Source organism: Camellia sinensis, chromosome 2 (genome assembly GCF_055761805.1).
Source record: "Camellia sinensis isolate YWXY chromosome 2, ASM5576180v1, whole genome shotgun sequence".
Lineage (NCBI taxonomy): Eukaryota > Viridiplantae > Streptophyta > Magnoliopsida > Ericales > Theaceae > Camellia > Camellia sinensis.
In genome coordinates, this window is record NC_138962.1 from 176,692,548 (window position 1) to 176,764,636 (window position 72,089).

General features: G+C 35.6%; 4 protein-coding genes and 1 long non-coding RNA gene across 13 annotated transcripts; all 5 read right to left on the minus strand.

Annotated features, from left to right (window-relative positions):
• Positions 1-5,113: 5,113 nt before the first annotated feature.
• LOC145819253 (uncharacterized) lies at positions 5,114-5,617 on the minus strand. Its single transcript, XM_082913219.1, has one exon. The coding sequence runs from the start codon at positions 5,615-5,617 to the stop codon at positions 5,114-5,116; it is 504 nt and encodes a 167-aa protein (XP_082769345.1).
• Positions 5,618-10,165: 4,548 nt separating this feature from the next.
• LOC114285571 (F-box/kelch-repeat protein SKIP25) lies at positions 10,166-11,632 on the minus strand. The gene has a single exon (XM_028228617.2). It carries the CDS (start codon positions 11,562-11,564, stop codon positions 10,425-10,427), a length of 1,140 nt encoding a protein of 379 aa, XP_028084418.2. The 5' UTR covers positions 11,565-11,632; the 3' UTR covers positions 10,166-10,424.
• Positions 11,633-25,933: 14,301 nt separating this feature from the next.
• LOC145820477 (granule-bound starch synthase 1, chloroplastic/amyloplastic-like) lies at positions 25,934-28,195 on the minus strand. 3 transcript variants are annotated; one of them, XM_082916251.1, is made up of 6 exons: positions 28,177-28,195; positions 27,460-27,532; positions 26,931-27,253; positions 26,707-26,770; positions 26,464-26,554; positions 25,934-26,364 (listed from the first exon to the last, which is right to left on the minus strand). In XM_082916251.1, the coding sequence occupies exons 3-5, from the start codon at positions 27,201-27,203 to the stop codon at positions 26,547-26,549; spliced, it is 345 nt and encodes a 114-aa protein (XP_082772377.1). In that variant the 5' UTR covers positions 27,204-27,253; positions 27,460-27,532; positions 28,177-28,195; the 3' UTR covers positions 25,934-26,364; positions 26,464-26,546. The 3 variants fall into 3 exon arrangements, with proteins under 3 accessions (XP_082772377.1, XP_082772376.1, XP_082772375.1); XM_082916250.1 differs by lacking the exon at positions 28,177-28,195 and adding an exon at positions 27,838-28,137; XM_082916249.1 differs by lacking the exon at positions 28,177-28,195 and having other exon boundaries at positions 27,357-28,058.
• On the minus strand, positions 27,964-34,180 carry LOC114256271 (protein XRI1). 7 transcript variants are annotated; one of them, XR_014362102.1, is made up of 11 exons: positions 33,538-34,180; positions 33,321-33,364; positions 32,936-32,976; positions 32,739-32,822; positions 32,534-32,625; positions 32,274-32,332; positions 32,066-32,185; positions 29,321-29,402; positions 29,078-29,215; positions 28,369-28,449; positions 27,964-28,259 (listed from the first exon to the last, which is right to left on the minus strand). XR_014362102.1 is itself a non-coding variant. In XM_082916246.1 (9 exons), the coding sequence occupies exons 4-9, from the start codon at positions 32,760-32,762 to the stop codon at positions 28,240-28,242; spliced, it is 396 nt and encodes a 131-aa protein (XP_082772372.1). In that variant the 5' UTR covers positions 32,763-32,822; positions 32,936-32,976; positions 33,321-33,364; positions 33,538-34,180; the 3' UTR covers positions 28,013-28,239. The 7 variants fall into 7 exon arrangements, 4 of the variants coding, with proteins under 4 accessions (XP_082772372.1, XP_082772374.1, XP_082772373.1 ...); XM_082916246.1 differs by lacking the exons at positions 29,078-29,215; positions 29,321-29,402 and having other exon boundaries at positions 28,013-28,259; XM_082916247.1 differs by lacking the exons at positions 27,964-28,259; positions 28,369-28,449 and having other exon boundaries at positions 29,077-29,215; positions 29,318-29,402.
• Positions 34,181-42,290: 8,110 nt separating this feature from the next.
• Positions 42,291-48,365, minus strand: LOC145819750 (uncharacterized). Its single transcript, XR_014360523.1, has 3 exons — positions 48,317-48,365; positions 43,610-43,711; positions 42,291-42,806 (listed from the first exon to the last, which is right to left on the minus strand). It is a non-coding gene; the product is annotated as an uncharacterized LOC145819750 (long non-coding RNA).
• Positions 48,366-72,089: the final 23,724 nt, after the last annotated feature.

Genomic DNA, 72,089 nt, shown 5'->3' on the forward strand with positions numbered 1-72,089 from the left:
AAAAGTACATTAACATTCTTGAAGTGTATTATAGGATAAAATATAGGGGAAATTATCATTCAGAGTGATTTTTTTTAAAATTATTATACCTTAGTAAAAAAGGTTATGATATTAATTATTAATATTTAGGCCAAGTTTGACATCTTTAATAAAAGTCAAAAAATTACTATCCTATTTAAGTCAAATCATCTTATTTAAGTCACATCACCTCTCTATCATATCACTTTAAACCCAACCCATATTTCATAAAAAGTCAAAAAGTACACTTTTTAGAACATCCCAAACAACCCCTTACTATATTTTTGTAAATACTTTTCACTAACCACTGAATTGTAATTCACACTAAAATATAAGATATTAACAACATAAGCTATTTTACACTAGATAAAAGGGTCAAGTACTTGTCAACTTATTTACCATTAATTTTTTATTTAATGATGTATTATAATTTGGAGTTTTTTTTTAAAGTTCCTGATATTAAAATTTTATAATATAAAGAACATCTAATATTTTCATAATGTCTAAGGTCCCTCAACATCAATCCAGAGAAAATTCGATCCAAATTTCTCTGGACTTCCCACTCTCCTGAGAAATTTTGAATTTTCCAAAGAAATTTCTAACTTAAGCTTTCAACATCTTCTTTGTCCAGAGAAATTCTGAGAAGTCCAAAGAAATTCTGGACTTCCTAGAGAAATTTCTAAAGCCTTCATCATATTCTTTGTCCATTGAAATTCTGAGAAGTCCAGAGAAATTTTAGATTTTCCAGAGAAATTCCTAAAGCCTTCATCATCTTCTTTGTTCAGAGAAATTCTGAGAAGTCTAGAGAAATTTCTCTCCAGAGAAATTCTGGACTTCCTAGAGAAATTCCTAAAGCCTTCATCATATTCTTTGTCCAGAGAAATTCTAGGAAGTCTAGAGAAATTCCTAAAGCTTTCATCATATTCTTTGTCCAGAGAAATTTTAAGAAGTCTAGAGAAATTCCTAAAGCCTTCATCATCATCTTCTTTGTTCATCATCTTCTTCCTCCAGAGAAATTCTGAGAATCTAGAGAAATTTCAAAACAAAATCACTTCCCAAAATATGCCTTGGAATAAACAATTCTCAAAAGAGTAAAGAAGAACAATCTGACAAGATAACAAATTTAGCAAAAGTTCAAATATAAACGAACATAATTCAAATTCAATATGACCAAATCTGGGAGGAAAATTTCACATAAACAAAACAGAGCAAGAAGCAATTCCCATTCAGTCGCATAAATTACAGTGAATATGAGCTAAACACAGATTGCAGAAAAACACACAATTCACAAACAAAGAAATTGAAAACCAAGTTAAATTATGAGAGAGACACCCTTGTACTTGGCTCAACCTGCATCTTTGTTTCTTCTTTCACATTATTAACCTTTGGTGAAAATTATAATAGCTCTTTGACTCTTATTCTTGCTTTCTCATTATCGTTTTCACTATCAACACCTACATAATTAGCTCCACCAAACCATATCTTTGTCGACAATTCCAACGCTTTTTGCTTATGAGCCTTTGAAAAGGTCCGATCCTCGCTTATTTTACTCTTGCTAGCATTGTTTTCATATTTCTTCTTCAACCTCCTCTCTTTTTTCAGACAATTGAGTCTTGCTAACATCAATGTGCAGCGATTTCTTGATGAAATCATAAAAATCAAACCTTTTTTTCACAGTAAATTAAATCATACCTTTCAAAATCACAATCTCAGTGCGTGGTCGACCGTTGTTTGCCATTTTTGTAGAGAGAGAATGAGAAGATTGGTGAGAGCTAGAGTTTAAAGAGTATCGAAGTAGAGAGAGAGAGAGAGAGAGAGAGAGAAATGAAATTTGATTTGAGAGAGTCAAATTTCTCTGTGATATATGGGTGTGGGGTTGAGGGACCTTAGACATCATAAAATAATATTGTTTATCCCTTTCATAACTAAAAATGGGAGAGGGATCTTAGACTAATTTTCCCTTACAATTTTATAAGTTGAATTAAAATGTAAATTTTTATTTCAACTATATAATGAAATAAAAATATTATCTAATAATGAAATTTTACTTTGAAATCACCACAATGTGAAGTATATCACAAAGATTTAAAATAAGGCTCAGATTTGGCTTAGATCTCGTTTCCCCTCTTCTTTTATGAGTCTCTGATCCAATAGATTTGTAATAGCATCAAATTCATGTTGAGTTCTCATTTTTTAATTTTTTATTTATTGGTGTTGTTGTTATTCATGAATGATGATAATGATAATGATGATGAATGTTGTTGATGAAGAAGAAACAGATTGCAGTAGATTTTTAAAAAAAAATTGAACAAATTTATTCAAAAATTTGAACAGATAATAAAATTTGAATAGATTAAATTCAAGAGAGAGAGAAAAGAGGTGTAAAATTAAACAGATAGAGAGAGAAACAAATAAAGAGAGTTTAAAAATGGTATGAATTTGAATAGATAGAAAAATTAAGTTATAAAAATTCAATAGATACATTTTTTTTAACATATAGGTCAAAAAAATGGAACAAATAAAAAAACATTTGAACAGATAGACAAACTATTTGAGCAGATAGATATAAATTTGAATAGATAGTCAATGAAAAGTCAAACAAATAAAAAAAGTCAACAGATAAATAAAGAGGTAGAATTAGTAATAAAATGTCTTTCTAGAACAACAAACCAAATTATGTCACAAATGGTGGACCTCTCACTAATAAAAAAATATCTATTAGAACTAATACCTTATAACTTCCTAGAAAATGATTGAGACCACTAATTAATGGTAGCACTAATGATATGGCAGTGGATGCCACAGTGTTGCTATGGTTTTTTTTTTTTTTAGTGTGTGCCAACTCAGTAGAGCATCATTTTTAGTGTTATGTATCATTGCCGTAACTTCCTTATCTTGTTTTTTTTAACAATTTACTCTATATTATTTTAATACTTTTCTAATTTGGGGTTGTTTAGGATGATCTAAATAAGTACACTTTTTGACTTTTTATGAAAAAAGTAAAATATGGGTTGAGTTTGAAGTGATGTGATAGAGAGATGATGTGATTTAAATGAGATGATGTGACTTAAATAAGGTAGTGACTTTTTGATTTTTTAAATTTTTTAAATTATGCCAAACTAGGCCTAAATATATGTTATTGTCGATAATTAAAATATATATATATATATATATATATATAAATTTATATTGGGAGCTTTTTTAATAAATTCACTTTCTAAGAGCTTTATTCCATCCAACCCATATTCTTTTTTACTATTCCATTAGGTCCTATTTGAGATAAGAAAACCAAAATACCATTTTCATCTACTTATGTTCCATTTAGTTCACATTATTTTCTTATGTTTCAATAAGTCCTATGGGTGACATAATTACCAAAATACCCCTAATGTGAATGTTCACACCGTCAATATGAATGTTCATATCGTCAATGTGTAGGGGCCCAGCCCATGTCGATCCTCGTTGGTGCCCGAAAAAATTCGAGTTGGGCCGAGGCGGGCTCGGTCCGTTGACAATGTGAATTTTCACATTGACATGTTAACATTCACATTAATAGGAGTGTAAAATTGGCCCGCGTCCCGTGGCAGAGCGAAACCCGCCCGCGGCCCATGGACGGCCAGGGACGGGCCCGGTCCGGCCCGTTGACAATGTGAATATTTACATTGACATGTTAACATTCACATTAATAAGAGTATAAAATTGGCCCACGGCCCATGGGCGGCTAAAAGCCCGCCCGGGGTGGGCCCAGCCCGGCCCTTTGACAATGTGAATATTCATATTGACATGTTAACGTTCACATTGATAGGAGTGTAAAATTAGCCCGCGCCTCGTGTCTGCCCGAAACCCACCCACGGCCCGTGGGCGGCCCAGGGCGGGCCCGGCCCGGCCTGTTGACAATGTGAATATTAACATTGACATGTTAACATTCACATTGATAAGAGTATAAAATTGACTAGCGGCCTAGGGCGGGCCCGACCTGGCCCGTTGACAATGTGAATATTCACATTGACATGTTAACATTCACATTGATAATAGTGTAAAATTGGCCCGCAGCCCGTGGGCGGCCTGAAGCCCGACCGCAGCCTAAGGCGAGCTTGGCCCGACCCGTAACAAAGTGAATATTCACATTGACATGTTAACATTAACATTGATAGGAGTGTAAAATTTGCCCATTGCCTGAAGCTTGCCTGCGACCCGGGGTAGGCCCGGCCCAGCCCGTTGACAATGTGAATATTCATATTGACATGTTAACATGTACATTGATAGGAATGTGGGCTCGTTTGGGTCCGGGCCCGAGTATGTCCGAGACCCTAGGCTAGGGCCTAGGTCATCACTTTGAAGCTTGGCCCCGCCCATCAGCTCGCTTAAGGCCCATTCAAGGCTCGGTCCAAGGCCTAGCCCACCCGAGGCGCAATGTCTTTTTTTGTGGAAAATAATAAAATTTCGGTAGAAAAAATTAAAAAGAATTAAAAAAAAATGGCCAGGCCCGCCCAAGCCTGACTTAAGCTCGAGGTTAGGCCCAGGCCCAGGCCCACCGGCCCGAGGTACAAATCATAGGGCCTCCCAAAGGTGAAGATACACACAACATATAAGACAGTTTTTCTTCAGTTTTATCTAAATTAGGAGCAAATAGTTTCGACACAAAAGAGTGGGTGGAGCCAGAATCAAATAATACATGAGCGAAATGACCGTGAACAATAAATGTACCTGATACCACTGTTGCCGCATTGTGCATATCTCCCGGAACCAATGCGAATACCCTGCCTTGTCTCGTAGTGTCTTTATTATTAGTGGGTTTAACAGTTGTTTTGGTGTTGGCAATTGGTGCAGACCCTGCTGAACTTGTAGTGGTTCTATTATTGCTTTGTTGATTTCTTTGAGGGCAATCCTTGATCAAGTGACCCGTCTTACCACACTGAAAACAGGCTCCAGACTTCCGATAGCACGTTCCACGATGCTTCTTCCCACATTCCGGACAAGTCGGTATTGAATCTTGACTAAGGGTAGAAGTATTTGAACTCCCTAAAGTCTGCTTCTTGTTTGGTGGAGTAGGTGATCCCTTCGACCATTGAGCATTTTGCCTCTTCCCTTTCCATTATGAGATTCGACTCTGAGTAGCGAGATTCCCTTCCGCTATAACGGCTCTCTCCAATACATCAACGTAAGTAGGTAACTTCAACATATTGACCTTATCCAGGATAGCACTTCGTAATCCCCCTTCAAATTTGCGCGCCTTCTTATAATCTGTATCCACCATATGGGGTGCAAACCGAGCTAATTCTGCAAATTGGGCTTCGTATTCCGCAACGGTTTTGTTCCCTTGCCTGAGAGTTTCGAATTCGGTTACCTTCTTATCCCGCATACTTTGAGAAAAGTACTTATCATAAAACAATTCTAAGAATCTGTCCCATGTCAACCCTTGGTGTACAGTTCTCGTAAGCATCCACCATCTGCGTGCCTCATCCTCGAGAGTAAAGGCAGCCAATTGCACCTTCTGAGCTTCTGTGCAGGGAAAAACCTCAAATAACTTCTCTATTCCCAACACCCACGCCTCAACTTTCATTGGTTCTATTCCTCCTTTGAACGATGGCGGTTGCATCTTTTTAAACTCCTTAGTAAGAGTAATAGTCCGGTCTTCAACATGGAAATCTTGTACTGCCGGTGGAGGTACCGGTGGTGGGGGTGGTTGTTGTGGCTGTTGCTGTTGTTGCCGTAGGGTCTCTGCCATTTCCATAATCATTCTCTCCATTCTATCCAGCCGTGCAGACGTAGCATCTTCTATCTCTTCTGTCCTTGTCCTCACCATTACCTACACAATAAGCATTTATACATAATAGACATATTTCAAAAGTGTTAGCATTATCAGAGTAGACTTAACGTTGCCATCGCTCTTTCATATATCTTCAGGATGTCATGCAAGATGCCTAAAGCTTTTCTAGACACCCTAAAGCTCAATGGTCCCGTGTGTGAGATAGCAACTCGTGCTCTGATACCACTTGTCACAGCCCCAAACTTGCCCCTAAAAGTTCGGGCATGACTTGTCACAGCCCCAAACTTGCCCCTAAAAGTTCGGGCATGACCCATTCAGAAACAGACAGATAACCTGGTATATATATATATATCATATGGGGCCTTGACGGAAGCACAAAACATACAAGAATACAAAATTAAGCAAATCCCATTGAGCTATTTCTAACATGCCAGGATCTCATACATTACATGCACCATAAGAGGTTGATAGAATCCATAAAAATATTTCTTGACAGTACATATATACAAATACATAAACAGACCCAGCCCTGTAGTCGGGCATGTAACAAAACTATTGAAGTTATATACAATCAACCTTAGAAGGGTAGCCAAGAAAAAGCTAATTATCTTAGTAGACTTCACAAAATGGGTGGCCTTGAGAGTGCTTGGATACACGAAGGTTGTCAAAAGGAACCGGGCATCATAGGTTAGGATTGACCACCTGGTTGGTTGCCTACAGAAACAGACATAACAGAGAGTGAGCCGGGCTCAGTGAATAGTAATACATAATGAAGCAATGCTCAACTTGAAACATGACATATATCAATATATGTGTAAATGCAGAGGTTACAAAGTTAGCCTGATTCTGTATTCATCTTATAACGGCCTTAGGCCCAATCTTGAACATAAAAGCTTGATATATCACATTCTTAATTCATAACGGCTTATAGCCCTTAAACATGGTGGCATAATGCCCTTGAACATAGTGGCACAAGGCCCTTAATCATGGTGGCACAAAGCCCTTATAACATATGGCACTAAGGCCCTTGAAAGTGGCATAAAGCCCTTGAAAGTGGCATAAAGCCCTTGAAACATATTTATACGAACTCAAGAGGTGTCTCACACGGACTCTAGAGGTGGCTCACATCGTAGCACTTAGTTCCGTGTAGCACTTTGTTTCATATCATAATAGCTTATATTGAGTGGCCGTAGGCCCAAAGTCTTATAGAGTAAAGGTCTTTTATCTTTCCCGTTTCTTTCCTTACATACTTGAAACATGCTTGAACATTAACATATATTCATACGTACTTGAACATTAACATAATGCTTGAATCATAAACATAGTTGCATACTTAAAACATTGATATAATTACGTGAACGGAATGCTAATGAAAATCATTAGCCATATGCAAAGCGGAGAGTGATATTACTACTCACAGTGTTGCGATGATGTGCTTGTTCTTCCCAAAGTGTGCCCTGCACACATTCAACCTTACACAATTTAATTTCCTTTCCATATTAGATCATTTTCTGTTTCGTTTTACTTCGGAGAAATCTACACATATTAAAAAGCATCAAATACATATTCCGACAACATTAGAGGGTTCTACACGCAAAACGGAGCAGACAGCATTTTTCAGCATGAGCCGCACGTGCGGCTGTGAGCCCCGCACGTGCGGCAGTTGGCCCCGCACGTGCGGCCCTGAGGTCCCGCACGTGCCTTTTTAGCAGAACAGAAGCCCCTGTTTTTCACCATTTCCCGCACGTGCGGCCATGACTCCCGCACGTGCGGCAGCACCTTCCGCACGTGCGGCCATGACCCCTGCACGTGCGGCGATTCTGCCCAAAATGTCCAAAAATTTCTTACAAAATCCCATCTTTTGGTACATCCCCACAAGGCTCATTTTGACATATTTAGTTGACAATACTTAATCAAAAATTCATATTACAAAGGCTTCAAGTACATACATTAAAGTAGGTAACATTAGTTCTTGAATTCTTAACTATGATCAAATGTTCTCCTTTTTCAACAACATCACATATATTGCATCAACATACATATATAAGGTATGTTCTTCATGGTCTTTCATGAGAAGGAAAGAAACTAAGCCAAATTCTCCACATACATACATAAGCAACCCAGTTCAAGCTCATCCAATGGATAAAACATGGTTCAATTACCCCTGGGGTTCAATTGTCATGGTTGTATCATCCTCAAATTCAAGAGAGGAATTATAAAAGTTAGACAAACTCACCTTGAATTGAAATCTCCCAAAGTCTCTCTAGATCATGCAACCTCTGGCCTTTAGTGAGACTCCCTTCTCAATCCTCTCCACTCTTACTCTCATTATTCTTTTTCCATGAAATGTGTTGAACTCCCCTCAAAGCTCAAAGAACACACATATATATATGCAAGGCTAATAAGACGAAAATCAATCGTTTAAACATCCGAAATTGAAATTCCCCATAAATGCTTAATATTACTTAAAAATTATGCTGATTATAGATATGAAATCAGTCGCAGATAATTAAGCCTCTAAGGCTTCCAATTCCTGACCTAAGCATTCTCATGTAACAGATACTTTTCTTATTGAACAGATAGACATCTTTAATCATATGGTTTACTTACTTAATTTAAATTTCCCATAGGATTCCACAGTAAGCTTTCAAAATCACAAAATAGGATCCGAAATACAACAAAGAACATGTACGAGGGTCGGGTTGTTACATAGAGCTAGGGCCTGGGCCTAATTTTTTGGTAGAAAAAAATTAAAAAGAATTAAAAAAAAATGGCCAAGCCCGCCCAAGCTCGACCAAAGCCTGAGGCTAGGCCCAGGCCCATCGGTCCGACCAGAGGCTCGACCCACTGGCTCGAGCCGGGACCCAAACGAGCCTGCCCCGGGCCGTGGGCAGGCTTCGGGCAGCCCACGAGCCGCGGGCCAATTTTACATTCCTATCAATGTGCATGTTAACATGTCAATGTGAATATTCACATTATCAACGGGCCGGTCCGGCCCTACCCCGGGCCGCGGGCAAGCTTCGGACAGTGGGCAAATTTTACACTCTTATCAATGTTAATGTTAACATGTCAATGTGAATATTCACAATGTCATGAGTTGGGCTGCGGTTGGGCTTCGGGCCGCCCACAGGTTGCGGGCCAATTTTACACTCTTATCAATGTGAATGTTTACATGTCAATGTAAATATTCACATTGTCAACGGGCTGGGTCGGGCTCGCCTTGGGCTGCTGGCTAATTTTATACTCTTATCAATGTGAATGTTAAGATGTCAATGTGAATATTCACATTGTTAACAGGCTGGGCCGGGCCCGCCCCGAGCCGCCTACGGGTCGTGGGCAGGTTTTGGGCAGCCACGGGGTGCGGGCTAATTTTACACTCCTATCAATGTGAATGTTAACATGTTAATGTGGATATTCACATTGTCAACGGGCCGGGCCGGGCTCGCCCCAGGCCGTGGAAGGGGCTTTTGGCCGCCCATGGGCCGCAGGCCAATTTTATACTCATATAAATGTGAATGTTAACATGTCAATGTGAATATTCACATTATTAACGGGCCGGACCGGGCCCGCCCCGGCCTGTCCATGGGCCGCCGGCGTGTTTTGCGCCGCCACGGGACGCGGGCCAATTTTACACTCCTATTAATGTAAATGTTAATATGTCAATGTGAATATTCACATTGTCAACGGCCCGGGCTCGTCCCGGGTCGCGGGCAGGTTTCGGACCATCCACGGGCCAATTTTACATTTCTATCAATGTGAATTTTAAAATATGAATGTTCACATCATAAAATTGCTAATCGTTCAAAAAATATTTGTAAGGATATCAAAATTAAATATAAGGGCATAAGTGTCCAAGAAAATAGTGTAAATCAAGAAAAAAAATTTTATTAAATAAAACTATACGTATATGAGACTAAATGAATTAAAAAATTCCTTCATAAATTTCTTAAATTAAAACACTTCTAAATAAGATTTATTAATAAAAATACTATTCTATGATAAATAGTATTTTAATGAGTGATAAAGTCTTTCGACTCGAATAAAACAACTTTTCTATTTGCATATATTCCGACATAACCTTTCACGACTATAATGAGTCGTGGACCCACGAAATATGTGAATTGAGATGTTGTGTCCATTACATAAACTTCGAATTTTTCGTGGCGAAATATTCATTTTAAATTCTATATACGTTACAAAATACAACTTTCACATAAATGACATAAATAAAAAAAAATATATATATATATGTTAATTGTATAGTTTTTTCATAAAATTTAATAATATAAGGAAAAATATATACAACTCACTTTCTAAACTAAATTTCTACTGCTCATATTATGTACAAAAGATGATTAATTAATAATTAGTTAATATATATAAAAAAGAATTACTTTAAATATTTTAACAGACTTTCTCATTACAAAATGTGATGTGAGCTATGTATTCCGATAGGTTGGGGCCTCCATGTATCAAATTCAACTCTCATATTGTCGATTTTCTGAAACTACACCTATAAAGTTTGCTTGAAATTTGTCTGATCTAAAGAGGAATACTTTGTGTGATTCTCAAAATTAACGGAGATACTAAACCAGTCCGGACACTGATCATAAAAATAAAAAATAAAAATAAAAATTTATTCAGGCAGGCTCATCCTCGGCAAGATATGTACAGCAACCACCTCCATCTCCGGCGGTGGATTCACAACCCAAGTTCTCGGAGGCTTCGCCACCACATCCACCACTACGATCCGACTACCGTTACTGGAAACCACACAAACTCTACCCCTCCCAGCCGCTATCTGCTCGGCACCCTTCAACTCCTCCTTCAAGTCCACCACCTCTTCCCACCTATCACCACCACAATCATACTTTCTCAGCACACCCTTCCCCTCATCCACCACGTACATCTCCTCCTCCTCCGCCGCCGCCACCGGCCCATTCCACCCAGCCAGCATCCCCTCCGGCATCTCCTCCCACCGGTCCCCTGCCACATCATAAACAGCACCTTGTTTAATAGCATTTCCTTTCACATTCACCATGTAAAGCTTCCCTCTATATCCAACTGCTTCAACAGCTTCTCTACTAAATCTACCATCTCTCAACGCTGCCACTTTCTCCCATTTCGGCTCTACGTCCGTGTTACCCATTTCCCATTTCTCCACTGACCGCGCCACGTCACCCCGGTAATGCGATCCGACCCCGCTCGCCACGTAGACTGCGCTGCCGACGGAGCCGGCGGCGCACCACCGGCGGGGAGCGGGGAGTGGCGGGCCGGAGAACCAGTGGTGGTTGTTGGCGGTGGTGGAGAGCGGGTCGAAGACTAAAGGGCGGGGGAGAGCGGGGAGGAAGTGGTGGTTGGTGGCGGCGATGAGGAGGAGGCGGTTGTTGGAGACGGTGAGGGATTGGATTGGGAGGTTGCGGGATATGAAAGAAGGGTGGCGGTGGAGGAGGCGGAGAGGTGGGTCAGACGGAGGCGGAGGAGGGAGGCGGTGCCAAGATAATGTGAAAGGGTGTAGAGAGAAGAAGTCAATGGAGTTGGATGATGATGGTGATGAGAGAAGGGTGTAGAGAGAGAAGAAAGGGGGGAAAGAAGGGGAAAAGAGAAGGCGCCGCCACGAGCGGCGGACGGAGAAGAGGAGGGAAGGTTGGAGAGAGGAGAGGCAAAGCTGAGAGAGGTGGTCGGGTAAACCTGGAAGTAATATAGATTCGTCGTCGTTTTGTTCGTCGGAAGTGTTTTTGGTTGTCAAGTCCATTTGGGATGTGTATTTAGCCATTGGAGTAGAGAGCTAAATGGGACAACTGTTCTACTTCTCTTAACAACTGGCCTTGCCCTTTGGGTCTGTCCTCCTTTTATCCCCTTATGGGGGAGTTGCTTGAGACCGGAAAATGTTTGGACCCCTCTCGGGATTACCCCACATTTTCAAAGTAATTCTAACTTTTCATGTATATACGAGGCTCATTTATTGGATATGTGGGATTTATTTAGATTTGTGTGGATTTTATGGGGGTGGATCTCCGTCATTATTCTAAAAATAAAATGATGAATTATAAATATATTTTTGAGATTTGTTTGAGGTATAGATTATTTTTTGTGATTTAAAAATTAATAAATATTTTTATCAAAATTTTTTATTTAACATAATTAACTAAAAAAATAAAATTTATAATTACTCTCCTATACAATAATAAAATTATTTAAATTATTAATTGAAATATGCTTTTAATATCATCAAAAACTGTTAATTAACCTAATGATTTATTAATAAAAAGGACGATTTGTTATGAAATTATAAGCCTCAGGGGATGGAATATAATTTCCAGAACAACAGAAGACAATTCATATTTTAATCAAACCTCAAAAGGTGTATTTATAATTTATCCAAAATAAAAATAAAAATAACATTACATTATAGCGTAAGAGGGAAAATTATTAGGTAATTCCAAAATATCACGTGATCATATTCATTAATTAATCATCATTTATTATGTTCTCATATTTTTCAATCACTCAACACAAAATCATAATATTCTATATTCTCCACAAATTATAATACCATGGAGCACTATTTGACCGTACTCCCAGAGTACCCAATAATCACTCGTGAATCAAATAATAAAAAAAATTGATATATAAGTCAATTTTTTTGACCTAATAATGTGTAAGTGATATAATTGGTTGATAATTAGGAAAAATATGAAAAAGAGTATTATCTTAAATATTCTAATTGATTGTTACATTATCAAGCTTAAAACATAGGGTAAATTACAAATACACCCCCTGAGGTTTGCTTAAAATACGGATTGCTCCATGTGGTTTAAAAAATTACAAATAACTCATTATTAGAATTTTTTATTTAACAGAATTAACTAAAAAAATGAAATTCATAAGTGCTCTCCTATACAATAATAAAATTACTTAAATTATTAATTGAAACATGTTTTTAACATCATTAAAAACTGTTAATTGACTTAATCATTTATTAATTAAAGGGGCGATTTATTATGAAATTAGAAATTCCAGAGGGTGGAATGTAATTTTTAAAACACAAAGGGCGATTCATATTTTAATCAAATATTAGAGAGTGTATTTTTTAGGTAAATTACAAATACACCCCTGAGGTTTTCTTAAAATATAGATTGTCCCATATAGTTTAAAAAATTGTAATACCTTATTAGAATTTTTTATTTAATAGAATTAACTAAAAAATGAAATTCATAATTGCTTTCCTATACAATAATAAAATTACCTAAATTATTAATAAAAACATATTTTTAATATCATTAAAAACTATTAATTGACTTGATAATTTATTAATAAAAGAGGCGATTTATTATGAAATTAGAAATTTCAGGGGGTGAAATATAATTTTTAAAACTACAAAAAATAATTTATATTTTAATCAAATCTCAAAAGGTATATTTATAATTTACCTAACAAGAAAAATCATTTTTTGAGTTGGATAGTGCTGTTAGTCTTTAATAGGGCATATTGGTAGTTTTTTTTTTTTTTTTTTTTTTTTTTTTTTTTTTTTTTAAAGTAAATATGATTACATCACTTTTTTTTCATAATTATTAGATTAATTTAATTTTTTCTGCAAATGATATGTATAAGAATTTGATTCTGTCACGACCCGTTCTCCGTATTTAAGGGTTAAGTATCATGATGGTCAGTAACTGAAGTTACTTCCGGCCAATTCTTGAACAAATTAATAAACGCGAGTAGAAGTAATATTTAAGTGAGGGTACCAAAATAATCATCAGAGCTTCTATTTTTATTACAAAATTTATTGACTAAAAAGACCGATATTTATATATATAAAAATATCATAAAAGTGCTGTGTGTGTCTATTCTGCAGCCCCGCATCTAAGACTTTCCAAAAGCTATTTCTGAATTGTATTGTTTCCTGAAAATTGGTAAACAGCTATAAATACATGGCAAAGTGAAAAATGTTATGCCAAGAGTATAAGGGACACAAAATAACTATGAATAGTTATGTAACTAAAATATTTAAGATAACTTAGTCTGAACGAATAATCATTTCAGTAGTAAAACTAAGATTATTTAAATAAATAACCATAACCACGGTACTGAACAAAACAGAATAGAGGTCACATGAATGATAGTTAGAACAGAGATACAGATTCAAGAGGTGACTCGTACGGATTATAGAAGTGGCTCCCACAATAGTGTAGCACTTATCTCCGCACAGTACTTTGCTCCGCATAGAACATAGGTCAATGGATCCATGACAAACAGAGGGCCATAAAATGACCAAACAGAGGCCAATAATTATTTAAGTCACCCAAGTCATGGGACTCCCGTGGTGGTACTTATAAAGCATAATTGTATATAAGGTCATAGTCAAATAATCACTAAAAGTTAAGTTAAACAAACATATCCACGAGTTTCATTTTAAGCAAATAGGATTCAGAAAATAGTTCACGTAATTGAAATATTAATATAATTTATAAAATATAAACTTGTATATAATAATTTATGGTAACTCAAAAAATATATAAAATATATTATCAGGACTCAAGGTATAATATAACTCATCTTAAAAATCGTATCTTACTATTTTTTTTTCACTACAAAAAACTCTTTCAACTTCCATTATTTTATTCCCCTTTCCTTCGCTTCCTTTTCCCTCATTCCTTTCACTCAATTGGCAGCCCTCCATCCTTTTATATATACACAAGCACAAGATGTCTAACCATGGTGACTCACCTTCCTTAAGGCCTAGATTGGCGTAACCTCTTTTGCTCGGAGAGATTTACAAATCTCTTAATTAATTGTTGGTTAATTAATGTTAGCCTAATCACTTACTGTTGGCCTTATCACTTTGGTATGCTTATTATTAATTATCATTATTATTCTTATTTCATATATTTATTTATTTATTATCTTTAACTTTAATTTGATCCAACTAGTATTATAATTTCATATTTCTGTTAATTTGGCCTCAAATAATAATCCTTAATTAATCCCATATTTGATAATCTAATGTCAAATTAGATTTTGTATTTATTATTATTTATTTAATAATATATTATAACATACTACTATAATACCAGTATAAAATTTAAGGGACAATTTAAATTTTCGAATTGTTACAGATTCCTTCAATTCATAATATGGATTGGAAAGTAGTGTCTATTTCGATGATACAAACTATACATTTTAAAGGTCTTTCGTATATATCATATAAAAAAATAAAAATTAGATCGATCCAATAATCGTAATATATTTAATTTATTACATTTATATTTAAAAAAATGAACAGTAAATGTGTTTTTAAAATAAACAACTCATTTTTTTGATAACAAACATGATAAATTAAATAAATTACGATTATTAAATTAACCTAATTTTGTGTGTAAATGACACACAAATAACTAAAAACATAAATAATTCGGATTATCAAAAAATGAGCTCACTACGAGCCTCATGGGCCAAGACAGAATTCTCTAATTTAAATTATGAAAAAGAGAGAAGTCCAATCTATATATTGGAATCCATAAATTGAATCATTAAAATTACTAAAAGAAGACCTGGGATGAACCTCATAACCCAAACAATATGATTCAATTCAGATGTGGATGGTGAATATTATTCAGTCAAAAGAGTAAAAATTCAAAGTGTAATATGTACAGAGACTTTTCGCCCTTTATTTATTTATTTATATATATTTACCACTAGACATAAACACATAGAATCACTTAGGATATATCTAATAGTGTATCAAAATTTTCATTAAATTTAAGTAAAAAATTGAATAAAAATTTCTTTTAATATCAAGTGTTTCAATGGAGGGATTTGTGATTTCATCAAACCACCAGTCAACCAAGCAGATGACCGACCGGTCGATCGGATAGTGTAATTTTTTCACATTTTTTTACCTTGAGATGGTCATCTGGGGGATTGACCGCGTGGTTGACCAGGCAGTGTTATTTTTTTCATAAATTTTTGCCTTGAGGTGGTAATTCAGGAGGACATCCGGTGGTGAAAATTCAACGACCATGAATAATGATTTGATGAAAGACACATTGATCCTCCGTTTGATGAAAAAAAAGTGAAATCTTAGATTTGATGAACCGTTAGAGAAGCAAAAAGTCACTATTTTTTAATCAAATTTAAATTTGATGATAGATTCGATGAACAATTAGAACTGGTCTTATGGATTCAAATGTGTCTATTGTTAAATAAATGTGGTAACAAATTTATTTTTATATACCATTAATTTTTTAAATTTTAATTTGGTCCGATGTTCGTTAAACATAAAAGTAAGAGAATATTGTATTGAAGTGAGAACAATTTAAATTAATTACACTTTCATCGGAGCAAGTTAGAGCTGCTCAGGTTAAGGATGGCCATGAGCCCGATTGCCCACTCAATCTGCCCTACCCAATCTGATATTTTTATGTTTGGAAAAATATTTAACCTATAGAATCGGGTTTAATTGAGATTTTTGGCCTGCGATAATGGGTTTTAGTCCAACCCAACCCGATTTCACCTGTCAATTTATAAAATATTAATTTTATTTTTTATATTATTTAATTTCAAAATAAATTATTAAAATAATAAAAGACAAGAAAAGTATATATATACTTTTTTTTTTCTAAAACTTAAATTGAAATATTTGTTACAATATCATATTTATGTCACAATTGAATTTTGTGATTGTTTCAAATTTAAATAATTATTAAAATGATCTAAATAATTTAATTGGCCTTCAAGACCACACACAAATAATAATAATAATAATAAATAATAATAATAATTTTTATCTATTGAGTTAAGTGGGCGAAATTGAAATTTAAGCATTTCTTTGGGATCGGATTTGGAATGGCTACATTAGACTGATGTCGGGCTAGGCTAAGCTAAGGATAATATACATACTCTACTATATAGGCCCGTTTGGTAGAGTTGTGGGAAAGTGATTATAACTTATAGCCTAACAGCTTATAGTTTATAACTGTGAACATAAACTGATTTTTTACTTATAAATTAAGCTTCTCCTTCCCCACTCAAAGAATAAGTTGATTTTTTACTTACAAAAAGCTATAAGCTGTATTATTAGGCTGAACCAAACACATCAAAATAGCTTAAATTAAGCTAAAAGCTGAAAAAAGCTGAAAATAAGCTCTACTAAACAGGGCCATATAGTGCATACCCAACTTGGCCTAGTGTTTGTCCACTCCGAATTCATGCCACAATTTTTACTTTCATGGAGCACAAAATTACTTGTATTCCGTGAAAGTATAATTATTTTGAATTGTTTATATTTAAGTTTATTTTTTTTAAAATTAATTTAATGCATACATTTTAATTTTTGAACGCTTTTCTAGTTACATTTTTTTCATTAGGGTAAATTACACTGACACTCCTTGAGGTTTATGTTTATTGTAGTTCTTCCCTTACCTTTTAGAAATTACATCTCCCTTCCTGAGGTTTAAAATTTCATTACAGATTCCAACTTAGCAATTTAATTTTTTTAAATACCAATTTTGCCCTCACTAGGTAAATTACATTGACATCCCTCACATTTTAGAAATTACAATCTCCTCCCTGAGGTTTAAAGAAGTATTACTAATTGCCCCCTCAGTTAGTATTAGTTAGAAAAAAATTTATAAAAAAAAAAATTAATTGGAAAAAAAATTATTTGAAAAAAAAAATTAATTGATTTTTTTTTAAAATTTCTATTTAAAAACAAACGTAAGCGCATTTTTTGAATTTACTTTTTTTCCTCAAATTTACAAACTGAGACAACAATTTATAAACCCAAAAAATTATCAAATAAATTTTTATGACAGTTTTTAAAATTTTTGTAAATACAAATTGAAAACTGAAAACGAAATAGTTACCAAACAGGCCTCAGATGATAAAAATGTCATAAAATTAACAAATAATTAAATAAGTTACTAACGTAAGAAATGACTTATCAAAATATTCTTAGGCTATGTATGGTTTGATTTTTAGAATTTTTTTTTAAAAATTAAAAATTAATTTGATTAAGAAATAAAAAATAAAAAATAATTATCATTTAAGGATAAGAAATAATTATCATTTTAACTTTTGGGCAGGTTATATACATACGTATAGTTGTTTCAATTTAATTTGTAAAACATTATTTATAGCCACTCGAAAAAAAAAATTATACAAAAATGATAATTATTTTTTATTTTTTATTTCTTAACCAAATTAATTTTTAATTTTTAATTTTTTTTTTCTAAAAATCAAACCATACATAGCTTAAGAATATTTTGATAAGTCATTTCTTACGTTGGTAACCTATTTAATTATTTGTTAATTTTACGATATTTTTACCATCTGAAACCTGTTTGGTAACTATTTCGTTTTCAGTTTTCAATTTATATTTGTAACAATTTTAAAAACTGTCATAAAAACTTGTTTGATAATTTTTTTTTTGTTTGTAAATGGTTGTCTCAGATTGTAAATTTGAAGAAAAAAACGTAAATTCAAAAAATGAGTTTACGTTGGTTTTTAAATAGAAATTAAAAAATTTTACTAACAAAATTTTTTTTCAATTAATTTTGTTTTCAAATAATTTTTTTTCCAATTAACTTTTTTTTTCAATGATTTTTTTTTGTCAAGTAATACTAACCAATGGGACAATTGGTAATGCTACTTTAAACCTTAGGGAGGAGATTGTAATTTTTAAAATGTGGGGGGTGCCAATGTAATTTACCCAATGAGGGCAAAATTGGTATTTAAAAAAATTAAGTTGCTGAGGAGGGAATCTGTAATGAAACTTTAGACTTCAGGGAGGGAGATATAGTTTCTAAAAGGTGAAGGAAAGAACTATAATAAATATAAACCTCAGGAGATGTTAGTGTAATTTACCCTTTTCATTAATAACATTACTGTTTTCAAAATACTGTTTTAATGTTGTGCTAATAATATTATATTTATTTTGGATTGGATAAAGATCGGACAAATATGCATAAACTAATGCTAAGAATACATAAACTAAAAATAAAATGAGATACAATCTTCTCACAAGAGGTGGGGCCTACATGTATGGGAGAGTTGTGTGTAGTTCAATATTTGGTTTCTGTGCACATAGGATTAGGCCTTGTTTGGCATGATCTAAAAAAGATAAAAAGTCAAAAAGTCACTATTTTATTTAAGTCACATCATCTTATTTAAGTTACATTACCTCTCTAACACATCACTTCAAACCTAACCCATACCCAACCCATATTTTATAAAAAATCAAAAAATACACTTATTTAGATCATCTCAAACCACTCCTTACTCATATGTATATGTAAATCTTAAATCCTAAACCTTAAAATCACTTAATCTTGCTATTTTATATATTTCTCTTTTTTTTTTTGTAAAAAAGAAAAAAAAAATTATGTGATAAGAAAACCAAAAAAATATATTACAAAATAAAAATAAACAAAGCATTATGGTGCCACTTTGGGTTTAGATTGAAATAAATATAGGAATATATTGATCATATAATTGAATTCAAAATGTACATAATAGGTAATATTTTTTAGAAGTGGACACTACTAACAATTTTTTTAAAATTTTATTTATTAATAAATTTTGTATTTGTTAATGTGATAAGAAAATTAAAAATAAATAAATAAACAAACCATTATAGTGCCACTTTGGGGCACTGCTTTAGTTAAAATAAATTAAACACACTAAAATTGTACATAGAATTATACAAAATATATATAGATGGATAATATTTTTTAGATGTGGTCGCTAAGCTACTAATAAATCGTATTATATTCATGTATATTTTGTATTCTTTTTGTGTTTGTTTTTCTATTAAACTCAGATTTCCTGTACTTCAAAATTGGACTAGAGGGTCCAACTTCATGGTTGTGAGTCTAGTCTTAAGCCCATCTTATTGATCTAAACCGTTCAATTTGTATGGACCATAGAATAAATCATATAAACAAAAATTCAAGTTGATTGGAATTTCAGTAGCCACATAATTAATTTATACGTGTATGAAAAAAAAAAAAATCTATTTTTTTCAAAAGAAAAGTGACCTGATTAGATAGTTCTTAATGTCCAGTTAACTAAATTTATTATATGAATGATCTGCTTAACGATCACTACAAATTAAATAATGTAGATAAAAAAAAGAAAAATGAGTGAGACCACTAAAAAGAAGAGCACTAATAGCTCTAAAGTGGTGTGGGTCCCACATGATGGGATGTTTGCTCTTCTTTTTTTTTTTTTTTTTTTTTTTTTTTAAGTTTCCACCTCATTAGTGGTCCATTAGTGTTCCCAAATTAGTGGGATGAATCATTATTGTAAAAAAAACAGGACTCCAATGGCCCCAATCATAAAATTAGATCTACCGATTCAACTCCTTTATAATTTATTATTTATTTTTTTTTTCAAAAGAACTCTTTGCGAAAGAAAGTGTTTTCATTATTAAATGTCTCTGGTAACCGTTTTTTATATGTTCATGAATGTATATGCGTATGCAAGTATGGATGCTTGTCTCTGCTAAAGTTATAATCACAACAACTACCAAATTGAAAATTATTTAACGTTGATAAGACATTGTTCCAACGTTCACATGACATGACTCCTTAAATTTAACGATGGACTCAACATAGTCGTGTGATATCTAAGACCCTTGGGCCAATCAATGCATCAAATAACCTTTCTTGATCTTGTCAAACCCCTTCAAGGTTGATGAAATCATGGATTAATTCAAAGCAAAACACTTAGAAAAGAGACAATGAGATGCAAACAAAACAACAATCTTAAAGAATACCAATCCTTACTCATTAAATTATACAATAGGTTTTAGATTTGGCCTATTTCGGATAAATTACACTTGGCACCTTTATATTTTGAATAATGTTATATTTATCAATTAGTGTATTAACTAATTTACCAATTGATAATGTGATATAATTTAAGAGGTTTTTTTGTATTTGTAATTTGTATAATGAGTGGAGTCAATAATTATGTCATAACTAACGTTGGTATACTAATTAGTGCATGTAGTACCACTGTTATATTTTAGTATATTTTTTTTAAAAAAATTCTTAACATTTCTAAAATTTGTTATTGAAAGCAAAGTTTGTTCCAATGTTCTTAAAAATGAGTATTTATGAGACTCAAGAAATTATCACCTCGGTAATGAAAATGCTATAAGCCTAAAAATTTCTATCAAATAAATAATTAAATGTCTTACATGGGTGTGAGATCCACAAAATTGCGGACCCCACACCAATGTGAGACATTTGGTCATTTATTTGGTAGAAAATTTAGTATCCCTAGCATTACCCTTATTAATGGAAAAATGCTATAGGCTCTAAATTTTTTACCAAATAAATGACCAAATATCTCACATATTTATTTGGTAAAAAATTTGATATCCCTGGTATTACCCTTATTCATGAAAAAATGCTATAGACTCTAAATTTTCTACCAAATAAATGATCAAATATCTTACATGGATGTGAGATTTACAAAATTGCGGACCCTATACCTACATGAGATATTTGGTCATTTATTTAATAAAAAATTTGATATCCCTAACATTACCCTTATTTATGGGCCGGATAATATGTTGATTGGCATGTCCGAATATGTTGCCTACATTTATCTTATAATATAAATTAGAGTTGTCTCCTTGTTTAATGCAACTCTTTACCATGGTAACTCTAAGAAATTTTGTCTGATATTGTGACATCCTAAACAAAAATTCTGCTAATTTTATTTTTAAAAAAAATTCACATTTGACAATAACAGTAGCGTCTTAGATCTTAGAATTGACTTGAACCCTCTATTTGGTAATTGTTGGGCGTACTTGTACTATTTTCGAATATTTTTGAATATCTTGGTCGTTTTTTGTTTCTGAGATCATTAGTGTTGTATTAAGGTCAAGTTTAGGAAGTCTCAAATAATTCATCTTTTTATCTTTTTTTCTATCACATCACCTCTCTACTTTTCTGCACATCTTTTCGTAAAAAGACAAAAAAGTACACTTATTTAGGTCATCTCAAACAACTCCTAAATCTTGTTTATCGTTTGAAGCGTTTCAATTTGAGTTTTGGGCTACAGGATGTGGATTCTAGGCTTAGAGTTGAAATTTGAGGTAGTTCATTAATAGGGGCACTCTGCACGTGTAGTGGGCTAGACCTACTCGTGCGGTGGTAGGAATCCGTGTGTGCGACCATGACTTCCACATGTGCAGTGATGAAGGTCAATGTATGGTTATGGTGTTGCTAGGGATGTAAAAATGGCCCGCAGCTCGTGGGTGGCTCGAAACCCACCCGCGACCCAAGATGGACCCCACCCGTTTAGGCCCGCTTAGGCCCAAGCCCGAGCCCCTAGGCTAGGGCCTGGGCCATTGTTTTAAAGTCTGACCCGGTCTGTGGTCCAGCCCATCGGCTCGCTTAAGACCCACTTAGGGCTCGGCCCGAAGCCCGGCCCGCCCAAAGCCAGTGTATTTTTTAATAGAAAATAATAAAACTTTGGTAAAAAAAAAATTAAAAAAACAAAAAAAAATGGTTAGGCCCGCCCAAGCCTGAGGCCAGGCCCAAGCCCATTGGGCCGGCTCACCCAAGGCCCGAATACCCCTGGGCTTAGGCTTAATTTTTGACTCGTGGACCGTCCCAGCCAAACCCGAATTTTGGCGGGAGCCCACAAGGCCTGACATGGGCCCAGCCTGAGCCCGGGTGGGCCGGGCCAGATTTACACCCCTAGGTATTGCGCTAATTTGCACATGCAACCATTGGGTTTTGCATACGTAGCGAGACGTAGACTGGACATGTGGCCTTCTGATAATTTCTCTTATTCTTTTATTACACACTAGATCTATTACGCCTTTCCCTCATTTGTTTCTCTTCCCTCCCACTCCTTTCTGTCTCTCTTTCTTACTTATTTCTTTAAAATTTTATGAAACTAAAAACGAAGGTAGTTGGAGTTTGATTTTGCCTTTGAGTCAAAAATAAAAGCCATATAGCTCAGTTAGGATAGGATTCTCTGTCAATAAAATCTCTATCCATGTTTCATTGCACTCTAAGCAACCTAATTATGCCTCAAAATTCATGCATTTGGAGATTTCTAAATTTTGAAGACAAAAGATGTTAGGAGTAGGAGAGGGGTGTATATCGGTTATGATGGTATACAAAGAGGGAAATTAATTGAAGAAACACTCATTTTATTCAATCACTCAAACAACTCAACAAAACATAACTATCGCTCTGTTAACTCTCAAATTCTCTCAACTCTCTTAGAATTCTCCTTATCTAGAGATGTTATGTTTCTATCTAGAGATTACATTTTTCTTCTCCCGCACTCTCTAAAACAACTCACAACTCTTTATTTATAGACTCCACAATCGGGTACAAATTGTGTATTCTAAGCTAAGTTTCATCCATGGATCTTCCTCATTCTTCTTCTTCTTCTTCTTCTTTATGTTGACTTCCTCTTCTTCTCTCTAGAACTTTCTAGCAGCATCTTGCTTGTTCTCATTTTCTTTGGGATTCTCCTTTACCAAACTCAAATTGAGTTTGTCTTTCCAACATCTCCTTTTAAACTCAATTTGTTAGATTCTCTACACAATGCTTTCAAATCTACTCATGGATGACCTCTTGTCTAGTCTTTGAAGTCAATCATCTGTTGACTTCTATTTCTCTCGGAACAAATTCATGTTGTTCGGTGCTGTCAACCTCTTATTGATATCTTATCTCTTGTCTACAACCTCTTCCTCGTGGTACATGTCCTCTGTTAGGATCTCTTCCTTGTGGAACAACCCTCTATTGTCCTTTCTTGTTAATTCTCTGTTGACGTATATCTTTTGGAACAATCACCTGTTGTTCTTTGTCTCTAGAAACAACCATATGTTGTTTATCTTGTGTAACAACCACATGTTGTCCACTTCTATTAACCATTTATTGACTCATCTCTCTTCAATGTCTTAGAGCAATCACCTATTTGCTTGTCTTGTTCACGATATATGGGACGTCTTCTATCATCCATCTATGATGTCTTTTTTATTATATTCTTCGATTCCTGTTTTGAAGAATATTTTTCTTACTTCATCTCTTCAAATAAAATCTGTAAATTGTTGGTATGGAATTTGTAAAATCGGACCATACAGATGTGTTCAAAATATTTCAAATAGTTAGAAATAATTATTAAATTGTCAAAATTTGATTTAAAATGGCTCAGATCTAACTAAAATAATTTGAACAATTCAGATTAATGGTTGTAATTCAATCGCGAACCACTAAATAATTTCTCTTAAATGTTCCGCGACTTCAGAATTTTGGAGAAGACGAGTGCTATGTATGAGCTCAGCTTCTCGGCAGCTGTATAGGTTCATTTGGAGTTCGTTTGAGTCGTTCTTTATACCGTCGAAATCCTCTCAACAAGTACTTCAATTTGGTATATTCAAAATTGAATTCAACAGTTTCAAAAAATTTCAATTTTCGGATGTCGCAATTATCAGTGAACTTTGGCTATGTTTTGACTCTTCTGGTTAATGGTTCTATACTCCTCTAGTCAACACGAACCCTTTGGAATATTCAGATATTGATTTTGACATTTTCGGAATCTAGACAAATTTGAAAACTCTTTATGCCTTCTCTGTTTATTTGAAATTTTGACCCAAACTAACTCTTCTAACTCTGATACTGCTGTTGAGTAGTAAGAGAGGGGTATATACTAGTTGTGATGGTATAAAAAGAGAGGTTTTATTGAAAAAACACTACTTTTATTCAATCACTCAAACAACTTAACAAAGCATAGCTATCTCTATGTTAATTCTCTGATTCTCTCAACTCTCTTAAAATTTTCCTTGTCTAGAGATATGTTTCTCCTTTGAAGATTATATTTTTTTTCTTCCACTCTCTCTAAAACAATCTCACAACTTTTTATTTATAGACTCTACAATCGTGTACAAACCGTGTATAATCAGTGTGTTGTAGTATTTCTTCTAAGCCAAGTTTTATCAATGAAGCTTCCTTGAAGCCTCATTCTTCTTTTTCATTTTGACTTCCTCTTCCTCTTTGGAACTTGTCAGCAACCTCTTGTTTGTTCTCTGCTTTTTTGAAATTCTCCTTCACCAAATTCAAATTGAGTTTATGCTTCCAACAACAGATTAAACAACATTATTATGTAATAGCTAAATATAAAACAAACACTCCCAACTACATGATTGTGCATTAAAATTCATGTATTTTAAGATTTTCGCCACATCGTATAGTTAGGAACGCGATAATATATTCCTATATAGCACTATTGGTATTGAAAGTTTTAGGATATATATTCATTTATTACAGAATTAAGATCCTCTCCTTGAGTTTCCTCCTTGATTTCCTACGTACTGAGTTATTGGGCTCATTTTTGGGCCAAATTTCGATGATCTGAACCATTCACATTTTAAGTTTTTTTGAGTATTTATAGCTGTAGAAAATCACATTGATCGAATATCAGAAAGTATGTGTACGGAAAACTGTTTATTAAATTTTTTTTAAAAATAGTTTTTAGTTTGATGATCTAAACACGTATTTTTTGATATCTGATTAATTTGATTTTTTACAAGTATGATATGCTCAATAAATCTTAAAATGGGAACTGTTCAGATCATTAAAATTGGCCCCAAAAGTAGACCCAATAATCCAACAAGTAGAAAGTCAAAGAGGAAACTGAATGAGAGGATCTTGATTCCACTGCTGGAAAATCTATTTTTAGCGGCGTTTAAAAAACGCCGCTAAAAGTACTAAAAACGTCGCTAATTCTTTTTGTGACGTTTAGTACCAAACGCCGACGACGCGGCCGTCGCTATAACTTTATGGCGTTTGAAAAACGTCGTTATATTAGTATAGGCGACGTTTTTAAAAACGCCGCCAAATGTCCTACCTAAGCTGTATTATGACGTCACTAGACATTTAGCGACGTTTTGGAAAACGCCATCATAGACATTTATACATTTTAAAATCTAGCCGTTACAATGGGATATAGTGACGTTTTTTAAACGCCGCCACAGTCTTTTTTTTTTTTAAACTTTTAAATTGTGCTAATTTAATATGGTTGAACAAAAAAAATACCTGTCAAACAATTATCAAGAACTAATAATTGATGTTTATTAAAATAATAAATAAACTAAGCTTGAAAACAAAATTAAAAATAAAAAACAATGCATTACATACCTAAGAATAGAAACAATTTAGATTTTAAATACATCAATTAAAATCAAAATGGACAAGAAGTGTAATTTCCCCAAAAAAATTAAATAGGAATAGAAAGCACACTAATGTGGATCCGTTGGAGAGATTGTTTTGTTGTTTGGTTCTTTGTTAAGAATCTTATACTTTGCACATGAAAGAGAATGGAGCAGCCTAACAACATCATCATCTGTCAAGTTTAATTGAGTCATGATTTCCTGATAACTCAATCTGCCTGAGGTTGAGGTCAAAAGACTTGTAACTAGGCCAAAAGCCAGTAGTTAGGACAGCAACAGTCAGGTCAATCCCAGGACTTGCATCTGGATTGGTTTTGAGGTACTCTTCAAAGTTAGTTTGATTTTCCCTTGCCAAAGTCAAATCTGTGACCTGGAAAACAGCAAAGCAAGAAAACAATTATTTCTGCCAGTATACCAAAACTACATTAAAGCATGGCTTGCAAATTAATACAGGTTGTAGACAACTCACCATTCCTTCCATCTTTGATGTGAACTGACCACCACACTGCTGCTTCAGCTTTGTCAGGATACTTCTCTCATGCTTCATCTTTCTTATCTGCCTGTACCAGGACACTTCTTAGCATTAGAACCAGAAATAAAATTAGAAAAGATTATCACTAAGACATATACAAGAGTAGATATGTTCTTTCCACCCAGAAAAGAGGAAATAAAATAAAAAAAGGAAAAGAAAGAAAAATTTTAAGTAAACAACCTTGGTCAATGAGTATCCCATGCATCTTTGTACTGGTCGTAACGTGGGGAAACTGCCCATTGCCCTAGATGATGATTTGGCATAGAAATCAGATCAGTTAAAAATTCATCATCCTAAATGTTTTACCAATTTACCACAAAACTAACCAAGAAGATGATTCAACTATAGTAGCAAATAAACAAGTATAGTAAATAAAAAAAATAGAGCTGGAGACAGATGCTTACTGCCATGGCTGGTGGCAGTCCCCCAAGAACATCACCAAGCCCTCCAGTTTTGCTCCATGGACCCACCTCAGCTCCCACAAAAACAATGTTCATCCCACTTCCATATATAATGGCGCTTGATGGTCTATCATTCTCAGTTTTGGGACCATTTTTATTACTGGCATGCTTGGCGATTGCTTTCGCGTTCTTTTTCATTTGTAGCATGTCTAATTTGTTCAAAGATCTTAATCCATTGTGAGTCATGGTTTGTCTCTTCAGGCCAATCTGACCCATGTTTGTTATAGTTTCTCCTCCGCATGGTTTGTCTCTTTAGTATTTTATTACTGGCATGGTTTGTCTCTTTAGTATTTATAGCAAAGAGTCTATGAATTTCAAGTTACTTAAGCAATGAGAAGCAGATACAGAGTAATAATTAGGGACACTTGCATGTTTTCCATTCTTGCGTCGTCAAGCCATTGTCACTGGGAAAAGCCGGTCCAACAGAGTATAAATACCACCGCCTAAGAGGAAAAATTAGAAAGTTCATTACCTGAAGGGAAATTAGCAGCAGCAGCACGAGGATCAAAGTTGTTGAAAAATGAAGGAAGCTGTAACTCAATTATCTGCAATATCGGCCAGCAAGACCATGGAAAAAAGAGGGACATTAGTCAGGAATAAATAGATAAAAACAATATCAATTTCCAACTTAAGTGATTCTGTTTAGACATACTTAAGTATGCCATGCTAACAGAAACCAATTGGGTCAATTAGATAACATGGCTCGAGTCTTATGTAAGCTGAAAACTAAAAAATTTATTTCCATTGATACTATTACTTCGTTTCACTTTCAGACCTTATAAAACCTTCAAACAGGAGGAAAACATAACCAAGAATTATGTCCAAAATTATACATTAATTAAAGCCATACCTAAAATAAATTGGAGTACTCAGTCATCAAGGCCCATTTGTTCCAAATTATACGTTATAAACCTGATAGCAGCATTTTCGCACTAGTGCAGCCATAACCTCTGTCTTTAACAAATTAACCGAAGTGAAACGCAAATGCAATCTTCATTTTCTTATTTCAATTTTATTTCTTTAAAGCTTGAAAGTTTATTTACATAACATAAAGAATCTCAGTATATATCATTTATATAATACTAATTTTAAGAGAAATTTTAGCACTAGTGTAGCCATAACCTCTGTCTTTAACAAATTAACCGATATCCTTTTGATGAAGAAAGAACGCTTTGATAATTTTGGTTACCGAGAACTGAATCAAGAAGACCATTTCTTGGTCGAATAACGCATAAGAGAGATTACAGACAGTTCAAGTATGGACAGCACCACCTGCACTTGTTAAAAGGTAAAAAAAAATGTTCAAATTACTATTGAATGAATTAAAGAGGCCTAAAAAAAACAGGGGCAAAAAAAAAAACAAAGGCTGGGCTGAAGTCACCTTCTTGTTGCTGCGAAAAATAGAAGAAATCAACTTCGACAAAAGGGAGGAAATCGACTTCGAGTGGCTCTTCTTGCTGCACTGCAAAAAAGAAGAAAAAAAAATGTAAAAAACCAAGAAGAATCAAAGAAGAAATGAAGAATAAAAATGATGAAGAAGAAGAATCGAACAAAGGACATTCACCGGAGTTTACTCAATGTGTAGCATTTTGGGCTTGGTTGTAAGAGTAACTAGGTTAGGTTTGTTATTTTGAAGTGTGTGTTTGAAGATTGGCTTGTGCAAGTTGTTCCATTACACAAAGGCAAAACTACAAATGTGCCTGAAAGATTGAAAAATTGAAAGGTTAATTTGAAATTCTAAATTTGCTTCCCTCCTAACAGAAGAGTTTCAAGCTGTCAACTTTATGGTAAATATGATGGAGAATAAAAGGGAAAAACTTATCGACAACCTTTGGAAAACAAAACTTGATTATAGCAATCAATCAATGTCAAGATCATGAAACCGAAATGGCAAAATCTGCAGAACAGTTGCAGCTTATATGACTCCTCGAAAAATTGCAAACCTTCCAGTGATCAAATAAATAGATATAATCATATAGATATTAAAAAATAATAATAATATCTGTCTCCGTTATTAAAACCAATACTTAAAACATTCCCCAAAATCAGAAATAGTAACCATTGGGAAAGAGGCTAGTGCTAAAATATACCTCACGAATGGTCATAAGGCTTGGCTTGTCTCCCACTGGTGGAGTTTGATTGCACACAACATGGCAAATAGGCAACCTGGAAGATGTACCCTCACACAAAATACGGCTCCAACCAGCAACGATGTCCATCCATGCCCCCTATGTTTTTCCAGTGGACAAGAATATGGATCAAAATAGAAGTAAGCTATTGGAATGCCTAAGCAATTTTTGACACAGTAAAATCTGACAGTGAGAAATAACTACTGGCAATATCAAAGAGCATCTTTGAGAGGTTGAAAAAACCATCTATAACCACTGGCAGTGAGAAATAAGGACGTAATTCTTCCTGTAGAAATGAGATGCAGCAGGAAAGGTAATTAGACTTCTCCACACAAAAGTATATCCACAGAGGTAAAAATTTTAAAAACTAAAAAAAAAAAAAAATAAATCAAATAAATGAGATTTTGTTGCCAAGGAGAAACAAAAGCAAAGATTGCAATAAATCAGATAAATGATGACAGAGTCGGAAACCATCAACAAAATAATTCAAGAACTAGAGTTGATCTTTGAGTCTAGTAAGACCAAATGCTTCTTGAATATGAAGTTTCTTGGCATGCTTTGCATGTGTGTTTTTGTTCATTAATATGTTGTCTGTGTCCTTGCCTTTAGCTTGAGATGGGAATAGCAGGCAGATGCAAAACAGGAATAGAGCACTGAAATATTTAAACTCATTGAATTAATTAGATTGTACAACTTGTTTCAGAAAATATCTTTATGGATTTATGATTCATCTAAAGCAGACTAAACATAAAGTGACAAAACACAAAGAAAGAAAAGAATGACAGCAAGAGAGTAGATAATCTGGTAACACACTACTCAATATCCAAAACCAAAGATTCTTTATTAAATCTAGTGGAGCAATAATATGCATCATCAAAGCACACATATTATATCAACGAGCCTGAATAGGAGGACATAAATTTTTCCAAATAACAAGTGCCAGGAAACATTTTAGTAGATGTGAGAGAAGGAAGATACTATAAAAGAGAGGAACATACTCTGAAGACAAAAAATTTTCGAATATAGCTCTGATGAGGTCGAGACCCTGCCTAACTCTGCGTAGATTACATGAAAGGCTTCCTTGTGTTCTCACTGTGTCATTTTTGACATCAACGTCAAGTACGTTATTTAAAGTGCCATACATATTTGACGCTTCCACAAGATCACGCACCTGGAAGTGTCAATCAAAGCATTAGATCCAACGAGCATTTTTAGATTGGAAATTAACAGGGAGAAGTAACAAACTTTGGATTGAAATACACAAGGAATCCATCTTTGCATTATATTTATGTAAACCCAAATCTAAACTAGTTCAGAAGTTGCATTGACCAATAATGATCATTGACCAATAATGATCCCCTGACAAAATGTTGATATCATAAAATAATTTATCTTGATATGTGGTGGATGATAAATTTGTTTCCCTTCCAAAAGATAGAAGTCATATAATTGTCAATATACAACAGAACAGGTATCTCAACAATTATCTTTTGTGTGAAACCAAAATAAGACCACTATGTAGAATTTTTCCCCAAGAACAGCAAAAGATGTATCATGTAACATTTTCCACGAGGAAATAGGCTTGCACAAACCTTCGATTTTAAGAAGACAGATGATATCTCCTCATTGCAAAGAGGGGAACCCAAAATCTCATTGTCAAACTGCAGCATTCGACGTCTCTTTACTTGTGAAGACATCTCCGTGCATTGCTGTAATTCCTTCTCAAAATAACAATAATCAACCTGTTTATCCAGTTGGACAAGCATATCCACCTTCAACGCCACAATTTCAGCAGCAGCAGAATTTTCAACCTCCACAGACCTCAGTTTACTCAAATGGAATTGGCCCAAACATGATGGTACCTCAATATGAGCAGCCAATATACACACAAGGTGCCAATCCTGCCTGGAATGGACAGATAGCCCCCCAGCAGCAGCCACCTTCTCCTGTCTATGGTGCGTTTCTAGTTCACTCTATATGCATTTTTTTTTTTAAAAAAAAATTTCAAATATCTATATGTGCACTCCTACAGTTCCAGTTCTGCACTCCTACAGTTCCAGTTCTGCACTCACAGTATGCCCAATCAATAGACAACTAGTTAGGAGTGGCAATTTTCCAGCTGACATGCCAACCTGCCCAATGCCTACTAATTTTAAGGGCTAATGTCAGCGTTTTGGACCCATTTAAAATATGAAATTGGTTCAGCTTAGCCTCTTTCGAGCTTTTATTTATTTATTTTTCCTTGTCATTCATCTTACTGCTGATAATTAGCCTCCTGCAAAGTTCAGGTTTTGCTGAACCCTGCATATTATTCTTCAAATGCCTTTTATAAAAGTCCATAACATCTACAGCCTTCATTAATTAATAATTTTGTGAGTTATTTTAAAATGTTATAATTAATTATTACACCAATATATGATATATTGCAATAAATATTCAGTTTTACAAATTTAAAGTCTCTTTCAAAATTTCAAAAGAAATGGGCTAGAATCTAGATGGCTTGGTTGGGTTTGATGTGAATTTAATGAGATTGGGTTTGGAGTCCTCATGACCCATTTATTAGATGCTCCAGATTTTGCTCACGAGGGTGTCTGGGCTTGGCCCGTCTAATTTCTAAGTACATGTAGTACCACGTCCACATATATGAGCTAATTACAGGGCCAAAGCTCTAGGGGTAGCTTTGAGAGGGAGTGAGGAATGAAACATTTAATTATTGGTTTACTCTTTAAAAGAAAGATAATCCAGGTTTTGATATGTTTTGAACAGGGAGGGATTTATATATTTATCATTTTGCATTTAAAACTGACCTTGAGCTCGCACAATTTTCTTAGGTGCTCAGAGCAACAGTTCGCAATTCATTTTTTTCCAGATAAAAAACAGTGTCCTTCAAATCAAACAAGCATTAAAAGCTAGCAAATGTCGAAACATTTTAGTAAAGTATAAAACTACCATTGTCAGCAACATGGTAAGCCAAATCCCCACAGGCCTTAACAGGTGTTGTTTCGTCAAACATGTAGGACAGATCTTCTTCATTCTGGCTTACTCCATCCCAAAGGCATGGAGATATGTCTGCTCACAACAATAAACCCGTTCCACATCAAAACTTTACCCAAATATCTTGACTTAACATTAAAGCGAAAAGCAAAGCAAGGCTCACCCAGATTGGTTTCCTTCTGGAGACAATAACCCTCACCATGCCAGTCCCACATTTCGCTGCTTCCATTTTGGAAGTAGTTAAAGTGTTAAATCTAAACGTCAGTTATAATTTAATTTCCAAGGGAACAAAAAATTGAAGTTTAATAAAAAAAAAAAATAGATACTGCATACCCATTCAATAACCAAGTAAATTAATACATACAAAAAAAAAATATATTTCTCAAAACCATTTACCCGAGAATTAATTCTTTAGACCCTCACCGATAATGTTCATGCATATCCTTTAAGCAGCTCTCGTGAATAGTATGCCCACAGGGCATGACGGTTACATCATTTCTCGACTCAAATAGATACTGCAGAAACCGCTTTTGATTAGCATGTGCTTGTGGACACGTACTAAAACATAAAACACTGAAATCATTATAGTATAGGAAGAACCAAAGCAAATATGGATAATGTCAAATACCTCAAAAGCAAACAGGGCAGTCATTATGCATTGCTCCTTCAACACAGGGATGGCTATTCTTCAAAAGAACCGAGTAGCAGCATCCTAAAAGGTATGTCCACAATATAATTAGCACAAACAATTAAAATATACTAACATAAACGTAATCAAAACACCTATATGACATATAACCAATACAGGAAAGAACAGAGACTTACGGCATTTATTGCAATGGAAGAAATTCTCCCACCCGCCAATTCTGTAACAAAAGCAAGAGAATAAAATATGTATGTGACTTTAGGCATTGAGTGTTAAGGACAATCCTTTAACTATTTACATTCTTGCTCTAATGGGAAATTGACCTTCAACATTAATCCTAATCTTAAGGAGACACTCTTGTTAAATTTGATCATTTGCACAATGTCGATTGCTTTCCTTCTAAAAAAGACCCACTAACTTGAAATTTTGTGCATAGACACCAAGCACTAAACTTCACCTTCGTTTCACATCCATCAGTTTGGAACTATTCTCGTTACTTTAAACAAGATAACAAACACAGATGCTAAAAACATATGTTAAACTGAGACAAGGAATGATTCATACCTGCATAGACCACAGCCATTGCAATGATATTGTTTCTTTGACGTCTGCAAAATGACAAAATAAGATGGTCAGATCAGCACACATCGTCCACTCAAAAGTAAAAGCATCATGTGTTTCAGCAAATGAGGTAGTCCCTGTATGTGTGTGTGTGTGTTGGATATGTGAAGGGATTTGTAGGGAGAAGAAAAAGTGAAGAGATAAAGAGTGGTAATCTTACTGTCTTCATCATAAGTTGTGTCTCCTGAACATGTGATAATGTTTTGTGGAAAAATTGCAGTAACATTAGTTGAACAGTGGTAATCTTACTGTCTTCATCACCGATCTGAATCGCTGAGATCGATCTGAACCTCTGAATCACCAAGCTGAATCACCGATCTGAATCGCTGAGCTGACCTTCGATTTCGATTTCAAGATGTGAATCACTGAGACCGATCTGAATCGCTGATACCTGAATCACGATCTGAATCGAACTTCGATTTCGATTTCGAGATATGAATCACTGAGACCGATCTGAATCGCTGAGATCTGAATCACGATCTGAATCGAAATCGAAGTGATATGAACTCAGATCTAAATCAAAATCGAAGTGATATAAACTCAGATTTGAATTGCAATATGAAATCGAAGTGATTTGAACTCAGAATTTTAAAATTTCGAGATATGAACTTCGATTTCGAGATCTGAATCCTGAGATGAACTTCGAAATCACTCTGATGAATCACTTCGATTTCGAGAGAGAACTTCAATTTCTGAGCATTCCATTGATAAGCAACTTCAATTTCTGAGGGTTTAGACAGCGGGGAGAGAGAGAGCTTATTTGTGAGTGCATCGATTCAATTTGGAGTTGAGATTCTCAGATTGGAAAAGGAAGCGCGTGAGACAACATGCATTTGAAGGCGTAAAAAAACGCCTCCTATTCATAAAACGGCGCCGTTTCAAGTAAAAAAAAACAAGACGTTTATAAAACGCCGTAAAATATTAAAAATAGTGACGTTTTAAAAAACGCCGTTAAAAAAACGCCACCTAAACCCTTATTTCCTGTAGTGTTCGGTACGTAAACCCTTTAGGTTATGACCAACCGATCAAAGAATGCCATGTCATCCAATTCAATAAGCCACACCAATTATTTCATTTACTAACAAAGGTCTTACCTCATCTAATCGACTTCTTCCATTTTTTGGTTTCTATTCCCCATCACCTTTCTACACCATTTTTCTCCCCTAGCCCCAACCAATTGAACCTATCTCCCTCTTCCCTTTCAAAAGTCTAACCACCTTCTCCCATTCTGCCCTTTCTCCCCTAATCCCAAGCACTGACTATAACCACCTCTTTTCTTTGGCAAAGTCATTACATCAACTACTAACATCAGCCACTGTTACCTTCCTTTTTAACTCCCTCACATAGGACTCTTGCCTGTCTTTTCACTTTTTTCTCTTTATCCTTCCTCTTTTTCTCCTCTCTAGCACCAAACCCCTCTCTTTCTACTTTCCATACAGCGTTGCCGCTACACCCACAACAAAAATGCCTCTCTTTTGCAACCTTTACCCATTGAAACCTTTTAGAGCTTTTGCTAGTGTTGAGATCTAACCAAATTTTGAATCAATTATCACACTTTTTTTTTTTTTTGTTGGTAAGTATCAATTGTCCCACCCTAAAGTCAATATGATTGATGTAAGTTGTTTGATGGTGGTAATGGTTTGATTTGATGATGATTCGTAGCATGGTGTTGGTAGTGTAGTAAAAGGGATGGGAGAGAAGAAAGAATGAGGTGATGACAATGGTAGGACATAGGAAAAAGGGAGGTAATGATGGGAGTTGTGGTAGGGAGAAGAAGGAAGGAGGTGCTGATAGTGGTGGTGGACGGGAAATAAGGTGGCAAAGGTTAGTGGTGGGACTATAAGGGAAGGGTGATAGAAGTGGCGGCAAGTGGTAGTGTGAGGGTTGAGAGAGAGAAAACAAAAGACAAAGGCTATGCAAAAGAGAAAGGAAAGATCAATAATGTAGGATGTATGTGGGTGGGTGAAATTTTTTGATGTAGTCTATTGAATTGGATGAAGCGACATTCTTTGATTGACTGTCCGTAAACTAAAGGGTTTATGGGCCCACAAATGCTATGGATCATGGAAAAATATCACAAAATTCATAACAAAGTCGTGCCTTGTTTGACCGGCACAATTTAGGATCAACCAACTAGTCGATTGTCATGACTTCAAGACGAATTTCGTGAAACAATTTCTGTGATGCCTAGACTTTCTCTTATAGGCCAACCATAAATTATCCAATCCCCCAAAAGTATAATTACGAGACTCCAAAACATGAAGTAACTATATGTTCTTCATAGAAAATTTAATTGTATATTGCGGCAAAATTGAATAATATATAACAAGTTGTTCCTCCATCTATCCCTTAATCATTTAACTTTTATTGGTGGTTCTTGTAAATGATTTTAGACTTAGGCTATGCAAGTAAACATATACAATCTCTAGTCTATGTAACAATGGAACATTACAATGACAACAATGTTGAGCAGAAAATGTTCTTCTCATCTATCTCTTCAGATTAATAGTTTACAATGTTTAAATCATAGCCTTCGAAAAACATTTCGCGACAAATACAACTATAAATGAACGTTTCCTTTTTTTTTTTTTTTTCTTCTTTTTGTTCTAAGGCAGATTTAAATATCTCTTTCTACTTACATGTAACAACATTTTCCCAATCATCACGCCAAGCTATATACTTCTCATATCATCTCCCAATTTCTATGCTTTCCAATAAGTTCATGACCCACCTTTCGTCCATCCCAGAAGATGCATTGCACCACTTATGGTGTCATCATATATATTCATTCATGCATAACTTCGTATAAATTGTGTTTGAATCTTAGATTTGTAGAAATATTTTTACAGACAGAAAAAGTTAATTTCTTTTCTCTCTATAATTCAAGATCAAAAACACTAAAGAAAATTTTAGCCATCAACATTGAAGGAGATTAATCCATAAGAGGCCTCGCATCATCCAATATTTTAGGATGAAATAAAAATATATATACCCAACTTTCACATATTGTCAAGATGAGACAGATAGGGTTAATGGCGTTTCAGATTCCCTAGAAGAGGCAACTGATGACTCGCATGCACCGTCATGTTGTCCGTTCTTGCCTTTGCTGCTATCGTCACCACCGATGACAACTACCTCCCCAAAATGCACTTGTCGTTGATTATTGGGAGAATTCACTGGAGAATCGTGTGGGGAATTCTTGTTCGTGGTGGTTGTGGTAGTGGCAACAGGTTTTGCGTGGTTTCCATGTTTTGAGACATTGTGGCCATCAACACATCCACCTCTCCGGAAGCAAGCTTTCATGAAGGTATAGATGTATGCTAGAAACCAGAAAACCCATGGAAAGCTTATCAAAACCATTGATAAGCTAGCGAACCAAGGTTGTGAACCATCGATTTCAAATACCCACATTAGGAGGAGTATTCCACCAGTTAGACATGAAACAAAGAATAGCCCAAAGATCAAAGGGACTCTTAGATCTCTTTGTCTTTCTTCCTCCATTGTTGTTGCACATGCAACACAATACCCTTCTCTCTTTCCTCCCTTCCTCTCTCTTTTTCTTTCCCCTCTCTCTCTCTCTCTTGGAGGTTTGGATTGAAGGGATTCAAATTCAACAATCTCCCTCTAGATTTTCTCTCTTCTTCTTTGTTTCGCTTTCTAGGTTGGAGTTGCAGAAAGCCAATGACCATGCATGTGGTGGACGAACTCAAAAAAGGAAACAAAAAAATAGGGTTTGAAATAAGGGGTTGTTTTTACCCACCAATGGGTTGGCTATTATTTTTTCTTTTTATATATTTGCTTTTGAACCCATAGTTTAATCAATAAATCTATAGATACATAATTAGAATTAGAATTTGGACATAAATTATGAACGAACAAATTTTTATTAAAAATAGACTTCACCAAGTCTGTAAAATATTCTCCATTAAGGGAAATTCTACTATACACCTTTTTTTAAAAAGGTATATTACATGTATTATTAGTTATATTCTTTTCTTTTTTAGTTATGACTCATGAGTTTTTAGTTGTGTCTCATGTTGTGTTTAGTTATGTCATTTTTTTTAGTCATGACTCAAAAAATTGAAGTTATACTATATTTTTTTTTAGTTATAATGTTCATATGGTGCCCACCCTTCAAAAGGTGTGCATCCTAGAGTTTCCACTCTATTAATTGAAGGGAAATTCAAATATACACCCATTTAAAAAGGGTGTATTATATGCACCTTAGTTATGTCATTTTTTTTTTTAGTTATGACCAATTTTTTACTTTATTTCTGGTATTATTTTAGTTACGACTCATAAATTCTTTAATTTTGCCTAGGGGTGTTTGTGGGTCAGTTTGGTTCGATTTGACACTAATTTTGGAACCAATACAGTCATGATTAGTTTCAAGTTTTTGGACCCAAAACTAAACCAATCATGCTCTAGAACTAATCCAAACCAACCTAATATAGCTCAAGTTGGTTCGGTTTGAAATTATGATTGCATTATATTAAAAATAATTGAATCAATATTGTCTTTTGATTTGTCTATCTCTGATTTTGCATCAATATTTTCTTCTTCTTTCAAGTGTTCTAAAAATTCATATTGAAGAGACTTAACATGTTCACCACAATTACTATCAGTGGGCTTATCAACTTCCATTTTATTTGAATTTTGACACATCTTATTTAAAGAATAACTTGGAAACAGAGTCTACTATTTCATAATGTACATATATACGGTTCATGAATTTTCTTATTCTCCACACTAAATAATTTACCTTGTCAATAGATTCAATCATTTAACTTGAAGCAAAGTCTATTACTCTTGGACTAATGATTGAAAATTTGTTCAATTGCACAAACTTTATAAAAATAGAAACTTGAAGTAACATACAAGACCATGATAATATAAAAACATGTCAATATACAATAAAAAAAAATTATATATACATATATAGGTTCGATTTTCAGGTTAGTTCGGTTTGGATAAGGTCTAAATTAAGAACCAATCCAATCTGAAGACCTGAAACCAAACCAATGCACTAGAAAATCATCAAACCAAACTAATCTAAAGATGTCAGTTTGGTTCGATTCTTCGATGCTCTGGATATTTTGAATGCCCCATATTATGTTTAATTATGACATTTTTTTTTAAATTGTGACTCAAAAAATTAAATTATGTCATTTTTGTTTTTAGTTATAAGATACATATGATAAATATCATTTGAAAGGCATACACCATAGTGTTTCCTTAATTGAATTATCTGTCCATTTTTTTGTTATGCGTTTGTGTCAATAGTTGGATTGGTGTGGATCTTACTAGAAGTATCATAAATAAACAAGTAATAAATAAATGGTTAGGATTTATCTACTCATATTATCTTTTATAAGAAGTATTTTTATGGACATTCCGGGCATAAATTTAACTTTGAATATTTTTGGGCAATATTCTCAAGCTCTAGTGTTTTGGAGGGATAAGGAGAATAATAATTCGAAAAATCTTATTACCATTGCCTATTTGTCTATCTTTCTACTATACTATTTATCTATCCATACATATGTTCAATGTCACTTATCTATCCAATTTATTTGTCTAATATCATCTATATGTTTACCTAACCTATCTATACATCCATATCACCATCACCACCACTAGTCATCGTCACACTACAACAATTAACACTTTTAGCAATAAAAAAATTGGTCGCTAAAAGTCTATTTTTAGTCGGCAAAAGTTATTTGCGACCAATTTTTTTGGTCGCTAGTTTGGTCGCCAATTGAGGGTCGGCAAAAGTAATTCGCGACCAAAATTTTCATTGGTCGGCAAAAGTTGGATTTGCCGACTAAATTTTTGGTCGCTAAATATTTAATTACCGCGACTAATTTATTTTGTCGCTAAAACACTTTGGTCGCGAAAAGTCGCCTTTTGCCGACCAAATTTCTTAGTCGCCAATTGACACATTTCGCGACCAAAAAGTTTGGTCGCCAATTGTGACATTTCGTGACAAAAAATTTTGGTCGCCAACTGTGACATTGTGCGACCAAAATTAGTTTGGTTGCCAATTGTTACTTTTCGCGATCAAAACTGTTGGTCGGCAAAAGTGAGTTTCCACGACCAACAAAATTTTTGGTCGGCAATAGATGTATTTTTTGCGACCAAAACTCTTGGTCGGCAATTGTCATTTTTCGCGAAAAAAAATAATTTATTTGTCGCGACTAATAAATTGGTCGCCAAAGCAGGAAAATAATACACCTGTAATACTTAGCGAATTCATAATCAAAATAGGACGAATTCATTATCAAAACAGGTTTTATTATAAAATTTTCTATATCCAAGTTTCAACACATAACTCAGCAGCAGCAACATATAAATGTCAATTGATCAATTCAGATAAATGTCAAGGAATTGAGATAGTGGCAGCATATAAGACCAAGTCAATTGACAAGTCAATAAGACCAAGTCTCAAGCCTTCCATCTTCAACTCCCAATGCCACCTCACAATGGATAAGGAGATGGCTAACCAATTTCTCATCATGTTTATACATACAACACCAATCAACATGCACTTGCATTCTGCTAATCAAATTGTCAAAGCACCACATCACAAATAGGAAACTCCGAGGAACTATCACTTTTATTTCAACTTGCTTTGGAAATTCATAAAGGTGAACACCTGAGGATTCTAGACAGTCTTATATTTCATACACCTCTCTTTTAAAAAAAAATAAATATAAGCAATGCTCTCCAATACTAGAAACGACTTTTGCTTGGGACATGGAAACTTGATCTTTCACATGTATATTTCTTTTTCTCCATTAATGAAACCATGTTTGAATTTTGATGGTCCAATTTGGCCAGTATGTAAAAATAAAAGGTCTGAGCTTACCTTCAATTTGTAGATATGCAATCCACATTGACTGAAGAGCTCCTTGAAGTATAAGTCTGACCTGGTAACGCTCTTATCTTCTTTATCCAACACAAATCCTAGAAAACATGTGATATGTAGTTTAGCAGGTATTCATATTTTAAAAACCTCCAGTACTGCCTAGTGTATAAGCAAGGCTAGGCCAAAATGAAATTGAATCAAATCCACTTTTATCTACTAAAAGAATGCTCAATGTGGTAAAATATTAATTGGCCAATAACACTCCAAAAAGGAGATGATTTGAGCAACAATCAACCAAGAGAAGTGGAAAACTTGTTTGAATGATCCTCCTCAAGGCTGCTGCTAGTAGTCGTGGTAGTAGTAGCAGCAATAATAGCAATAATAACATGATAATAATTAACAAATTAGACCTTATTTTCTTAGGATCGTACACAATTTTAGAATCATTTACACTCATGATTAATAAAATTGAGTAATTTGACAATATCTAACAATTTTTAATTCGTAACAACATTGATTTTTTCTTTTTTTAATTTACATATATATTTAGATATATTTCAGTTCATTTTTTCAAGCATTTTTTATTCAAATTCTTTTTGTCACCTTCAAAAAGGTTCCGAAACTTTACCTAAATGTTTCTATTTTTGTGAATGGAATGACATACTGAGAAGTAATTCAATCCTACCTAGGAGTCTATGTGAAGTTCCATATTTGCTTTTCTTCTTCTTTCCATACTCGTCATCATCAGTATGTGTACTTAGTTTGGTTTTATTTAATCATTAAATTTTCGAACCTCAAGACTTAAGCATTCACAGGATACTTGGGATTTCAAATTGCTTTCAGACATCATCAGTATTTGACTGTTGTCAGCTATTGTGCTAGATAGTTGAGGTCAGCCTGATTTCTCTTAATTTCCCCCAAAACAAGAGAAAGAACCATTCTTACATGCAAAATATGAATAAACATTCAACCATACCATAAGTTTATCTCATTTTCTCCAATTTCAATATCATATTTACAATAGATGTCTAGGCATACATTTCGCCTACTTAAATTTCAAATCAACAATGTTACAAGTGTAGAGATACAGAAGCTTTTAAGCCTTGCACTAAAAAAAAAAAAAAAAAAAAAAAGGGCTTTTAAGTCCTGAGTTGACTATACATTTCTTTTTATTTTTCCTTTATTTTAATAGTAGGCCACTAGTTCAGTGGGTACCCATCTACCCCTCCCAAACCCCCCATCTAATGGGGTACTAAACTGGGTATACTTTTTATTTTTCCCTTAATTTGATTTGGGCATCACATCTCTTTTGTCAATTCTTTCATTTGATTGTCTCTTGGTTGATACAACACAATACGAAGATGAAGACAAAAGAAAATATTAGTTTGTGCCCAATTAATAATAAACTGTGAAAGATGGAACTCAACTAATATTAAACCTAATGAAAAATTTCAAAAAATATAGGATATGACAAGTGGAGAACATGCACACACTATATAGTTGAATATACTTACTACATGGCATAGATAATGATAAACAATTATTAAATGTCATATACATGACTATTTATTATAGTAATAATAAAAATAATAATTTTAAAAGTTCAAAGGAGAAGAAAAAATATATAAACTTACGTTATTTTTCTTTAATAATTTGATTTCAAGCTATTTTATTCAAAATTATAATGTGATTCATGTATGTTTAAGAAATAGACACATATTTCTTAAGTGTAAGAACTATGTCCAAGTAAAAAAAATTTAAAGATATGTTTGGACATATGTTCGACAAATGTTGGGAATTGTTCGACGAGTGTCATGTCGTGTTAGTGTCCAACATGATACGACACCTTCTTAGAAGTATTTGTGCTTCTTAGACTATGACTTTTATTAATTTATGTTCTCAACAGCGATATTATTTTCCTTGAATAGAATGGTTCATTACATGCCAGACTAGTGAGGTTATGTATATGATGATGTGACATCTTCTTCCAGAGCATAAAATCTGAGATATATTTAGGGGGGTGTTGGGTTGTGTTTAGTGTTCAAAATTAACACTCTCATTTTAAATTATATTTTTGATAAGTAAAGTCATTTTCTAAATGTTAGACATGCTTCTACGAGTGTCCAAGAAGTTGGTGTTTGACACTAACACAACACCTCACTGGAAGTATCTATCACCATTGAAGTGTACATGCTACTTGATCATGACAACCATTGATTTCATAACCAGCATGAATGACTTCATCTGAATCATAAGGCTATTTTCATAAACATGCTGGCCAGAAATTTGGACATTAGCTATTTCTGTCAGCTATTTCCAATATTGCAGCTGGCACCACTTTAGCTTCCATGACTTCAAGCTTGACTCAGTGAAGGAACAATTAACTCAAGACGAGAGACAAAAACAAGAGTAACTCTATAGGAAAGATAATTTGTGAATATGCAAGCAGCTACAAGTTATCCAGAACTGAATAGGTTAAGAGTGGGAAACATAAAAAGTGTACTAGCTCTTGCAATGTTCTCCTTCAGCACAAAGAATCCACCAAGCTTCAGACCACCCTAGAAGTGAAAACATAGTCCATCAAAATTAGAATTCACCACATAGAAATGTTCTTTAAAATCATTCAACACAACAACAAAAAATTAAAATAAATAAAAAATAAAAATAAATAAAATCCCACATGTTGAATAAAATCATCCTACAAGGAAACTACGTGACCTTGATACAGATAAGATTGTCCATTGCCACAATGTACATAGTTTCTTTAAGACATTGAGCTCCAAGAATTGTAAATGCAAATGGAATATTTTTATGGATACAAATTTTTGGTGTCATTGTTGAATACGGCAATAAAGGCAAAGATAAAATAATCCATATTTGTCCATAGCTTTTCATCATGAGTACTAAGCATCAGTTAAAAGATTTCAGAGAGGCCGTGACCTAGTGCAACTGACGACAGCAAATGCTATCCACCCCCAACGTTATGACATGGGTTCGAATCACGAGAATCAGCCTCTCCACAATAAAACATGGGGGTAAGGTCGCCTATGTACTACCTCTCCCAAACTTGCTGCAAGTAGGAGGCTTGTGCACTGATGGGTGATTTGGGGTTTCTTATTCAATGACTTTTTCACTTTTTACCAAAAAATGTGCAGAAAATTAGAGAGGTGATGTGACAACTTATAATAAATAAGCAAATAAGTTCACTTATTTAGTGCATTGCCAAACAATGTATGAGTATTGACTTTTTTCATTGAAGTACAAATACTTTGAAAATGAAAGCTAAAAGAGATTAGTCATTGATGACCAATCTTTTTTGAGATCCCACAAACGAGTAGTCATGATAGGTAGGAGACCTTACCTTTGCTCTCTTAAAGAATGATACAAAATCATCATCTGCAAGATGCCCAATACACCATTGAACCCATATAACATCATACCTTCCAGCCTCTAGAGTGAATTCCTAAAACCAATCAAGATTTTAGTTTCACTTTATTTAAAAATTCATAGACAAAACATTAGTGTCATATGTCTCATCTCAAAGAATATTACAAAAATCAAGCCATTGGGCATAAAAAAAACATAATAAAAAAGAAATAAAAAAAATAAAAAGTTATCGGCTATGGCAGATCAACCTAATTAAGAAAAAAATAATGATTTTAACACCAGATAATCTACCATACACTAACCTAGATAAACAAGATAAGTGGCAAACTTAACATTAAAAGATTAGGCACTACAGCACTGCCGTGAATAAAAACCAGATGAGGCACTATAGTAGCCCTTCCAAGCACCAAAACAGATCACGAAAACAGAACAGGTAGAGAAGACAACCAGCCCTTCAGGCAGAGAATCCAGAACAGAACAGAACTGCCATGAAATACTACAGCCTAGCAATCATACCAAACACACTGCCTTGAACTACAGCAGCCCTACATCCACTTCAAGCACCAGGATTGTTTAAGCCAACACAGCAACAAAACAGATACACAGCCATGAGCAAAGCAAAACAAATCAGGCACCACAGATCAACACATCAGCAAAAACAGAACAGGTACTACAGCAGACAGCCAGCCCTTCAGGTACCTACACTACAGCAGACAGACAGAACAGGCACTACAGCAGACACACATCACAGAACACACTGTAAATTAAATGCACCAGAACAGAACAACAACCAGAGCAGCAGGGGAAACAGATCAGCAGAACAGAATAGTGGAAGATTGGACTGCCACAATAGTGGAAGAGTTTGGCAAGAAAAATGGAGGTGAAGTAGAAGAAGAGGAAGAGGAGGAGGAAGGAGCTGGAAACATTGTAGAACAAACTTTGTAAAATAAAATATTAAAATATGGCCAACAAAAAGTTCTATTATTTTAAAATTAGGTTAATTAAAAAACTATTAACATAGGTTAATTGCTTGTGGTTTTAGACAAGTTCATTTGGGAAGGGCTTATGAGTATTCCTTTCATCTTAATGGAGAAAGGGCCTTTATAACAATACAAGGGTGTTTAGTCATTTTAGAGCTTTTCATTGGATTCTTCTCATTTGCTTATTATTCTTGTCTTAAACTTGGCCACTAAGGTCTCTTTCCTTTGAATCAAAAAAAAAAAAAAAAAAACTAAGGTTTCTTTCCACATACCTCTGTCTGCTATTGTGCGCTTTACGGACAAGCAACCAAATCTCTATTCGGTTTGGTGCCCTAAACTCTAAAGTAATTAATCAACTCTACAGAAGTCAACACCTTTGAGTGTTGAAAAATTATTGAACAAATTTATGTGGTGGTTCAATTAAATATTTATTTGTTTAAATAGTAAGATTTATTAATTTTTTTTGTTGGTGTTTCATAAGATAACATAAAAGCATCAATTGATAAATGAATAAAATAACACTTCATAAAATTTTCCATCTGATTTGCTGAATAAACAAATGGAAATCCTATGTCCAAATCATCTCTTCCTCTTTATACTAGATCAACTCTCCACTACACAATCATATTAAAAATATTTATTGTGCGGTACGATATAGAATTTGAGACGAGAATAGGACAAGATTGTGTAAAACTCTTTTGTGGGCAATAGTGTGGTAAGTGTGGAGGATTTAAAGTTAAGTGCTCTTGTGGGTTATAAACAATTGTAAAACTAGTCTTTGGGTGGCCCCAAGTGTTGGCTTAAGCTAGAGTTGGTTTCTCACCAACATCATGCTCTGTTCCCCCCTTCTTTTTTTTCCTTTTCATCCTTATTGATGTAAACTCATATGTAATAAATGATTTCTTCATCAGCCTAAAAATTTTCTTTACTGATAATAAAAAAAAAATTAGGAGAGATGCTCCCCTAGCATATAAACTCGGATTAAAAATTCTACTACTTTATTTTTTTTCCTTAACCCCACATAAATCCCACTTAGACAAGGTCTATAACATAATTAGGGCTGTTAGTCTAGTGGTTGTATGGTACTACTTGGTAATGTGAAGTTTGCAGGTTCAATTCTTATAGAAAAGAATTTGATATATCTTTTGTTTACCTTACGTAAATAGCATAGAGATGAACAATAATTGCATACCTAAGAGGATATTGTCACGATGTTAACTTTTTTTTATAATTTTTTTTATTATATTTTAATTGGTTTAGGATATTGTAATTGGTTTAGGGATTGATAGACATCTTTCATATTTATTATAGTATTTGAGAGGCAACATAAATGGCTATGATACTTTTCTAGTGCTCAATAGACAAACATAAATGATCGTTCATCTCCAAACTTTTCTATCCTCCGTCCCAAAACATTCAAGTCATTGGATCATTGAAAATCTCAAAATGTGATGATCTAAAGACATAATCTAATAAATGTGAATGTTTTGAGACAAGGGAAGCAAAAAATTGGAGACAAAAAGACTCCATATCGTAGATAATATATGAATTTTCACATGGCTTCCCTGTTGTACACACACAGCATAGGCACTAATGGAAGCAAGTACTGAATGCTTCACATGATTTACCTTTACCCATTACTACCATGGCTTTGGTCACCTAGCAGAGTGTGAGTGTTGAATCTTTTTATTAAGCCCAATTCTCAGGTAAGCTTCCTACAACAGATTTGTCTTCACACCCACCATGTGCTTTAGGTTTTTTTGAAATGATAAGACTTTTTCAAAAAAATTAGGTAGGGCAATGTGATAGAGTAACAATTTCAATGGCAAGCCTTACCATCTCACATGTAGAACCTAGTTATACTCTATTAATCGATTACGTGATTAATTCTCCATCCATAAATTAGTCATCAACTCATCCAAATGAGATATGGGTAAGCAGTTGGGCAGATGCGTCTGTATGAGCTGAAATTTCTTAAAATAAAAGGGTTTAACAACCAGCTCTTATTTAACCTGGACGTCACTTAGTGTTCAACACTTGATATTATGCTACATTTAAGCAATGCCTGCGTCTGAGCTCTAGCTCATCTACAGGGTTGATATGGCAAAGTTTGAAATTTCCATTTTGTATAACCCTCCATCTTATCACCACCCTCATTTTAACTTAGAAAGAAGGGGAAAAAATGTTCCACATAGTTTTTAAGAAAATAAAAAGTTTCAACCTTAGGTAGTGCAAGAAATAGCAGCACTGCTAAGGAAAAAATACCACCCCCACCCTCCGAGTCCGAGTCATGCAGTTGCTGAAGAGGGTGCTCAAACTCACCATCAACAAGATTGTCTATATCTTTATTTCTAGAAAAATGTAATGCAACTACCACAGTTCAAAGCAGAGCTATTGAAGGACTAAAAAGGGAAAACCAAAATTTTTTAAAAGAAAAAAAAAAATTACTTCTAGTATCAATATCATGAGTGAAACATGAGGTTCTAAAGAAAATGATAAAGAAATGAGGGAATATGAAAATTTTTGAGAATCTCAAAAAGCCGTTCCAACCAAAGTAACTATCACTTTTGTTTCATCTTCTTACAAGTGAAATAAAACATAATGCTCTAACTTTTTTCATTGAAATAAATTAAGAAAGAACAGAAAAAATTGTATACTCCACACATGTATTGTGTGTGATAAATGATGATAAGAAAGAGAGTTATCTCTGCCAACATCACAGGGTTATGTCCATAACAAAGGTTGCTTCATGAGCTATTTATATGGATGGTGATATGAAACTTACAACAATTTATGCAATGAACTTATTACTAATCAAAAAACATAATGAAAATTTTAACAATATGGATTTTGTGCGTCATTTTCCAATAGAGGCAAACAAAAACATGAATATCAATCGAAAACTATACTTCCTCGAGGAAAAAAAATGTTTAAATTTTCAATTTGATATATTAGATTGGGACAATTTGTGTTTCAATCTCACACTATGTCAAAGCACTAGACATAAATTTTACGCTGTTATTACTAACCAAGACCATCACTATCAATGATCTCATAAAAGCCTAATAAACCATTTTTTCTTTTATTGCCAATATGTATAGACACATATTATATGCATACATCATAGCACCATTGATATATCTTTCTCCATAATTCAAACCTTTGTCTTCATGAATTGTCAAATAACTGAAAATAATTTTTTTAAGAGGCATTACAACAAACACTAATCATCCACACAATAGTTACCCATTTCATCATTACTTATAAAAAGAAGAAGAAGAAGAAGAAGAAGAAGTAGCAACAGCTAATTTCAACAAAGATGATACATAAAATAATAAGATTAAAGAAATAATACCCAATTACATAGTGAAGGCAAGAATAAAGCAACAACTACAATCAGAACAGAAAATTTAGTACCAATTATGTATGTACAGATTGCTAGGGTTAGGATCTTACCAAAATTATGGTGGGTGTGAAGACAAATTAAGTGGGTGTATTTAGAAGCACACAAAAATAACATACACCCATAATTAGTTGCAAATTTCAATTATAAATAATCAAAATTGCTATTAGTCATGATGCTCATAAGATGATTAAAGGATCTTGTAACAAATTTTTTGGAACACATTGACTGAATAAGAACTGTGATGCTGTGCTAAATAGAGATGTCAATAATCTTGAAGAGAGAATAAGAATTTTACCTCCATATGGGAACCTAATCATTAGCTCCGTTCAGCTGCTTTCTGCATCAGTTTATAAAGGTTACATTAGAAAAAAGAGAATGACAAAGAAACTTCAAAAACAAAAAAAAAAAAACAAAATTGAGATATTGTAGAAATTATTAATTACATGAGAAACATGGCAGTTGTAGAAATTATTTGATGTAAATACAATCTGGAGATATTCTATATTCTATGTATAGTACTCACCTTTCAGCATTAGTATTAGTTCACATTATACATCAATGTAATTTCTTTATCTCTTTATAATATATATACATATATATATATATATATATATATATACGTGTTTTTAATTAAACTAAACAGTAGGAACCATTCAATTAAACTAAACTGTAGGAACCAAGTTTAATCTTTCAGAATCACACCCCTATATCTCACTTTCAGGATCATACTTTCAAAATCACATGCCTATACTTTCAAAGAAAGGAACTAAGAATTTTAAGTAGGATCACACCCCTATATCTCACAAATTGAACAATCAAAGCTAAATTCAGAATCTAAAAAAAGGTCTACTCAACCACCATACATATAAATCAATAAAGTTCCACAATCAAAATCATCTGATTAAAAAAAATGAACACAAACCCCAGAATTCAAATTGACAATCAAACAAGAAACAAAGTGAGACCAACAATGTCAAAATTTTACACATAGAAAAAATGGCACAGAACAATCGAGCACTATTACTGCAATACAAAACATATATATATATATATATATATACATAAACCCTAAAACAATCGTAAAACCCCAAATCAATGACACTGAACAACACAGTCATACAAAATCAATGTGGCTTAGAAGATGAATCGAGTAGGGCCATTCTTATAAAGGTCAGGGGGAAAGCAAAAGAACACAAACAAAAATATGTTAGTTTTAAAAGAGTCAATTATCCCTTGTAAACATAATTAGGTCCTAGTCATAGGAAAGCACTAAAAATATACTTGAAGAGTAATGCCTATACAAACTTACAAATTTTACAAACTTTCCTTGATGGAGGAGGATCATATCATCTTTACTCACGTATTTTGGAACGGAAATGATTTGAAGCAGAAAACAGAAGGAGATTAAGGTTCTTCTTTTTTGCTAACTTATACAGAAGGGATAAAGTCGACACTGTAAAATCAAAAGCAATGAGATAGAATCCGTACTAGATATCTCCGGTTAGGGATATAGGTGTAGGAAAAGGGAGCTTTAACTAAGTGTGTAATTGTTGCAGAAAATTTAACCACAAAGGTAAGAGCGGTATTGACATGTAAATTAAAGATTCCTTTGCCAAGAAAGCAATTGTAGAGCAACAATTAAGTCAGATGAGTGGTTGAAAAAGAATAGAAGAAAATTACAGAAGCCAACCTTAGAAATCAAACCTGCAAGCAAGCCAAAAAAAAAAAATACCCATTAGATGCCTAATTCAAACTGTCGTCGAACATTCAGTCCCTTGCTTAGAACTCAATGGACCTGTCGGTATAGTTGGTCCAAAATCAATGAACAAATAGAGCAAAAACCAAGATATATATTTATATATATATATATAGATATAGATTCAGAGAGATTCAAATAGATATCAATGAACAAACAGATCAAAAACAGCCATGGCTTCGATCACCTTTTCTTCACTTTGTTCTTGCACCTCCATCTCTAAACGCTCGCCTCTCATCTCTTCTCTTCCTCACTCATCGGCAGTAGTCGTGGCTACAACCGTTAGTACAATCGTGGAAAATGAATGGCAAACGACCATGGCTTCGATCTCCACAGATTGGAGCTTGGATACCATCTTAGTCAGATCTTCTCGAATTCGGTGGAGCCGTAAGAATTAGGGATTTTTGATTGAAGGGGATTTTTGGTTTTTCAGATTGGGTATTTTGGTTCAAGAGATGCGGAGGGGGGGGGGGAAGCCGAGTGGGAATGGAAAAAAGGGGGGTGGAAAATCGAGCGGGAGATTTTTTTTGTTTTTTTGGTAATATTTAAACAGCAAAATGATTCTTTTTTTAAAAAAAAAAAAAATTATTTTTTGTTAAAATAATTTTTTTTTATAGTTAATGAATTTATTTTTTTTGCTTCTTTATTTTTTCCAGTTATGAAGGTTGAAAATTTATTTGTTTCATTTTTATTTTAATGAATAAAAAATTATTCTTATTTTTTTACTTTGGTAGAAGTAGGAGTAATATTTTAATGAAAAATAATTTCCATAAATTTTATAAATTAGTTTTTGTTTATTTTTAGAAAAACATAAATTATAAACGCGTTTGGTTTGAACAAAATGTTTAAAAAAATTTAAAAACATAAACTAAAAAGCATGTTTGTTTAGGCCTAAAATATTTATATTTATTTTTTGTATTATTTATGACGATGGAATTATACACATTATAATTGAAAAGAAAATATTTGAAAAAAAATATATTTGAAAAGAGATGAGAGAGATAGAGAAGAGAAATGAGTAAGAGAGATGAGTGAAAGAGAGAGAAGAGAAATGAGTGAGAGACATAGAGAGTAAGAGACAGAGAGAAAGAGAGACCCATTTCATTTTTTGACTTTTTCCTCTTTCAATAATAATGGGTTCAGAGAAAGAGATGAGTGCGATTGAGAGAAATGAACGATTGAGAGAGAAGAGAAATGAGTGAGAGAGAGAGAGACAGAGAGAAAGAAAAAAAGAGAAAGATAAACAAGATGAGCGAGAGATAGACAAAGAGAGAGAGAGAGAGAGAGAGAGAGAGAGAGAAAGACAGCAAAAAGAGATGAACAAGAGATATAGAGAGAGTGAGAGGGAGAATAAAGATAAGCAAGAGAGATAGAGAGAGCCAGCGAGAAGAGTGATGAGTGACAGAGAGAGAGGAAAAAAAAGAGAGAGAAACAAGATGAGCGAGAGATAGACACAGAGAAAGAGAGATAGAGAGAGAAAGACAACAAAAAGAAATGAACAAGAGATAGAGAAAGAGACCTAGAGAGAGAGAGAAGAAAGATGAACAAGAGAAATAAAGAGCGGAGAGATATGAGAGAGCCAGAGAGAAGAGTGATGAGTGAGAGAGAGGGAAAAAAATTGGGGAAAGATAGAGGGAAAAAGATAGAGAGAGAGATAGAGAGAAGAGAGATTTTTATTTGGCGACCAAAACTTTTTGGTTGCCAAAGGTAAAAACAAATTTTTATTTTCCATTCGGCGACTAAATAGTTTTGGTAGCCAAAACTCAATATACGGCAACTAAAATACTTTTAGTCACTAAAAATAAGTTTTTTGGCGATCAAAATTTTGGTCGCCAAAGATAAAAAAATAATTTTTTATTTTCCATTCGGCGACTAAATTGTTTTAGTAGCCAAAACTCAATATACGGCGACTAAAATATTTTGTCGCTAAAAATAAGTTTTTGGCGACCAAAATTTTGGTCGCCAATTCCATAACCAACTTATTTTTGGTCTTCCGCGACCAACTTATTTTTTGGTCGCCAAAATGTGACCTTCCGCGACCAAATTTATAGTTGGTCGCCAAAACCATACCACTTTCTGCGACCAACTCATTTTTTGGTCGCCAAAATATGATCTTCTGCGACCAACCCATATTTGGTCGCCAAAAATAATGATCATTCGCGACTAATTAATATTTGGTCGCCAAAAGATAACTTTTAGCTACCAACTTTTATATTGGTCGCGAAAAGTGGTCGCTAAAAGCGCAGATTCTTGTAGTGTCAGCTGCCACTACCAATTGCCACCGCCACTGGCTGCCTTAAACAATTTTTTTCACAAACAATATATGGTCCAATAGTAGTGGGTAAAACTGAAAAAAATGATCCTTGAAATCAATAATTTGTTATTTTGACAAAACAATTTCATTAATCATATCTTTATAATCAGAACAAAACAATCATTAGACCTAATACCATACACTCTCTTAGAAATGGAAAATTATTCAATAATTTCAGAACACTACGTGACCATACTCCAAGCCAACAACCAATTATTTAGGCCCATGTTGTTTCCCCTATCCCCAACATAAATCATTGGTCCCTACCACTCTCTACTAATTAAAACCTTATGAAGCAACACGTGTCTATACTCTAGGAATACTGAATAATTATCCTTTGGAAATATACTTCTCAACAATTTTTCCTATTTTATTATATAATATTCAAAATTATGGTGTACATGTGAGAAGAAATTCACCGTATATTCAGACTATGGCCTAATTTGAGAATTTGGCTAAAAGTCAATTTTTGGCTTTGAGCCTATTTTGAATTATATCATCTAATTATTTTTTTTTACATATTTTTTCATAAAAAAAATAAAAAAAGCTACTTTAGCCACAAAAGTAAAAAAAATTAATGGGTAATTAGAATTCAAAAATGGGTAATTAGAATTTAAAAAAGTAATGGGTAATTAGAATTTTAAAAAAATAAAAAGTAAAACAAACCTAAAAATTCAAAAATTGCAGATGGGTATTTATGTAATGTGAGTTGAACCTCTCTAATAAAAAAATTAAAATGAAAATAAAAAGACAATGTGACCCTTATTTTCAGATGACAAACTCAAATCGAAATTATAGCGTTAACATATAATAATGAGAATTCATCAATTCATATTTTTTTTATTAGAATTAATTCATTTGAATGGTGAGTTTTTTTATATTTTATTTTTTTCTTTAACCCATAATAGTTTCTATTTTTTCTAATTAGAAATGATGTGTCAAGTGGTAATTACTTTGTTATTTGAAATGAGACTGACTACAACAATATTATAGGTGCCACATCAATTTCAAAAAAAAATAACTTAGAAAAGAAAAACTCTCCCAAAAAAATTAGTAATGTTTTAGAAATCATGGAAGGAAATATTATAAAAACCAACAATATATACAAATGTTTTACTAATTAATGTGTTATATAATAATAAATTTTGATACTTATAGTGAGACTCACTACAATAATAAAATAAACTCATAATTTTTTTTATTTGTATACTATTATAATACTAATCCTTCTGGAAAGAGGACCACCAAATCAAAATAAACAACCCATCAAATAACCCAAAGAGACTAGTTTTGACAGGGAAAAAAAAAAAAAAAAAAAAGTAAACAAAATAAATAAATAATATAAAAAAAACAGTAGTATTAAGGAGAATCATATTGTTGGCTTTTTGGCTTTTCGAAGGGTATTTTTGTGAATGTGAGCGTGCCAGCAAGGATCAATCAGTCCTTACAGAAATTGTGATTGCCAACTAATTATCAGACGATTGTGTTTTAGTTCTTTTCAGCCTCAATGAAGAGGACTTTTACTGGTGGCTTGACTTAGGAGAAGTTAATAGAAATAACAGTAATATGAAGAACAATTGAAGTATTTCATAAAAATGAACACTTACAATGGTCCGAACTCAGCCTTAGAGAGGTTTACAACAACAATCTACTTGAATCTACTTGAAGCTACTCCTATGAATCGAAGTGCAGTGCGGGTATTTAAAGTGCAGGTATTTAAAGAACAGGTATTTAAAGACTGGAAATGTAAAAGACTGGAAAAGAAAATATATGAAGTAAATGACTGATTTGTATGATCTAAGTCCGTCCTTTTTTTTCTGGGGGCTGCCCTGCTATTTATACTCGTCAGTGATGACCTTCGAACTGCACTTCGAACCGTCGAACTGCTCCTCCATGATCGCTGATCATGCTTCCTTACAAGTAGCTCCATTACGCCATTACTGGCAGTTGAGCTTACCTCTTGTACTTGAATTTGAATATGAGTAACCGTTGAAGATATGTCATCTTGCATCCCGTTATTGATCTAGTGTTACTCAGATCATGTGAGGACCAATATTTATTGCCACGTGTACGATCAGGATTAAAGGCTTGAATAACCTTCCTTTATTACCCTTACTCTGCCACGTGTCGAACTGTAACTGGCTTTTACAAAATATGTAGCCAACATTACCCCCCGCACTAATATACCCAATACTTGGTGATATTAGTGGATTACAGTTTTCCCGCGCCTCTAGAACGTGTATGGAGTCCAAATTCTGGAAACACAACCGTCATCCATTTGGTGATCATTTGCATTAACTCGTCGAACATCCCAATACCTTAGTATTCGAACAGGCTATGGCTGCATCAACTTCCCTTACTACTGATCAAGCATATGAAGAGCCTTTGAGTGATGTTATTCCCCCTCGAAAGAACCTCCACGCATTCATTAGCCACCTTTACCCGCCCTTCTCTATTCAGGTAATGGAGGCTTTTGCAGATTATAAACCTTTGGACTACGAACACATTGCCTTTAATCCTTTGGTTTATAAACTTACAGATACAAAGAGTTCTTCCCCTAAACTCCCTTTGTATTTTGACCGAACTACTCTCAAGCCTTTGCTTCGACAAGTTGCAAATATGGACTTAGGAAACTCTTCTTAACAGACCTCTGCATGGGATGAAACTGTAACCTCTTCACCCTCTGGGGCTTCTGGTTGGACAAGCTGGTCAACTCCTGAGACTTATGATTTAAGGGAGCGAATCAATCACCATTTTGTTGAGTTCACTGACCCCTTGGAGTTTCCCTCCTACGCTCGAAGCTCAGTAGTCTACCCTTACGTGCCCATTGACCTTCAACGTAGCTTGGAAGAGACTCTGCTTGTGGCTTGGTATACTTCTTCCATGCCTACAAAGATAATGCACCCTGCCCGGCGTCCAGAAGAAGCACAAGGGTACACCCCTTCATTCTTAGCCAAGAAGGCGAAGATTTGCTCTTCTGATTGGCTTGATTACATTAATGCCTTTGTTCCTTCTGCTCCCGTGCCATCTCCCATGATAGAGGCATCCACGCCCTCTTCTGCATCTTCTGAGATAGAAACATCTACTCCCTCCCCTTTGTCTTCTGAAGCAGAGCCATCTACTCTCTTCCCATCTTCCGAAGCAGGATCATCTTCTCCTTCTCCTTCTCCCATTCTTTCCTGGATAGAGAAACTAAGACTTGCCCTTCCAATGGACAAAGTTTTTTCCACCTTACCAACCTCCGTCACCCCCTTCTCCAGCCGAGCGAAAGCAAGCTCAACTTTTGCTCGCGGCTTTCTCCCACCTGTCCTTCAATGTTCTTGAGGATGACATTCCTCTTAAGAACTTTCAATGGGCTTGTGATGTCCTGACTAGGGGTCATGTCCTCAACCCTCTTGCCCAAGCAGAGCTTCATTTGTTTTTGGACCAACTCCCAGTGCTCCTCTACTGGCACCGGAATTCTAAGATCACCATCCAAAATCTGGATCAACTTTTATCTCTCCGAATTCATGCCCAGTATGAAGCAGAAAATTTTATCGAAGAGTTCGATGACTTCAAGAATAAAGATTCTGCGTACTGGGACGATTTGGTTATAGATGAATCGGAACAAAAATCGAGGGAAGAGGCTTTCGAAACAAAGGCTGAAGAACTCTATTATGAAGTGAGAGCTCATCAGCTTATGCAGCCAACTTTAGAAGAGATAGAAGAAATAATAAAGAAAGAACAGAAATTTATTGACCATTGCTGGACAAAATTTCATGACCTCGTTATTTATTCTATTCCTTATTTTTATGAACTTGAATTTGTACCCAGATAGGGTCACTTAATGTAATCGTCTTGGCTTTAATATAAACAAAGTCTTTCTGTACTTAACACTGTTTGACTCTGTTTCCTTTTATCTCTAACAGCTAACTCATAACTTCGAATTGAACAATCTCATCCTTCGATTCAATTGTTTAATGAAGTACTAAAAGAACCAACATGTCTTATTCCAATTTATGGAGTAAAATTGACAATTCTGGCCGATATCGTCTGGAATTAATGCTTTAAATTTTAACAATATTACTCCTCAAAACCAATTACAACCAATATATGGTCATGGTTAATATAATCAATCAATTCCAAATTGACCATTTTTTCTTTCGAAGAGTAATATGTATAAAAAACCAACAATTGGTTCTGATGCTTTGAACAGTGTTTCTCATACTCAGAGAATATTAGGGTTTGCTCCGAAGGTCGTTACTTTGATTCATAATCCCTAAACAGGTCTTTAAACCCTTTGAAATAGACCAATAATCAAGCAATTTAGCACCTTTACGCTTATAATAGGCTTCGAAGCCGGCTTATGTATTTCGAAGCCGCTATTATTTAATTTTTTGGCGCCAACTTCTTGTCTTCGAAGCCAAATATTTCATTTCGAAGCTGGCCCCAATCCCGGAATAAGCTCTTCCCTCCAAAACTACCAAAATTGGAAGAGACTCCTCGCATTCGTACTTTTAGTACTTAACGACTCACGGGGTATAATTTCGGACACAGAGATTTTAAAACCTTCTCGTTTCGTGTTCCGAAATCTCTTGCCTTTTACAAACCCTTCTCTCTACTGGTTCCTCTTTGCTTCGGTCTTCATCTTCTGAAGAGTGTATCATCAATGGCTTCTTCTTCACAAAAAGTACCAGCCCCAGAGCGCGTAAGCTCATCTTTAGCTTTGAAGAGGCTTATTGACGCAGAATGTGAGAAGTACAAGGCTGGAGAGAAAAGCGCTATCGATGGGCGTATCTTCGTCCCTCGTCGTCATGAGCAGCAGAACTACGTGCTTGGACCAATTTTCAAGGAAGTCCTTGCTGAGCTCCCAACCTTTTATCCGCGTCTGGTGGACCAACGTCTCCTTTATGAAGGTGGCCTTGACTGGAAGAACTGGAGAAGCAATCGTCCTCATCGATGCTGGCCCACGTTAAGACCGGAATGGCAAGAATGGTATGATCGGATCATTCCTACTAAGACACTGGACCTCCAGGAGCTCTGCCTCCTCGATGCTCTTCGACTATCTAGGGTAACTATCTCAGAGGACCCTTTCCTAGTTCCTACTGCTTTGTGCTTTTGGAACCCCGTCTTCAATTTCTTTCAATTCAGATGCGGGATGATGGCCCCCACTGTTCTTGATATTTGCCATCTATTAGGAGTATCCCCCATTGGTACCCCCATCACACCAGATTTTCCTGACTTAGCAGTCCCTTTCTCCCTCCCCTCTCTTAATTCATCTTACAGTGATTTTGTTAGAGCTGAGAACAAAAGAGTGGGTCCAGTAACTGATAGGGAATTCTTTTCCTTTTTATTATATTGGCTTTGCAAATTTCTATTCTGCACCTCCTCCCAAAGAATCATGCCTGAATTTGCTCCTCTTGCCAAAGCCTTGGTTTTGCAGAAAAGAGTAGCCTTAGCCCCATACATTCTGGGTCATGTATATAGAGTTTGTTCCCTCTTTTGTGAGAAACCCTTAGATGCTAGTCAAGGGGGACCATTTTGGATCCTTCAGCTTTGGCTCTTTGCCTATTTTACTGAACTACAATCCAAATGCCTTAAATTTTCTGGGCTACACTCTCTCACTCATGGCATAAAACTAGCCAATGTTTCACTTTATCCAGCTACTTTTGCCTTTTATTTCTCCGTCTTTCATCAACTACCAGCTGTTCTTCCTGATCACCGTTTCCGTCCCTTCGAAGCTAGCATAGGTCCAGCCTGGTTGAATCACTTCCTCAGTGACAGGCTCTGTGCCTTGCCTATTCATAAAGACATGTGGGCTTCCCTACTGATCCCCAGAGAACTGTTTATTGGGACCACCAACCCCAGAGCCTATAAATGCATAGCTGAGCCTTATTGTCCTGCTCAATTTGCTAGACAATTTGGCCTCACACAAGGAGTTCCAATACCTCTCTGCAGCAACACCAACTTAACTCTGACCAAGAGAGATTTGAAGGTTCGAAAGTCAAGGCTAGAAGAGGCAACCTTCAAGTTTATGGATGATTTGGCCACTTTTGAGTACATCCCTTTCATACCTCAAGGCACCTTTTTGAAGAGATATCAGAGTTGGTGGGTGAGTAATATGGAAGTTTATTTAGTTGAAGGTGATCAGAAACAAAAGAAGCGGAGACTGCTTGAGCCTGAGAAGAAAACAATTAAGGTGCAAGAAGAAGAAAAAGAAGATGCCCAAGATCAAGAGCATGAGTCACCCTTGATGAGGAGGAAAAGGGCGATTGATTTGTCCTAAGAGGAGACAACCACTAGGGAAGTAGAGGAGGAGGTTATTTTTAAGGAATCCGAACCTCAGGCTGAAGGAGCTGAGAAAACAATTGAGGAGCAGACAATGCCAATTCAAAGAAAAAAGAGAAGAAAGATTACTGTCTCTTCTTCTGAGTTTGATATCTCCCCTTTCAACTTTGATGAGGATTCTGATTCTGAGACAATCGCCCAAGCCATAGGAAAGAGAAGGAAAATGGCTGCTTCAATTACTGCCTTGATTGAAGATCCCCTTCATGAGGCAGCCGCCAAGGCCGTGGAACAAGAACATTCCAAAGCCATAGTCGTCTTTGAAAGGGCTGAGAAAAGACGGCAACAACAAATTTTAAGAGAGAGAGCTGCTGCTGCTGATGCATTGCAAAGGGAACTAGCCAGAAAACAACGGACTGCTGGACACTATTCTCTTCGCAGTTCTCCCATCAGTACCAGTGCCTCTGGAACAAGTAATTTCTTTCATACCTCTACTGTTTTTTACTTTGTCAGCTTGTGGTATTGAAGTTCAACATTGTTCTGCATTTCTTTTTTTTGCAGCGACAACTACTGCGCTCACCTTTCCAATAAGGCCTTCCTCAATTTCGGTTGAAGTTGATCAGATGCAAAATGTCAGGGTTGTTCGAATCGTACTTCCACTTCCAAAACCTATATTTGACGTACCTTCCTTAAGTCCCAGTATTCCTGCATCTCCTTTTCTTGGATTAAAGCCATACCTCCCTTTTTTGGCTCGTGACCTACCTCAGTCTACTTTTCCTTCGAGCCATGCTCTTTTTCCATCCTTTACAGAAACTCCAACTGCTGCTCCATTCCTAGTGGCAGTTGATTCTTCCACAGAGGACACTGGTAGCTCTTCAATTCATGGCTCATCACCAATGCCAACTTCCAGCCCCTCTTCACTTGATTTGCTGGTGGCCAAGACCATAGAGGCTGCCAAAGATGCTCCATCCGTTTCTCCCATCCCCATGCAGCCCTTTGTGTCTTCCACCACAACACTCTCTATGCCCTTCATGTCAAGGGACGAGGTAGACATCTTCGAAGGAAGACTAGCTAGTCTCTTTGACATACCTTCTACCTCTCCCACCTCTACTGCTGAAGCTGAACCATTAGCCTTGGCTGACTCTCTACTGGAAATCTTCAAGAGTTCTCCTTCCTCCAGCAACAAGCCTTTTGCACCTTCAGTAGATTTGGACACATGCTTGCAACTGTTGACTTCTTTTTCAAGGATCCCCTTCGAGGCTCTACAAAGGCCTATCATCAGGAATGGGTTCCTTCAATGCTGTAACATTGCTGAGCAGTCTGCCATGAGTGTCTCAAGTTATCTATCTCAGGCTGCAGCTACTATTGATTTTTATCTCAATATTTGTCATGCTGCTAAGACTGCGGATGAGAAGCTGGCTAAGGACCAGAGTTTTGTTTCTCAAGTGCATACTGAAGTATCGACTCTGAAAGAACAACACTCTTTTGCCTCCCACTTTCGAGTCCAACTTCTGGAGAAGAAAGCTCAGCTTGAAGAAGAGTTAGCCGCAGTAAACCAAGCCTTGGTTCGAACTGATAAGAAACTGCACATCACCAATCAAGGGCTGGCTAATCGAAAAGAAGACATGGCTGTGGCTATCCAATTATTTCCTTCCCTTAGCAATAGGAAAGCTATTGTACAAAAACAACTAAAGCATTGTAATGATTTTTGGGCCAATTTGTGGCACAATGTACTTGATTCTTTATGAAAGCACAATATTTTGTATATCATTTGAGCAAGCTTGTGTTTTTGCATATGATGCTTGCATATGATGTTTATTCTATCCCTTGTGTTTCCCAAATGGTTGGAAAATAAGGTTTTAAATATCTGCTATTAATCTTTTTGGGATGTACATAACCATTCAAATTTCTTAAATGGTATGCTCCAAAAAGCAGAACCCTATGAATTTGATATGGTCCTTCCCAGTTAGGTGACCATTTGCCAAACTTATGGCTTTTAATCCCAATTGGGAGTATTGTCTTCCATACCAAATCACCTTCATCAAAGCCAATGTGTTTGACTTTCTTATTATAATTCTTGGCTGCTTCCTTCTTTTGGAAAAGAATGCTATTTAATGCCAAAATTCTGGCTTCATCTATGCCTTCTAATTCTAAGCACATACTTTGATGGTATTGTTCAGGATTCAATTGATCTTGACATCTTACTCTTAAAGATTTAACATTAATCTCTACTGGTAAGACTGCATCATGTCCATACACCAAGGCATAGGGAGTGACTCCTGTGCTTGACCTCGGTGAGGTTCTATATGCCCACAGAACATCCAATAATAGGTTATGCCAATCCCTGGGATTGTCATCCACAACCTTTTGTATTCCTTTTTTCAAGGACTTATTGGATGACTCAGCTTGACCATTAGCTTGTGCATAATAGGGTGTGGAATTAACAAAGCTAATTCCAAATTCTGCCACAAAAGCCTTCACCATCTTCCCATCAAACACAGTTCCATTATCAACTATTATGGTTTGCGGGATGCCAAATCTATGGATCAAATCTTTAATAAAACCAATAACCTCTGTTTGGTCTACAGCCTTGTATGGCTTAGCTTCGACCCATTTAGTGAAATAGTCAGTGGCCACTAGAATGAAACAATGATGCTTCGAAGAAGGTGGGTGTATTTTTCCCATCATATCCATGGCCCACCCTCTGAATGGCCAAGGCTTCACTACTGCATGTAGGTCAGTTATGGGCACGTGCCTTATTGTGCCATGCTTTTGACATGCCTGACACCCCTTTGCATATTCTATGCAGTCTTTAAGGATGGTTGGCCAATAATAGGAATGCCTTCGAAGCAACCACCTCATTTTTACACCAGGTTGATGAGCACCACAGATGCCTTCATGAACCTCAGCCATGGCTGTTAATGCTTCTTTCGGGCCTAGACATTCTAACAATAAGCCATCTCCCCCCCTTTTGTAGAGAGCATTACCATATATCATATATTGCATAGACTGCAATTTAACTTTTCTACTGGCCTTCGAAGATGGACCAGTCAAGTACTGCTTTATTGGATGCCTCCAATCTTGTTCTTGTAAGTCATTATGATTGACTTCCAAGATCACATTCCTTTTATTCAAAGGTTGTATTAATCTCTGATATGTTGTTTGGCTTATGTCCCTTTGGGTATTATCCCTTCTCTTGAAGTTCGAAGCCTTTTGAGCCACATCATTGGCTCTAGTGTTCAAGAATCTTGGAACATGGGTTACATTTGCTATTTGAAACTGAGAAAGCAAATGTAATGCAACAACATAATATGGCAGGATACTTATGCTTTGACACTTGAAAATTCCTTTTACTTGGTTAACCACCAATTGAGAATCTCCAAATATGTCAACTGCATGTACTTGTAATCCAATAAGAATCTCTAATCCCACAATTAAGGCTTCATATTCAGCCTGGTTATTGGAACAGGTAGCTTCATCTACTCTAAAACCATGGGTAGTTTATGTCCCCTGTGGAGACTTGATTACAATACCAATTCCAATTAACCCATTTGCTTTCGACCCATCGAACCACATTTTCCATGGCTCAACACTGGCCATACCAAGTTTCATTATCTCCTGGCTCTCTGTTTGAGATGGATGATCTGCCAAGAAATTGGCTAAAACCTGCCCTTTTACTGCCCTTTGAGGGACATATTCTAGATGAAATTCTGATAAGGCAAGCATCCATTTGCCAATTCTTCCCCTCAACATTGGTCTAGATAACATATATTTAACCAAATCTGTGGTTGCAATTACCAAGACAGTTGTAGGCAAAAGATAATATCTTAATTTTATTGCAGCAAAGTATAAAGCAAGACACAGCTTTTCAACAGCTGAATATTTACATTCACAAGAATTTAAAAACCTACTAAGGTAATAAATAGCTTGCTCCTTGCCTTCTTCATTGTCTTGGGCTAAGAAAGCTCCCAATGAATCCTCTGCTGCAGCTATGTACAACTTTAAGGGCTTGTTCCCCTTTGGTGGCATCAGCACTGGAGGGTTAGCCAAGTAGGCTTTGATACCTTCGAAAGCAATTTGATGCTCTGCTGACCACACGAATTCTTCTTCAGCTTTCAGCCTTAACAAGGAAGAAAATACTTTAGTTTTCCCTGCAGTGTTAGAAATAAACCTTCGAAGAAAGTTAACCTGTCCAAGGAACTTCTGCAATTCTTTCTTACTTGATGGAGGCCTGGCTGCAATGATGGCTTTGGCTTTGTTCTGGTCAATCTGTATTCCTTTCTTGTGTACCACATAACCCAAGAAGTTTCCAGATGATACGCCAATGGCACATTTAAGAGGGTTGAGCTTTAATTTGAACCTTCTCATTCTTTCAAAGGCTGCTTCTAAGTGAAACAGGTGCTCTTCCATGGATTGGGATTTAACCACAATGTCATCAATATAGCATTCTAAATACCCTCCAATGAGGTCATGAAAGATAGTGTTCATGGCTCTTTGATATGTAGCTCCAGCATTCTTTAGACCAAATGGCATTTTAACCCATTCAAAGGTGCCAATATTCCCAGGACATCTGAATGCTGTCTTGTGGATATCTTCCTCTGCAATGCAGATTTGGTTATAGCCGGAATGCCCATCCATCATTGACAATACTTGGTGACCTGCCGAACTGTCTACCAGCAAGTCCACTATAGGCATAGGGTACTCATCTTTGGGAGTCGCCAGATTTAAGTTTCTGAAATCGATACATACCCTCATTTTGCCATTCTTCTTGACTACAGGCACAATATTAGATAGCCACTCGACATACCTGGCTGTTCTAATAAAACCTGCCTTGAGGAGTCTAAGGATCTCTTCCTTAACCTTCTGAATTACTTCTGGACTCATCCTCCTTGGTTTCTGCTTGTAAGGCTTGAAATTAGGCTTCATGGGGAGCCTATGTTCCACTAATGACCTATCCAATCCTGGTAGTTCATTATAAGACCATGCAAAGCAATCTTTGTATTTCTTCAGAACAACCAATAGCTGGTTTCTGTCTAGAGCATTCAAACAAGCACTTATATAAGTGGGCTGTTGTACAGAACCTTCCCCTAGATTTACTTCTTCTAAAGGGTCTTGTGCATGAGAACTCCCTCTGGTTTCTTCTACCTTTGAAGTGATCTTCAAGCTTGGTTCTGCCCTCAGGTTCTTCAATTCAATATCTCTGCCCTCCTCTTCATAGACAAAATCTGTCCACAAGGCTTCCTCTTCCTGTATCTCCTGGACTTTTGTTTCAATGTCCAAGGCACAGTACTTACCAAGAGTCAAGACTCTAGCCTGTTGCTTCTGCTATTTGCAGCCAATTATCATGGCCTCTCTCTCTTGCTCCTGAACTTTCTGGACTATTGCTTTTATATCCAATGCTGAAAATTTAATCAAAGCCAAGGACTTGGCTTCTTGTGGTTCCTCTCTTTGCCTATAACCAGGCATCATTGTCATCTCTAAGGACAACCTCTTTATCAGCACTTTCTTGGACTAAGTGCTTCAGGTGTGTCACCTCCTCATCAGCCGTCACTTCGGCTGAACTGTCATCTTTCATCAGTATACTGAGCGGTGTCACTCCCTCAATATACAATTTAGCCTCCGCAAAGTCTGCACAGGCTATGAAGGGTTGAGGATCTGCATCGATTTCCTCTGTCTCTCCATTGCCTAAAGCCATCATGATTTTCTGATGTAAAGAAGAAGGCACACATTTGTTAGTGTGGATCCAATCCCTTCCAAGCAAAGCATTGTATTTAGCATTACTGTCGATTACGAAGAATGCTGTCATACAATCCCTGGTTCCCACACTTAAATTAATGGGTAGAATCCCCTGAGCCATTTGCTTATCTCCAGCAAAACCAGCAATGGTTGTGCTGGTTGGTATCAACCTGGGATTCTTTTTTCCTAGCTTCTTCAAAGAAGATTTCGGGAGTAGGTTTACTGCTGCCCCATTGTCTATCAGGACTCGGTTCAGCTGTATCCCATCAAAGAAAGCCTTGATGTACAAAGGCCTGACGTGCTGCGTCATTGAATCCGAGGGGTACTCAAATGGATACGATAGATTGATGCTTACCCCTCTTGATTTTCATCTCCAGCTTGGAATTCCTGTGGTAGTATGTGTACCATGTTCACTGATACTGGGGGAAACGAGCCAAACTGGATGGCTGGCTGTACTTGTTCCCCCTCTTGGTGACTTTGGTTGACTCCCTCAGAAACATCCTGCATGATGCATTCTGGTATTTCATTGCTAACTGATCCCTTCGAAGGATCTTTCTCAATTGGCTCTTCAGTCAGAAACGTTTGCTCAGCCATGAAGGCTTCGAACATCTCTTCCTCCACGACCTCTTTCTTCTGGCTTGTGCTAATCTCTTCTTCGGTCTCGCTATCTGTCTCCATCAGAGCTTTCTCCAACCCTACCAAACTAGCCTTCTCTCTGGTTTTCAGTTCAGAATGAACCTTGGCCAACTGTTCTCGGCTGCAGACCACTTTGCTCTGTGGAACTGGCTTTGGAGCATAGTCTGACTTTGGGTTCTTCCTTCCTTCCGTTTTGACTGGTGAAGAATTTTCTCCACTTTCCTTCAGATCTTTCTGATACTGGGTGTACCTGCGCTGAATTTTTCTTCTCTGTGATCTTGAGATGACTGGGACCATGTCTGGTTCCCTTGTCTTTGGGTGTTTAAGCAGCACCCAGTTATTCGGAGCCACCATAGGAGGCCTGATCATCCTGCCTTGGTTTACAACATCTCCTCGAACAGGCAATTCTCTAGGTTTGTTTTGCATTACAAACCAGTCTGGGACTCCAGGTACCCATGAACTTGCTAATTCAGACGCTGATCTGCCCTTTTCCACCTTCGAAGCCATCTTCGAAACTGGCCGTGAAGGTAAGTGCTTGGTTTTGTCCTCATGTTTTGAATCTAATTCAGACCTTCGATAAGGGTGACCATTTTCTGTCCTGCGTGAAACTGGTCGAGGGGGCCAATCTCTGGCTTTGATTCCATGAACTGAACCTCTCTCCAGTTTTCTTTCAGAATGGCTACTCTTCATTCTATAATAGTTATGTGGCCTGGATTCATGCAAGAGCTTCTTGCCTTTGTCATGCATTCTGTTCACCACAGGCTCAACCACTGGTGGTCTCTGCCTATCACTAGCCGGATACGGCCTTTTGTTGTAAGCATTGGTTGACTTAGGACGTCTCTGAACATCCCTGTAGTATTGCTTCCCATCAGTTGGGAGCCCCTTCAACCACTTGTAACTGAGTCTGCACCTGGGGCACATTCTCTGCATCACCGCTGCTTCTAAAGAATCATCATCCAGTGATTCTTCATCAGAGTGTTCCTTCTGGTGCGAGAAACCTTGTTCAATAACTGGTGGGCTTCTAGTATTCTTCTTGATGTTGGTTTGATTAGCAACATGCATCTGCACATTGACTTCCTCCAATTCTGTCAAGGACAAGTTCTGGAAGTCTGATGTAATGACATTGGCTGCTGCCTCTCCAACTTCTGGAAAGGGATCACTGTCAATTCCCATGGCTTTTTCTGTTTTAGCTGAGAACTTCAAACTTCCTTTTCGAATCTGTTCTTGGATCCTGTCTCGAAAAACAATGCAGTTTTTAGTCGAGTGAGACCAAGAATTATGCCATTTACAGTATGCTTTTCCTTTTGTTCATCTGGAGATGGTAGTTTTACTCCTTTAGGTAACTTAAGGAAATTAGCCGCGAGCAAATGATCAAAGATGTCATCTGCTTTTGTTAAATCGAAAGAGTATTTTCTGTGAAAGTCTTTCTTTTTAAACTGCTGGTCTATAGTTGTATCCTCATGAATTAATGCTTCACAGATTACAGGTTCTTTGCCTACAATGTCTGCTGCATCTATTTCATAATTAGGATCTCTATAATATGTCTTATATGATGCATTATTTCGATCTTGTTCCTCTTTTAATAATGCTTCATATCGAGACACCTTATAGGTCAGTTCGACCAAATCTCTGAATTCAGTTGAATCAAACTTCTTTCGAAGCCTGAATTCTAAACCATTTTGAGCCAATCTGACGAATTCTGGCTCTGGCAGGATGACTCTACATTTACTTCGAGCCCTTTTAAATCTGGCAATAAACTGAGCAACCTTTTCTTCAGGCCTTTGACTCAATCTAGCCAAATCTGCCATAGATACTTCTGGCTCTGATTGGAAGAATTGGGCATGAAATGCCTCTTCCATTTGTTGCCAATTTTGAATGGAGCCAGGTGTAAGGTTGATGTACCATACAAATGCTCCCCCCGTTAGGGAATTTGGAAATAATCTCAGTTTCATATAGTCATGGTTAGTAAATTCACCGCATTGAGCAGCAAACCTAGCAATATGTTCTATCGTTGATTGATTTCCAGTCCCATAAAAAAGGGTAAAATCTGGTATCCTGAATCCCCTTGGGTATTCATGTACCCTATCCACCCATTCTGGGTATGGTTTTCTGTATATAGGAGTCTGGACCCCCCGAGCCATTGGTCCACATATCTCCCTAACAATATCAGCAATCTGGTCTCTAGGGACCATATTTTGTGCCTGCTGAACCACTACTGGAGGGGCAAACACAGGATTTGGTGGACAAACTTCTGCTTGTGGTCCTCTTGGTCCATAAGGTGGTAAATTTGGGGCTGGTTGTCCTTGCGGTGCAGGTTGCTGTTGGGGGTGTGGGTAACCCCTTTGAGCCTGTCCTGCGAAAGGACCTGCAAAAGGTGCTGGAACAGGTGTTGTGTCTCTGCCATTTGTAGGAAAACCCTCCAACCCCCCGGGTGTAAATTCGAATAAGGGATTAGTGTACCTCCTTGTGCCAGGTATGGCTTCGAACATGGGATTTGCAACCATTCTTATGCCAGTTTCTTGTACTTGGCCAGATCCACCGACCTGTGTGGCTTCATTATTAAGTACTGAGGCATTTTGGCCTGCTATAGGCCTTGAAATGGGTTCATACCAAGACTGAGGTGATGGTCTTTCAAAGTTTTGGGTACTAGTTTGACCATTAGAATGTCCATTAACTTGCATAGGCTGTTTTTCTCTAGCCAATCTTTGTTGGGGGACATTTACAACTTCCTCCATGTGTCTTGTGTTTGTTGGTTGGTGGTTATTCATTCGATCCAAAAAGGATGTTGCCTACCTTTCCATTGTGTTCATTAATTGTTGTCCCATGGCATCTACTAAACCATCCCATGGATTTGCTGGTTGAGTAAATGGCACAGTGGATGGTCCAATTCCTTGGTTTCGTCCAGTAATATGAACATATGGTTCTTGTCCAGAAGTACTGGTCTGTTCGACCATAGGTTCTGACAATATAGGAGTTTCCACAGGATGTGTTACCACATTATCCTCTGGATTTGGTATTTCTACCTCTCCTTCCACGCCTTCTTCCAAGCGTTCAGTTTCTCCTTGTCGTCTTCTTCTAGCCATTTTTAATTATGTCCCACTGGGCGTGCCAAAAATATATGTTGGCTTTTTGGCTTTTCGAAGGGTATTTTTGTGAATGTGAGCGTGCCAGCAAGGATCAATCAGTCCTTACAGAAATTGTGATTGCCAACCAATTATCAGACGATTGTGTTTTAGTTCTTTTCAGCCTCAATGAAGAGGACTTTTACTGGTGGCTTGACTTAGGAGAAGTTAATAGAAATAACAGTAATATGAAGAACAATTGAAGTATTTCATAAAAATGAACACTTACAATGGTCCGAACTCAGCCTCAGAGAGGTTTACAACAGCAATCTACTTGAATCTACTTGAAGCTACTCCTATGAATCGAAGTGCAGTGCGGGTATTTAAAGTGCAGGTATTTAAAGAACAGGTATTTAAAGAACAGGTATTTAAAGACTGGAAATGTAAAAGACTGGAAAAGAAAATATATGAAGTAAATGACTGATTTGTATGATCTGAGTCCGTCCTTTTTTTTCTGGGGGCTGCCCTGCTATTTATACTTGTCAGTGATGACCATCGAACTGCACTTCGAACCGTCAAACTGCTCTTCCATGATCGCTGATCATGCTTCCTTACAAGTAGCTCCATTACGCCATTACTGGCAGTTGAGCTTACCTCTTGTACTTGAATTTGAATATGAGTAACCGTTGAAGATATGTCATCTTGCATCCCGTTATTGATCTAGTGTTACTCAGATCATGTGAGGACCAATATTTATTGCCACGTGTACGATCAGGATTAAAGGCTTGAATAACCTTCCTTTATTACCCTTACTCTGCCACGTGTCGAACTACAAAATATGTAGCCAACACATATGCACACAATTAAGTCAGACAGTAGCAGGAAGGAGATTTGTGTCTCATTTGATATAAAGCAAAGCACTAACAAATACTGACTAGGCAACCATGGCAATGACAAAGATCTGTTCAGGCCCAGTGATAGTAAAATGTACATGTAGCAACTGCACTAACTCAACAGTACAACAAAATGCAATTGAAGTTCATAAACATGAGAAACATTAAAACAACCCAATAGATAAGACAGAATTTGATCAGATACTGACTGATAAAGTGCTAAAACTTGATGGCAATGGGACAAGGCTGTAGGCAAAATCACAATGGAAATTGCGCGATACATTCTCTTCATAACTTTTGAATATGAAGGTCTCCCCAGTCTTGACATGGTGAGCAATATAAGGACCTGGTACGTCAGCGATACACAAGAACACTTCACCATTGTTTACCCAAGCAATCACTACAACAAAAAGAACTTTTGGTGACTAAAATTACATTTTTCGTCGCTGAAAGTAGTACAATTGGCGACTAAAATGGAATTAGTCGCCAAAATTGATAACTTTTGCCGACTAAAAGAGTTTAGTCGCCAAATATGAGGGTATTAGCGACTAAAAGGCAGTTTAGTCGCCGAATGTAGGGGTTTTAGCGACTAAAGGTTGTTTAGTAGCCAAGAGTCACGGTTTTTGGCGACTAAAAATGATTTAGTAGCCAAAAGTGATGGTTTTGGCGACTAAATACAGTTTAGTCGCTGAAAGTGAAGCTTTTTGGCTACAAAAAAAAATTAGTAGCTAAAAACAGTCCATTGTCGACTAAAATTCAGTTTAGTAGCCAAAAGGGGACGTTTTTGGCGACTTTTTGGAGACTAAAAACAGGTTTAGTCGCCAAAACTGCTTATTTCTAGGCGGAACTTAATTTTTTAGCGACTAAATAATAATTAGTAGCCAAAAATGATAGAATTGGCGACTAAAAATTTAATTTAGTCGCCAAAAGTGGCCTAATTTTTTTTTAAGTAAATAATTTATTTTTTACATAAATTATATTGAATTAAAAAAATTATATTTATATATATTATTTTGTATTAATACTGGTTAATATACTATATAAATAATATATATTGCATATATATTCATGTGATGTTGTAGTGGCATAGTGGAGGGAGTGTGTTGCAAAAAGGTTCGGAAGTGGGACGGTTGGGGTTCGAAACTCAGAAAAAGCAAAAAAAGTGGGTTTTTTTTTTTTTCGATGACACCTTTGGCGACTAAAATTATTAGTCGCCAAAAGTCTTTATTTTGGCGACTAAACAGTGTAGTCGGCGATTGAGTGAGTATTGGCGACTAAATTATTAGTCGGTAAATGTATGATTTTCAAAAGTGTAAAACACTATTGGCGACTAAAATTTTGGTCGCTAAAGACTTTTATTTTGGCGACTAAAAAAGTTTTAGTCGCCAATACCTCCACCGACCACATATACGCGACAAATGTGGCGACTAAAAAATTTTGTCGGGGAAAGTAAAATTTCGACTTTTGGCGACCAAAAACGGACTTTTGGCGACTAAAAATTTAGTCGTCAAAAGTGCTTTTTTTTTGTAGTGAATTGGTACAAAATACAAATACTCGCCAGGCCAAGAGAATGAGCTGTTCAAATTGCCCTTCAGTTGATATTTTTAAGCATCCATGTCAATTTTGTAGAGCTTCTTCCACTCACCACTCATGGAATCAGACAAGACAAAAACATCAAATAATGCTCGAGGAATCGACCAAATCAGGTAAGAAAGGGATTTTTCCATTGGTACGTAATGAAAATCACAAGATCTACTCTGAACTGCTGGCCTAGGAAACTCATAAAACATTTTAGATTCCGCGTCCTATGCAACAACGCAAGGATATTTAATGCCATCCCAATAAAGAAATCCTCCAACAGAAACTGGAGCACGTTGAAATATACTCCGACTAGGATTGGAAAATGTGTTAGTATCGATCAGTTTGTTGGAAAAAAAATACTTAATTTGAGTTTGAAGATGGTGAATTTCAGAGAAGAAAAAGCATTCAAGAGTGAAGAAGAGAAGTTCAAAATAAAGAAGAAAATAGAAGCAACAGAAAGGAAGACAAAGCTTCGAGGAAGCTCCATTGATAAAGTTTAAAGAGGAAGACATACTGTACCACACACGGTTTACACACGTTTGTGAAATCTATAAATAAATAGGTGTAGCTCGACTTTTTGTACTTCTTTCGAAAGACGAATAGCCCTACAGTTCGGACTTCTGCAGTTTTGAATCTAATCTCATAAGTGTAATATGAAACAGATAAACACCAAAGAGACCAAATTTGGCAAATCTTTTGAAAAATCAATGTTTGAATCAAATGCCAAAAATAGACTGCTTTGCCAGATTCCAGAGTCACCATCTAAATATTTTTGGAAAATTTAGAAAACCCAAGATTCGTGCCAAAGGCCATTAGTCTGTCATCGCGAAAGTGTCTCGGCTCGGAAACGTAGGTACAAGAAGGAAAGGTCATGAATTGAGCACCCCACTCGCCTGATTAAAGATCGGCCTTTACTAATCATGATGTGATTCTTATTTACATTATATGCTCTTATTTCGGTTTTTTTAGCTATTTTACTCTGTGATGCACACAAGGTATAAACTAATTTACAAGAATTGAAACATTTGATTTCGTATTTTATTTGAAAATGTTTTGTTAATATGCCACTTGAAAAAGTGGGCTTAAAATGGACATTCAATCGAATTATCCAAATTCAAGCAGTTAGCCTTCATCCACAGACATTCACATAGTTATTTCATTTAAGCAACTAGCCTCATGGAAGCATGCTTGGACATGGTAACACAAACACACATATGCGATATGCTAAAACACAAAATTGCTCACCTAGTTCTCCGAGCCAAAACATAGCAAAATAATTAGAAAAATATGCATGCTCCTAATTAATGCAATATGACTAATGCAACACAGATATTATGTATTTTTGTAGGCTCGGCTATGAGCATGGCGTATGATTCCATTCAAGACATGCGATAAAGCACGTATTCAAGAAATAAATTTGAACATTTAATATTGGGTTAGCATGATGCACCGAACCTTGGATGCATGTCCTATATTAACCATCGTAAGCAAGTAAGTAAAAGGGAGAAAAACGTGGGGTTTGAAGACATACAACTTATTACATAGTTGTCCTCGTGCAAGAGGGTGCGAATCAAAGTCCCAAAGTTCAAATTAAACTAATTATTACAAGACCGAATGAATTAATAAGCGAAGGATTAACTAACTAACTATGTTATTACAGCAAGGATAACTATGATAAGTAAACTAACTATTTAAGCTAATTAGCTACAACAATTATGAATAAACAATAATAATAATTACAACACTCATAATTAATAAGTAATTATAAAAAACAATAATAAATAAATTAAGTATTTATAACAATGATCAATATGTAAGCAAGAATG

Bases quoted from the DNA above. Each gene is read 5' to 3' on its own strand.
- LOC114285571 (XM_028228617.2), bottom strand. From the start codon at position 11,564: ATGGCTAAATACACATCCCAAATGGACTTGACAACCAAAAACACTTCC.
- LOC114256271 (XM_082916245.1), bottom strand. From the start codon at position 30,882: ATGCTTGTCCAACTGGATAAACAGGTTGATTATTGTTATTTTGAGAAG. The intron at 30,288-30,708 runs GTTTGTGCAAGC...TGACACTTCCAG, and splicing joins CTGTCTTCTTAAAATCGAAG to GTGCGTGATCTTGTGGAAGC. The intron at 29,770-30,114 runs GTATGTTCCTCT...TAAATATTTCAG, and splicing joins GAAAATTTTTTGTCTTCAGA to TGCTCTATTCCTGTTTTGCA.
- LOC145819253 (XM_082913219.1), bottom strand. From the start codon at position 5,617: ATGCAACCGCCATCGTTCAAAGGAGGAATAGAACCAATGAAAGTTGAG.
- LOC145820477 (XM_082916251.1), bottom strand. From the start codon at position 27,203: ATGGGTCAGATTGGCCTGAAGAGACAAACCATGACTCACAATGGATTA. The intron at 26,771-26,930 runs GTAAGCATCTGT...ATCATCATCTAG, and splicing joins GACTGCCACCAGCCATGGCA to GGCAATGGGCAGTTTCCCCA.